At 43.3% G+C, this 72,089-nt stretch overlaps 1 protein-coding gene across 1 annotated transcript; it reads left to right on the top strand.

Annotated features, from left to right (window-relative positions):
- The first annotated feature begins 19,729 nt into the window (after positions 1 to 19,729).
- Positions 19,730 to 48,664, top strand: f3a (coagulation factor IIIa). The gene is made up of 6 exons (XM_068036360.1): positions 19,730 to 20,089; positions 20,819 to 20,930; positions 42,456 to 42,646; positions 44,035 to 44,216; positions 44,321 to 44,465; positions 47,977 to 48,664. The coding sequence occupies exons 1-6, from the start codon at positions 20,020 to 20,022 to the stop codon at positions 48,120 to 48,122; spliced, it is 846 nt and encodes a 281-aa protein (XP_067892461.1). The 5' UTR covers positions 19,730 to 20,019; the 3' UTR covers positions 48,123 to 48,664.
- The last annotated feature ends 23,425 nt before the right edge of the window (positions 48,665 to 72,089 follow it).

Raw genomic sequence — 72,089 nt, 5'->3', positions numbered from 1 at the left:
GTGGAGTTGTTGCGGGACAGGACCTCTGTCTAACCCCTAAAACTTTGCCCTGAATATGCATGATGAGCTGCCAAAGGGGATTCCTGCCATAAGGGGGAAGCCTGTCAGTGCCTGGTACAAAATCAATGGGAGGAAAATCAGATGGGCTCTCTACTGAGCGGACAATCCACTCCACCAGATTACTGCCCATACAGTGAGGACAGAATTTACCCCCAGGCTCAATGGGTCACACGAAGTGGGCCGCAGAAACAAAACACGGGCACCTCTGGCATAACATATGAAAAAAGAGACAAAAAGAAGAAACTGCAAATGCTGAAAATGTGAAATAGCAGAAAATCCTGGGAATACACAGTAGGGCAGGCAATATTGGAATACCTGACAAGACCATTAATCAGCACCTAAGAGTACACTCACTTTCTCTGAGAAAAGATAAGCCTAAAAATTACTGTGAGGGATATCAACGCACAGATGTGTGATATTGCTCTCTGCTACTTGAACAGTTACATTAACCCATTTACCTTAAGCAGGTTAACAAGCCATTTAAACGGAGAACAAATGGGTTGCACAAATGGGTTAAGCTTTCGCGCACTAATATCTCAAACAGTAGTTTCTAAGCTATCAGTATCAGAAAGCAGAGGAAGGGTTTTTCCAAATGTTGTATGCATCAAGATAAAGGCCACTGGTGCTCAGAAATGGGACACAAAGTTTTACCAAGTCTGAGACCAAACAGCTCCGATAGACACAGTGGCGCAGTAGTTAGCACCGCAGCCTCACATCTCCAGCGACCCGGGTTCAATTCTGGGTACTGCCTCTGTGGAGTTTGCAAGTTCTCCCTGTGTCTGCGTAGGTTTTTTCCGGGTGCTCCGGTTTCCTCCCACAAGCCAAAAGACTGGCAGGTAAATTGGCCATTATAAATTGCCCCTAGTATAGGTAGGTGGTCGGGAAATATAGGGACAGGTGGGGATGTGGTAGGAATATGGGATGAGTGTCGGATTAGTATAAATGGGTGGTTGATGGTCGGCACAGACTCGGTGGGCCAAAGGGCCTGTTTCAGTGCTGTATCTCTGAACTAAACAGTATACAGCTATATAGACTCATCTTAATTCAAAGATCCTTATTTTGAATGAAATAAAAACAGAAAATGCTGGAAATACTCTGCAGATCTGGCAGCTTCTGTGGAGAGAGAAACAGAGTTAATGTTTCAGGTCTGTGACCTTTCATCGGAAAGTATAACCAGTAGTGGCCAGTCACAGGGCATCCAGGAGAGTGAAGTCTCTCAATCACAGCAGTGGTGGGGGAAGGGCTGTAAACTGATCAAAGTTACTTTAAATATCATAAAAAAGCAGCAAATCAGGGACAGAAGTTGGATCTTATGTTATAACCAGAGTAGTCCAGAGCAAAAGCGTCTTCTTATTGAGAGAAATCCAGGGATTTGAAACCAAGTTTGAAAGAAGAGCTAGATATGGATTTTTCCAGATCTTTTTTATGGCTCACAAATCAGAAAAAAATGGCAGTCAATTATAGACAGAAGCAGTCTTACACTTTTCCAATGTAGTCCTACCCAGAAACATGATCTTGATGTCCAGTAAAGCCAGGAATTTGAAGGCAGATCTGAGAGAAAAACACATCTAGGTCTTATCCAGATCTTTACCAGGGCTCACAAGGTAAAGTCAGGGCTTGGGGTTTGTACCAGCAGATAGAGGCTGCTTAAACTAACAGTTAACTTGAAGTTTGAGCTAAAAATGTACCCACTGTTAGAATCAGGGGAACTTAAACAGCAGAAGAGAGGATTTAGTGAGGAGAGAGAGCAGCAGATGGCCACAGACAGATGCGAACATTGGGGAGCTCCCTAGGGAGCTGACTGCCCAGGAGCCATCTTGAAGCTCAATAATTTGCATCCTTGCTGTCTGCGGCGCATTATGGTTAAATCCTGGCGGGACAAAATCACAAATGTGGCAGTCCCCTCAAAGGCAAAGCTCACAAGTGTGTTGGCACTAATCAAACAGAGGCGGCTTCAGTCGATCAGGCACATCTGCAGGATAGAAGATTGTTGCATACCCTTCTGTATGGGGAGGTAGTCAGGGCCAGATAACCAGTGAGGCACCCAAAGCTCCAAGGATGCTTGTAAGTGTGACATGAAGGCCCTAAATGTTGACTATCACACCTGGGAGTCACTAGCTGGTGAAAGAGGGAAATGGTGACACATCCTGTGGACTGGTATGCACTACCATGACGACCAGTTGCTACAGCAGTTTGGCAACAGGCGCCAATTTCAAAACCAACAACTCACAGTGTCACTTAAGAACAAAGAACAAAGAACTGTACAGCACAGGAACAGGCCATTCAGCCCTCCAAGCCGGCGCTGATCTTGATGCCTGCCTAAACTAAAACCTTCTGCACTTCCGGGGACCATATCCCTCCATTCCCATCCTATTCATGTATTTGTCAAGATGCCTCTTAAACGTCATTATCGTACCTGCTTCCACCATCTCCCCCGGCAGCAAGTTCCAGGCACTCACCCCCCTCTGTGTAAAAAACTTGCCTCACACATCCCCTCTAAACTTTGCCCCTCGCACCTTAAACCTATGTCCCCTAGTAACTGACTCTTCCACCCTGTGAAAAAGCTTCTGACTATCCACTCTGTCCATGCTGCTCATAACTTTGTAAACCTCTATCATGTCACCCCTCCACACCCGTCGTTCCAGTGAAAACAATCCGAGTTTATCCAACCTCTCCTCATAGCTAAAGCCCTCCATACTCGGCAACATCCTGATAAACCTCTTCTGTACCCTCTCCAAAGCCTCCACGTCCTTCTGGTAGTGTGGCGACCAGAATTGCACGCAATATTCTAAGTGTGGCCTAACTAAAGTTCTGTACAGCTGCAGCATGACTTGCCAATTTGTATACTCTATGCCCCGACTGATGAAGGCAAGCATGCCGTATGCCTTCTTGACTACCTTATCCACCTGCGTTGCCACTTTCAGTGACCCGTGGACCTGTACGCCCAGATCTCTCTGCCTGTCAATACTCCTAAGGGTTCTGCCATTTACTGTATACTTCCCACCTGCATTAGACCTTCCAAAATGCATTACTTCACATTTGTCCGCATTAAACTCCATCTGCCATTTCTCCGCCCACGTCTCCAACCTATCTATATCCTGCTGTATCCTCTGACAATCCTCATCATTATCCGCAACTCCACCAACCATTGTGTCGTCCGCAAACTTACTAATCAGACCAGCTACATTTTCCTCCAAATCATTTATATATACTACAAAGAGCAAAGGTCCCAGCACTGATCCCTGCGGAACACCACTAGTCACATCCCTCCGTTCAGAAAAGCACCCTTCCACTGATACCCTCTGTCTTCTATGACTGAGCCAGTTCTGTATCCATCTTGCCAGCTCACCTCTGATCCCGTGTGACTTCACCTTTTGTACCAGTCTGCCATGCGGGACCTTGTCAAAGGCTTTACTGAAGTCCATATAGATAACATCCACTGCCCTTCCTTCATCAATCATCTTCATCACTTCCTCAAAAAACTCAAATCAAATTAGTAAGACACGACCTCCCCTTCACAAAACCATGCTGTCTCTCGCTAATAAGTTTGTTTGTTTCCAAATGGGAGTAAATCCTGTCCCGAAGAATCCTCTCTAATAATTTCCCTACCACTGATGTAAGGCTCACCGGCCTATAATTTCCTGGATTATCCTTGCTACCCTTCTTAAACAAAGGAACAACATTGGCTATTCTCCAGTCCTCTGGGACCTCACCTGTAGCCAATGAGGATGCAAAGATTTCTGTCAAGGCCCCAACAATTTCTTCCCTTGCCTCCCTCAGTATTCTAGGGTAGATCCCATCAGGCCCTGGGGACTTATCTATCTTAATGCTTTGCAAGACGCCCAACACCTCCTCCTTTTTGATAATGAGATGACTAAGACTATCTGCACTCCCTTCCCTCGGCTAATCATCCACCAAGTCCTTCTCTTTGGTGAATACTGATGCAAAGTACTCATTTAGCACCTCGCCCATTTCTTCTGGCTCCACACATAGATTCCCTTCTCTGTCCTTGAGCGGGCCAACCCTTTCCCTAGTTACCCTCTTGCTCTTTATATAGGTATAAGAAGCCATGGGATTATCCTTAATCCTGTTTGCCAATGAATTTTCATGACCCCTTTTAGCCCTCCTGACTCCTTGCTTAAGTTCCTTTCTACTGTCTTTCTATTCCTCAAGGGATTCGTCTGTTCCTAGCCTTCCAGCCCTTACGGATGCTTCCTTTTTCTTTTTGACTAGGCTCACAATATCCCGCGTTATCCAAGGTTCCCGAAACTTGCCAGACTTCTCCTTCTTCCTCACAGGAACATGCTGGTCCTGGATTCTAATCAACTGATATTTGAAAGACTCCCACATGTCAGATGTTGATTTACCCTCAAACAGCCGCGCCCAATCTAAATTCTTCAGTTCCTGCCTAATATTGTTATAATTAGCCTTTCCCCAATTTAGCATCTTCACCCGAGGACTACTCTTATCCGTATACACAAGTACCTTAAAACTTATGGAATTATGGTCACTGTTCCCGAAATGCTCCCCTACTGAAACTTCAACCACCTGGCCAGGCTCATTCCCCAATACCAGGTCCAGTACAGCCCCATCCCTAGTTGGACTATCGACATATTGTTTCAAGAAGCCCTCCTGGATGCTCCTTACAAATTCTGCCCCATCTAAGCCCCTAGCACTAAGTGGCTCCCAGTCAATATAGGGGAAGTTAAGATCACCCACCACTACAACCCTGTTACCTTTACATCTTTCCACAATCTGTTTACATATCTGCTCCTCTACCTCCCACTGGCTGTTGGGACGCCTGTAGAAAACCCCCAACATCGTGACTGCACCCTTCCTATTCCTGAGCTCCACCCATATTGCCTCGCTGCACGACCCCTCCGATGTGTCCTCCCGCAGTACAGCTGTGATATTCTCCTTAACAAGTAATGCAACGCCCCCACCCCTTTTACATCCCCCTCTATCCCGCCTGAAGCTTCTAAATCCTGGAACATTTAGCTGCCAATCCTGTGCTTCCCTCAACCAAGTCTCTGTAATAGCAACAACATCATCGTTCCACTTATGGCAGAACATGCCTGTCAAGGATCAGCCTTCACAGCCATCAGCGAAGGTGCACCAAGAGAAGACACCCCACCTAAATGGATTGTTTGCTGCGAGTTCATCATCTTTCATAGATGGAAGGATGCCAACCAATTTTGAATGATCTCTTAATTCAAATTAAATGTTGCAAAAATGACTCGTGCTCTGTTTGATTTTAAATTGACGAATTCGAACTACGAAACACTGCCATTTCAGTTTTTCCAAGCATAAAAACAACTCCAAATAAACAGGAGTGTAGTGTAGTTAGAGGGTAAACCTCATTTCACACTGTCTCAACATAAAGTCTATCACAGGAGAAAAAAAGCCACTTCATGGATCAATGTGGGAGGTGTGAAACCACTGGCCAAATTTTAATAACATAGATTGAAACAAGTAATGCAGAAAACTTTCACCACATTTAATACTGCATTTGTGATATTACAGAAAAATCTTTATGATGTTGAATTACTGCACTTGAAACACATTAATGTCTGGGTGCTCTTATTTAATCTCCCTTCCTCTTGGTACAGGTACAGGTGTCAATGAATTGCCATTCTGTATCCTCTATGCACCCTCCTGGCCATCCCCGTGGTTTCTCTAAATAATATTACATCATTGTTTTATTCTGTGGTCGAGTGTGTAAGTTGCCTAAGCTCACAGAAATCTGAGTAACACGAAGTAACTGGTGGTTACATTCTATAGAGTATTTAATGCCAAGTTTAATTAACCATGAATGAGACAGCATTATATTACAACACTGCCTCCTTTCATCAATGGGACTCGGATGGAACTGATGAAGTTCTATGTATAATTGTGTTTGAACTGTACCTCATCTGAAGTGAGCACTAATGAGCTAATTGTGTTATGAATGGCCGCCAATAGAGAAATATCGAATTGGCTTTCAGTTAGGAGGCTGTAGTCACGTCTTTTGTCAGGTAAACAGACAGCTGGGCCAGCATGTACTGAAGGAAAGAGAGTTCTCTCTCGGTTTACTTAAACCCTATTTATTATAGTCTCAGAATTCTGATTAGTCAAGCCAGATTAATTTCTTAAAAGAAAATAACCAATTACTTTAACCACTGAACTTTATTTGCTAAATTCATCACTGGAAGAAGAGCATCACTTCAACTGCTGAACTAGACTATGGACTGTCCTACTGTTGAAAAACCCTTTTTCCCCCATCGGATAGCAATGAGGACTTCAAGCAGCCTTGGACTGTTCCACATTGGAAGATTCCGCTTCGGCAGGAGCGTAAATCTGCAAGGACACTAATTTTTCTATTTTAAATGTTGTTTATATCTTAGTAGTGTTTAAGAATTTAAGAAACAGTTAATTTGTTGATCTAAAGACACCTGGTTTGGTTAGCCTCATTCAGGGGTTAATAGATAGTACAATTTGTCTGTGGTTTTCTTTAATTTGGAAAGTTTAAAGTGATATGTTAGGCGATCTGTGGCGTGGCGGGACTGATTTGACAGTGCATTGCTCCCACCGCAATCAGAATCGTATATTTTGATTGGGGGCTTTGTCTTGAGCGATCAGTCGTGTCACAACTGTGACAACACTTCAAAAGACTTTCATTGTCTGTGAAGCATCTTGCAACAGCCTGAGGCAATGAAAGGCACTACATAGATGCAAGAAATTCTTTTCTTTTCACAAGCCCTCTGCTAAAGGTGCTGTTTCTTGTTGGCGCAGATGCCAATAATCCTGCAGTACCTCACTAAGTGTGAGCCTAAAAAATGGCTGGAATTTTACACCACCCCAGCGAGCCGGATGGTGGTGGGGGTGAGGGGGGTGGTGTAAAATGGAGCGGGAAGCTCCGGGAGGCCTTCCCAGCCCGCTCCCACCTCCGCCCCACTTTACGTGGGCTGCAGGGGCGGGGGTCGAGAAATGGGCTGTCCGCCCCAGACCAATCAAGGCCCTTAAGTGGCCACTTAACGCTCTCTTAAGGGCCTTCACCCACCTCCACGGGTAGGCGTGAAAGGCCACCCACTGATACGTGGCGGCCTCTCAGCGCATCGGGGGGTGGGCCCTGACAATCGGGCACAGGGCGCCTGATTGAGGGCCGCCCCCGCTTCTCCAACTGCCCCCAAGACCCGAGATGCCACCCCTCGCCCCAAACGACCACCCTTACCTCGCGGGGCCGTGACTGATCTGCCCGGCGAGGCAAACCAAACTTACTTTGGTCTTGGCTAGGATGCAGTCCCAGCAGTGGCCACTGCTCCCAGTGACGCATCTGGGACTTAGAGCTGCCGGCCCGATGATTGGCCGGCAGCTCAAAGAGGGTGGAAGTCCCGTCTCTGAGCAATTAAAACCCAGGGACCGGTAAAATGTGGGTCGGATCCCCGGGTCAGGCGGATGCGGGTTCGCCACCGACTTTTGCACCAGCTCGTGTCCGCCCGGCGTAAAATCCAGCCCAATGAGTCTGGGCAGGCTATTCAATTAACTCCAAATCCAATAATGTTCTCATCCAACATTCATGTTTACAGAGTTATTTATTAAAAACATAAGAAAATAAGAAATATGAGCAGGAGTAGGCCATTTGACCCTTCGAGCCTGCTCCACCATTCAACAAGATGATGTCTGATTTTCTACCTCAACTGCACCTTCCTGCATTAGCCCCATATCCCCTAATTCCCTTAGTATCCAAAAATCTATCAACCTCTCGCTTGAATATTCTCAACAACTCAGCATCCACAGTTATCTGGAGTAGAGAATTCCAATGATTCACAAACCTTTTCGTGAAGAAATTTCTCCTCATCTCAGTCCTAGATAGCAGTTCCCTTGTTCTGAGACTGTGACCCTGTGTTCTAGATTCCCCAGCCAGGGGAAACTTTTTCTCAGCATCTACCCTGTCAAGCCCCTTAAGAATTTTATATGTTTCATTAGATCACCTCTCATTCTTCTGAACTCCAGGGAATATAGGCCTACTCTACGCAATCTCTCAGAGGACAATCCCCTTATCTCAGAAACTAGTCTAGAAAACCTTTGTTGCATTCCCTCTTGGGCATGTATGTCCTTCTTTAAATAAGGAGACTAAACCTGCTCACAGTACTCAAGGTGTGGCCTCACCAATGCCCTGTATAATTGTAGTAAGACTTCTTTGCTCTTATACTCCAATCCCTTTGTAATAAGGGATAAGATACCATTTGCTTTCCTATTCTTATGAACGCTGGACTTTGTAGTATGGTTATGCTTAAAAAAGCTGTGATCTTGAATGCTGTGTAAAATGGACATTCCAATTCTGCCCAGAGACAAGCCAGGGCTCTTGGTTACCATGAGATTGAGGAACCCAGATCAAAGACCCTTTTGAAAGTAGGATGCAAGGTTGTAACACCTAAAGGACAATGGCTTTCGCTCACCCAGACTCTCAGACTGTAAATAGAGCCAGGGGCTCTAAAAATGCAAATTCGAGTTGAAACCTTTAACACCTGGAAATAAAGGATGGCTCAGGTGGTTTTGCTATGGCCTGACTTATGGGGGTGAATTTTACCAGCCCCTCAACATTGGGGTCATGACGGGGGGACGCGTAAAATACTTGTGGGAGCGGCTCACCACAACCCCCGACGCCAAGAAGGCCCCGCCGCATTTTACTGGCAGCGACTAGGCCTCGGTGTGGACCCCCCCACCGGACGGCAGTGGGGCCTCATTTGCATATTGTAATGACTGCAAATAAATGGTAAACAACTTATCTAGATTGGGCGACTGTTCCATGGCGATATTCCGGCCTGTGGCCGGAAGTCCTCCGTCTTCTGATCCCTGTTTGGGGATTCAAGGCGAAACACTGGGGGGGAGGGGGGAGGAGTTTAATTTTCAGGTCGGGAGGGGGGAATGGGAAAAACACTTTTTTATTGGCTGTGGGGATGGTGGGAAGGGGTTGAAGGGCAAATGTGATGAGGTTCTGGTTGGGAATAAAGTAAGTTTTCTACATTTTTGCCAATAAAAAAAGGGCCTCCAGCTTATAATTATTTTTTAAATGAAAATGCACAATAATATGACTTTAAATATTTAATTTTTTCCGAAGGGCTTGAAGTCCTTTAAAAATGGCACCAGCACAGTGGTGCGTACGCCATTGCCAGGGACGGTACAGCTGCCTCCTCTACGTCATCGGGGGTGGCCGCTCCGCTCCCTCCACTTAAATGAGCCCCCACGCGAAATATCGCGGGGGCTCCGCGGTGGCGCTTACATTTCTGAGGGCTGCCAACTTCAAAGATCACTGCCATGCTGTGTGGCGTGCTAATAAAATTCAGCCCATGGACTCTGAGAATTGGAAAAGGCAAATAGATATTGACTTTTGTTTTGGATAAATTCAAGACGGGGTGGAAAGGAAGACACGAAGAAATCATCAGGGGCTGCACAACCTAAGGAGAGAGTGAGAAAGAGAGGTGGCTGCTTTCAGAACACTGATACAGGCAAAAGCTGCTAAGATTTCAACCTGGTTTGAAGGCTGAAGGTTTGCAGAGGAGAAAAGATCAACAGGGTCACCAGAGATTGTGATCACGGGGGCAGCAGGCAAATAAAATGGCAGGGGTCGCCATTCCCGATGTCCCTCGGGCCCCTTGCCATTTTGTCCGAGGTGGGGAAGGCCAAGAATGGCCTTCCTGCCCCAGGCCACAAGCTGCCCTTAAGTGGTCAATTAATGGCAACTTAAGGCTTTCTTCCCGCCTCTTTCTGAATTTTCTAGAAGGTGGAGGGGCCCGCCACTACAGGGAGACCACACCAGGTAAAACCTGGTGACCTTCTAGCGGGATCGTGGGGTGACCCACTTTGGGGGGCAATCCAGGGTCCCTGGAGGGTCTCCCCCAGTAGCGATCGCCACCTTCTCGGAAGACCCCCCTCCCCCCCACCCTCACCAAACCTCACCCCACCACATTGCTGGGTCCTGCCTGAGTGACCCCAGCGACCCCGACCCCACTCATCAGTCCCAGGGTCTTCTTTCTGCTTGGGCCTCCCACAGTATCGGCAATGGCCACTGCACCCAGTGGTGCTGCCAGTACTGCAGAGCTGCCGGTCTTCTGATTGGCCAGCAGCTCTGGAGGCAGGCGCTCGTCCCTTAAAGGGGCAGCATCCCCGTCGGCGGGCAGATAATTGCCTATCCGCTGACAAATGGCTTCGGGGGTCTTCCCCTGCCTTCTGGCTTGCCACTAGGACCCCTGTCGCCAGAATAAAATGCAGTCCATGAATTCAAATCTCTTTCAATGTCTCAAAAATAAGGATAAGACTGATGCATTTTTTTGCATTACTGGATAATTATCTGAAGAGAAAAAATTTGCCGGGCTACAGGGAAAAGCCAGGGGAGTGGGACTAGGTGATTTGCTCTTTCAGAAAGCCAGCACAGACACGATGGGCCAAATGTCCTCCTTCTGTGCTGTAACCATTCTATGATTCAATGATTCTGAAACATATCTACAAGCAGAAGATGGAACTAAGGAAATAAAAACTACTTTGGCAGATTTAACCCTGCAAAGCTAAGGGCGGCAATAATGATGACGGACGATAAAACAGCTACTGAAAGAATAGATTTAACAGCAGAGAAGCAATTTGAGTAGAAACTGGCAACAATCAGAGCAACAAAATAATAAAATGAAGCAGCTAACAACCACCACCTTAAGGTGAACAGGAAGACAGTGCTTTGTTCTGCAAATAAAGGCAGTAGTGGGAGAACATGAGTGAACACGTGGAATCCTGCAGAAACTTCATGGTTGAACTTGATATTGTAATAAGGGTTGAGGACAAATAAAGCAGGGCAGATGTGGAAGTCATTATTTGGGATAGTGAAAGTAATTCTGGGGAGTTTAAACAGGCAGCAGAACCAAAAAACAAAAGGACAGAATGAAATGGAATTTTTAAAGACTGTTTTTTTTAAGGATTACACAACGTGAATGCCCCTTGAGAAAAGTGAAAACCATAGAAGACCTGGACACAGTCAAAAATCTAAACATCTCTTTTAAAAGCTAACTGATCCTAAAAATTAATGAAAACTGAGAGTCATTATAAACCTTCTTAGAAGATTTCTAGTATGAGTATAGAAGGGGTAAAATGACAGTGTGATTATCAATTTTTAATAGAAACAAGAGTGAGCCAAATAAATGTTTTGGCTGTTTGAGAAGTAGATGAAATGTTAAAACATTTGATAGACCCTTTAAGTGATATGGCAGATAGTAATAATATGGTGGACCTGGAAATGGCAGACATATTAAAGGAATTCTTCACATCGGTCATCACAAATGAAACAAGGAAAAAATACAGAACCAGTCCATCTGGTTTGAGAATCTGTGACTAACATAAAAGTCAGTAATGTGCTATGAAGAAATTCAATGCAGTAAAAATTTTCAGGCACCTGGATCAGACAGAATACACCCTGTAATCCTTAGGTAAAGGACTGAAGAAACAAGGAGGTTTTGTTTAACATGACTTTGGCTAGCAGATATAGGCCCAACAGCTTTTTCTCATTCCATCTACATAACACAGCATGAGGACAAACACTGTATATAAGAACTGGAAGAAATTTCAGGGGTTATTTCCCAGCTCTGTGCCTCTGTTTTGGAAACTTAGACACCCACTGTTTGTAGTTATGGCTCATTTAAAGCAACAGTTGTCAATTCTTATGCAGTGTGATCCTTGGTTTACGATGTGTGCTCTCAGTGGGCAAAGCTCCCCACAGGTACTGCAAAGTCAGAGAATTACCTGCTAACATAGTCCAGCACCTGTACTGTTCATGACCATTTTATGGATACTATCAGCATTGCATTACAGATGTCAAGAGGAATAGCCCCAGCATGCTTTCACAAACAATATGACATGCCAACATAAAATCATTGGAGGAGCTCCTTATAATTAATCATTAGAGAGCCAGTAGGTCCAGAGAAATCCAGCCATTTTCTTTCAGTCATACACTGAAACAGTTCCTAATATTATGGTAATAAGCCTCACAGGTCAAGAAAACCTTCAATACTACACTCCATATAAAAATTAATATGGAGTGTAGTATTGAAGGTTTTTAATTAAAAAAAATTAACATCCCTCTTCATCAGTATTCCCTTTTCAACCTTTCTCTAGTCCGTATTTCACTCTTTTTATATAAATGTTGCCTTTGCTTTTACTTTATTCCTGGTAGTATATCTTAATATCCTATATTTTTACCTTTAAAAAGTAATTTTACTCCTTTTCCTCTGCTTCCCAAATCCGACCCTTTGACATCCACATCAAAAACTTGATTGGTGATTAGTTGAAATACTTTTCGAAGGCTTGGTGCAAAGTTTGTGTTACGGTCAGGTGAGGAGGGTCACAGACTCACCTCTTGCCCTTCCTCTTATTTGACTGCAACAGGATTTATTCCTTTTTAAACAGTGGTTGTGCTTACCACCTCAGTGTATGTTTTACCTTTCACCTTTAATGTGATCGTGAAAGTATCGATAAGACAGGTTTACTTGAGTTTAAACAAGAAAGAGGTGAGTATGTTATACTTAACAATCTAAACCCAATCTAAAAAATAAAAAATATGCGACACATTCATGCACACATTCACATGAGAATTTCACACATACAAATAGGTTACAGAGTGAAAAGTAGAATTTGTGGTTGGATTAGAGTCCTGAATAAATAAAAGTTAAATGCACCATCTGTGAGTTTGGATGAATCTGTGGTCTTCCGGCTGAAGTTTTGTTCTTGAAGTCTTTGGCTGGTCAAAGTGCACTTTGTGGCTGGCCTGCTTGGCTCAGGGTTGTAGTGGCTCTCTTCCTATGGTCTCTGTCTGTAGGCTTGGAGAGCCCACAGTTGCAGATGGTTTTCCAACTTGTGATGTTTTCTGGAAAGAGAAAGAGAGAGAGAGGCACACGGTTTTTCTGCTGCTGCACAATCTGAATTACTCCTTGTCTCTCTTTGTTCAAGGAAACTCCCAGCTTTCACAGAGGTGGACAGATGGTCACATGACTGCCTCAGTGTATTCTCTGGAACCTTCTAATAAGATTCAAGGTTCGGAATTGGCTCCACAGACCCCAGGATGCCACTATATACACTTAGAGAGGGTTTGCTGTTTCAAAGTCAAGGTGTCAGGATTGCCTTGAATGCCGTGCTAATGAAGCAATCTTAGGTAATTCAATCACTTAGAGAAAACCATTGTTCTGGGCCAATGCTCCTCAGACCTCTGTCTCCTGTTGTGAAAAGGTATTCCAGATGCAAATTGCAGTGGCCATCTTGGCTGTCAGTTTTTTTAAAATTAACTGCAGGATTTTTTCCATTAAAAGTTTAATGTAGGTTTCCATCTGATGAATTAAAGTTCCTCATTTGGCATATAATTTTTCTTGACATTTGGCAGTGTTCAGTCTTAAGCACTGAAGAATCAAGTATTATCACAAAGTGCATTAGATCGGGTGCTGGATCGCAATCCATTAAATAACTCTGACTCACATACCAAAAAAGAAAAGTGGCTTGCATTTATATAGTACCTTTCCTAACCACAGGACATCTCATTACAGCCAATGAAGTACATTTGAAGTGTAGTCACTGTTGTAATGTAGGATACTTGGCAGCCAATATGTGCACAGCAAGCTCCCACAAACAACAATGTGATCATGACCAGATAATGTGTTTTTACGATGTTAACTGAGGGATAAATATTGGTCAGGACACTGGGAATAACTCCCTATGCTTGTCTTAGGAATGTGAGATCTTTTACGACCACCTAAGAAAGCAGGTAGGGCCTTGGTTTAACATCACGTCTGAAAGACACCACCTCTGTCAGTGCAGCACTCCCTCAGTACTATATTGGTGTGCTGAAATCCTGGAGTGGGATTTGAACTCACAGCCTTACGGGCTCAGAGGTGAGAGTGCTACCAACTGACCCTCAGCTGACTCTTACAGTCAAGGGTTAATGGAAGCAAGTTGCAATTGGTTCTAATTACCTGGAGTTGCCTCAGTTGGAATTTTCATCATTTAATTAGTTTCTTATTGGGATCAGGAGGCTCTTTTCCTGATGTTAAGCTGTTGAGCTGCGATTGTCACAATGGAGCTCTGATTTGGTAGTTTAAATTCTTGAACTGTTAGTATCGCGGTGCTGCTGACAGGGAACTGATACTTCACTTTGTGCTCAAAAACTAAGCCTCTGTACAAAGAATGCCTCTGTTAAGGATTCTGATGAACAACATCGAGAAACTCACTCACTGCGTCATGCTGTGTCCACAACAGGCAGCCTTCCCACAACATTTCTAAACTGCTTTCAGTTTTGTGGGCAAAAAAATTTAAATTACTCTTATTACATGTTAGAGCGTATTTTCAAACTTTATAGCATAATGAGAGCCTCGTGTATTAAATGGAAGTGGTTTTAAACATTAAGCTTCATTTTATTTCCTGGAAGTGACAAAAAAAATAGCATCTGTGTCAGATTATGCATTATGGTTCTGTATCAGACAGTAATAGGAGAGTGTGGGATGACCTAAATGTATCAGCATTCCCTCAGAAACAAATTAATTTGTCAAAGTCGCTTTAAAGGACTGCAAAACAATATTAAAGTGAAATGCACAATTTCTTAGACAATGGTTTCATGTCAAGTTAGTAATGAAATCACACAATAGTTATGGATGAGGAAGGCCATTCGACTCATCCTGGCTTCTCCATTCAAAAAATACCTAAAGTCCTCCTTTAGCATGCAACAATTTCTTAACTGAGTTCAGGGCTTTTACCTCCACCACCCCACCTGGGCATCCATTATATAGTGTTGATCACTCTTTGTATGAAGATGAAATTTCTGATATCAGTCTTAACCTTGCCTTTCATTAACTTGAACCCATGCCCCTTAATTTGAAGTAGTATTCCAGATTTATCTTTTCTATGCCATTTAGTATTCTATATATCTTTAAGCAGAGCCCCTCCTTTCAAGGTTGAATAATCTACGTACCTCAAGTCATTACTGATAACTCAGTACTCATGGTTCTTCTGTGTACTGCCTTAAGGGCATAAACATCTCCCTTATGCTTCAGTGGCCTGAACAGCACACAGTAGTTAAGATGTGGTCTACCCAGAATACTGTATAGTTGAAGCATAACTGACTAGCACTTTAATGCATAGCTCAGCATTCTATTGACCTTGTCGATTTCTGCTCTACTGTGAGTAGATATGTTAATCACCAAGTGTGTGTGTGTTTGTGTGTGTAGATGGGAGCAGGAAGTAGCAGAGGGGCATGGACAGATTAGGTGAGGGAGACGGGACAGATAGAATTCAACGTGAGGAATGTATCCACTTTAGATCAAGGGATGACAAGTCACAATATTTTCTTAACAGCAAGACACGGGTACTTTGAAGGAAGAAAGTGATTTGGGTTTTCAGGTACACAAATCATTCAAAGCTAGTGCACAGGTACAAAAAGTGATCAAAAAAGGGTGTGTAATTAATGTTGTTTCTTATCTCAGTGGGGCTTGAATGCAATAGGAAGGAAGTAAGGCTTCAACTGTACAGAACGTTGATCTGACCGTACCTGGAGTACTGCATTCCATTTCGGCCACTGCACCACAAGAAGGAGAGAATGGCCTTGTGAAGTGCAGGTTCACCAGAATGATACCAGGGCTTAAAGGGCTGGATTATGATGATAGGTTTCATAGACTAGACTTATAATACCAAAGTTTTAGATACAGAGAAATTCTGATTGAGGAGCCTAGAACAAACGGTCACCATCTCAAAATCAGAGGTAGGCCATTTAGGGGTGAAATAAAGAAACACTTATTCACACAAAAGGATAGTGACAATCAGGAATTCTCTTCTCAAAATATAGTGCTTGCTGAATCAAATGAAATTTTTAAGACTGAGATGGGGTATCGATGGATATGGATTAATGGCTGGTGGATGGATTTGAGATACCGATCAACTATATGCTCCTGATAGGGACTAATCAAAGTTATGTACAAATAAAGGTTCAGTTCCTCATTTTGAATTCCAATCTTGTTGAGCTAAAGGCTAACATTTTGTTCAGCTTTTTGGTTACTTTTTGTACCTTTGTTCCAGTGTACATGGACACCCAATTCTCTTTGTTCCTCCACAGGTCCTATAGACTCACCATTAAGAACTAGAATTAACCATATTTTTTTTACTCATTCATGGGATGTGGGCATCACTAGCTAGGCCAACATTTGTTGCCCATCCCTAATTGCCCTTGAGAAGGTGGTGGTGAGCTGCCTTCTTGAACCACTGCAGTCCATGTGGGGTAGGAACACCCACAGTGCTGTGAGGAAGGGAGTTCCAGGATTTTGACCCAGCGACAGTGAAGGAACGGCGATATAGTTCCAAGTCAGGATGGTGTGTGGCTTGGAAGGGATCTTGCAGGTGGTGGTGTTCCCAATCATTTGCTGCCCTTGTCCTTCTAGGTGGTAGAGGTCACAGATTTGAAAGGTGCTGTCTAAGGATCCTTGGTGCATTGCTGCAGTGCATCTTGTAGATGGTACACACTGCTGCCACTGTGCATCGGTGGTGGAGGGAGTGAATGCGGTGCCAATCAAGCGGGATGCTTTGTCCTGGATGGTGTCGAGCTTCTTGAGTATTGTTGGAGCTGCAGTCATCCAGGCAAGTGGAGAGTATTCCATCACACTCCTGACTTGTACCTTGTAGATGGTGGACAGGCTTTGAGGAGTCAGGAGGTGAGTTACACGCTGTAGGATTCCTAGCCTCTGACCTGCTCTGGTAGCCACGGTATTTATATGGCTGGTCCATTTCAGTTTCTGGTCAATGGTAATCCTCAGGATGTTGATTGTGGGGGATTCAGCAATCATAATGCCATTGAATGTCAAGGCGAGATGGTTAGATTCTCTCTTGTTGGAGATGGTCATTGCCTGGCACTTGTGTGGCACGAATGTTACTTGCCATTTATCAGCCCAAGCCTGGATATTGTCCAGGTCTTGCTGCATTTCTACACGGACTGCTTCAGTATCTGAGAAGTCGGGAATGGTGCTGAACATTGTGCAATCATCCCCACTTCTGACCTTATGATTGAAGGAAGGTCATTGATGAAGCAGCTGAAGATGGTTGGGCCTAGGACACTACCTTAACGAACTCCTGCATTGATGTCCTGGAGCTGAGATGATTGACCTCCAACAACCACAACCATCTTCCTTTGCACTAGGAATGACTCCAACCAACGGAGACTTTTTCCCCTGATTCCCATTGACTTCAGTTTTGCTAGGGCTCCTTGATGCCATACTTGGTCAAATGCTGCCTTGATGTCAAGTGCAGTCACTCTCACCTCATCTCTTGAGTTCAGCTCTTTTGTCCATGTTTGAACCAAGGCTTTAATGAGGTCAGGAGCTGAGTGGTCCTGGCAGAACCCAAACTCAGCGTCACTGAGCAGGTTATTGCTGAGCAAGTGCCGCTTGATAGCACTGTCGATGACACCTTCCATCACTTTACTGATGATTGAGAGTAGACTGATGATTGAGAGTAGACAAATTTGTAGCTCTCTCTGCTGCAGCAGTGCTTTTTAAACTGGGATGGACTCCACTGAACTACAGTGTAAGACTCAGCTGCTGTGATTCTGATCTTGTATTAGGTTACTTAAGTTTTAAGGTACTTGATCTAGCCTACAGTCCAATGCCTGGGAGTGTGTCATTACTTGCAGAGGGCCTGACACAGAAAAGTTCTAAAAGCACTATGCTGCAGTAGGCAGAGTGGAATATTTAGACTGGCCACTGGTGAAAATCATAGCACATTGAGGAAGCTTTTATTAGTATTTCATTTATACACATTTCTTGACATACTCAGATTCCTGACCATCTCCAACTATGTTGTATTTGGGAAATTGTAGCGCAGGAACTGCATTACTGTCTTATTCACTGTCGGGTAAGAATTCCGATGTTCTTTATGTGTATTAACATTATAAATACATTTGTGAAGATTTCTCTGTTTGGTAAGGTTAAGGAAAATTGCAAAATTATGCTACCAGATTTATTTACAGTTTTGATTGAAACACTGAACTGAAGAAACCTTTACAAACACACTTCCAATCTCAGTACAGATAGTTACAATTATCTAAGGTCTGATATTTTAAATTCTGGACAAATTAGTGTATTAATGAAGCAAAGACTATAAGAAGCTCCTTCCGTGTTTATTTTCATCCTGTAAACATTCCTTTTAACAGTTCTACTTAAAATGTGTTGAAACATACTGTACAGCAATGACCTGGCACTGCAATATTTTATTATTCTTGCACATCTTTACATTCTTATCTTTTCCTAATTGATGGGTTTAGTACATCCAGTTAGCAAACATACTCCATTCAGACTTTACCCATTCTTTGTAAGTAAAAAGAAGCAAAAAGAAAATTATTGTTACTGATTTTACCAATAAAGCTACAAGGTATTGAAGGAACAGTTGTGCTAAAAGCTTCTTTCTTCATTTAACAGTACAATTTTTTATACTGTGCTGCTTGTAACATTAATGCTCCCATATGATGATCAGGCTTTCCCTATTAACAATGACAGTCGCCCCACTGTGTGTCAAAGAGGTAACTACAAATTGATTCTAGGCAAAGCAAACCAAAGAGGAGGATTCAAAGGACCTGTCGGGCTTGACTATAATTCTAACAGATTCTAAATCTGTATAAATCATCGGTTCAAGCACAGTTGGAATACAATGTCCGATTTGGGGGCACCCTATTTTAGGAAGGATGTCAGGATCATGGAGAGGGTACTGAAGGGTGCTCAACTACAAGAAATGAAAAGAGACTAGAGAATTACTCTTGAGTTCTGATGAAAGGTCACTGACCTGAAACATTAACCCTGTTCCTCATTCCACAGATGCTATCAGGCCTGCTTAGTATTTCCGGCATTTTCCGCCTTTATTTCAGATTTCCAGTATCTGCAGTATTTTGCTTTTGTATGGAGAAACCCTCGGGTTTTTACACAGAGAGATTTAAAAGACCTGATAGAGGTGTTCAGAATTGTGAGAGGGTTTGGATAAGATGTATAGGAAAGAATTGTTTCTACTGGATGATGTCTTGGTAACTAGAGGGCAGAAAATGTGAGGGGGGAAAGGGTTGGAATTTTTTTTTACAGAGATTTGTTAGGATATGAAATGCCCTAAAACAGTGGTAGAAGCAGAATAGTTTTCAAAAAGGAAGTAGATTCTAACATTACAACAGTGACTATACTTCAGAGACTACTTCAGGGCATCCTGAGGTGGTGAAATGTGCTAAGGTCTTCTTTATAATTCTAAAAGATTGTGGGATAGGAGCAGGGGAATGAGACTAAATGGTTGAGAGATCCAACACAGGAAGGTAGACTGAATTTCTACCTTCTGTGCTGTAAGATTAGATATAAGATATTCATAAAGGAATGAGAAAGAGAGAGAGAGAGAGAGACGAACACGTTTTAACTTTTCCTATAGGCTCATTTCTTTTTTTCTCCAAAATGTACCCTTCCTTTAAATTTGCCCAGCCCACCAAAGCGTGATGCCAGAACCCTCCACTGTTACGTGATCCTTGAGTAAATGCACTCATTCATGAATGATTCATCCTGACGATGTTCCATTTCCTAAAATGCTCAGGTGTACTGTGCAGCACCCAGTCTGCGGATGCGGTGTCTATTTGTGAAATGGGAAGGGGCGGAAGTTTGCAGGATCTGAGTCCCTCCTTCCATTGGTTGTCCCGAGAGGGAAGCCTTCTGCTTTTCGCAGCATTGGTTTTTTTTTATTCGTCGATTGGTGATAGTCGGAAGAAGGAGGCGGGCTGGCGGCGTGAAAGCTCTGCAATAAACTTCGGAGAATCGATTTCCTCGCTGCTTGTTTTTCCACAGCTGAGCAAGAGTGACCGCGAATTTGGGACTTGGCTGAACACGGAGAGAACATCGGGACTGTGTCTGCTTCGCTTTAACGGCACCGTTTCTGTACCTCACTCACTCTGAAAGCATGGATGCTGCCAACTTGGCCATCACTTTGGGATTTGTCATTATTTATTGTAATTGCGGGCTCGCTTCAGGTAAATTGGATCGATCATTCCGAGGATTAGTTTGCTGAGATTGCTCTGTATAACAGGCGCCCTTTAATTATTTAATCAATTTATATTTTACCAACACAGTTTCAAATAATATAAATATTTAAAATCAGTTGAAAAGGTTTGAGGCAGTATTCATTAATAAGATATAATTTATAGCCATTTGCAGTAAATCCTGCTTTCCATTTTTAATAACCATATGGCTCCCGCTTAATCTGTAATCTGGTCACGTATCCTCCGATTATAGTGGAATACTGGGAGCGTTAGATCCATTCTCTATGTCAGCTCTGCTCTTATTTCACATCAAATACAGTTCCTTATGAAAATGTGCCAGTGTTCACTTAATATTTGGCAATAACACAGCCAGTGATAGATTATAGACTGATGTATTATATGATGTAAGTGTAGCCGTGTTATAGGATAGCTTTACCATGCCTATATGACAGACTGATACATATGTTTAATGTTCAAGTTACCTTTATCAGTGTGAATCTGCAGGACAATAAAGAGCTCTTATGGGTTCGACATAAAACAAAATTTAACTGAAAATTCTCAAGTATCTCAGATTTTATATATTTGAGATTTATCAGTCCTTTCATCGATATCATTAGTCACTCCTACAAGAGATGTTAAGAGAAAACTTATTGGTTTGCAAAACGTTTTCTTGGTGAATGGATATATGGAAATTTAAATCTTTTAATAAAACATCTTCAGGTACTTCGCTGAAACCTGTTACTAACGTAACGTGGAAATCGTTCAATTTCCGCACTACACTACAATGGGAAATCACCTCTCGGGACTCGGTGTGCACCGTGAGAATACGTGAGTAAGTAACTCAACCGTATATCTTCTGCAAGCAAGTACTGACAAACCCATGGGGCGCGGCTAGGTCTCTGGACAGCAGAGTGCGAGTATATAGAAGACAGCTGAGAGTTTTAGGTAACTTGTAGTCAGTCATCATGTTCGTAAACCTACTGCAACTGAGAACCATTATCCCAAAAAGGATTTAAAGGTGAAGGTAATTCTGTGTGTTCTAACGTGCCCTCCCCCCGCATTTTTGGATTGTTCTTATGCATTGGCCATCTGAAGTGAGTGCAGCCCACATCAATCTCGACTGAATATTGTGCTGTGAACTGATGGTGAGAAGAAAGCCCTGGAATGAGTTTCAGGGCAATCCAAGTGCAAAGAGGCTACAATGAAAAATAAATGTTGGAATTTAGCAAATGGCTACTTTCCACAGACTGGCTTAACTGGGGCTTTATCCCTCTATTTGCAGATTTCCAGCCAAGTTTAGCAATCAATTAAGTCTATCATAAAGCTTCGAAACTATGGTGCAGATACCCTCTCTCTGTAACAACCTGTTGCATTCATACGAATTAAGAGCAGGAGTGGGTTATCTGGTCCTTCGAACCTGCTCTGGTTATTGACAAACAGGATATTGTGATGCAGGCGTGACTGATGCAGAAGTCATATGCAATTAACAATTGTATTTTGTAGGTTGCCTTTTGTGTAAAAAAAACTTTTTAAAGTGTAAACTGGTCAACAGTCTCTGGTGACTACATGGGCGCAGTTAAACACAGAAATCAGCATGTTGCAGTCCACGTTGCACTGCTCCCCTAGAAGCATCATTACACCAGTATCTCACCGAGAGACTCAGCATTGAAAGACATGCCACGCTGTGAAGTTGCAGTGCTTACATGATAGATACCCATTCCAGTGCAAATAAATTTTTAACAGCGCAATAAATCTTAATTATTGCCAAACAACCTTGCTGGCACTGAAAATTAACTTTTACAAGTGTGGCTTCTTATTATTTACTGATTATAAAAAGTAAAAAAAACTTTTTTCATTCATTCTTGGGATGTGGGCGTCGCAGACTAGGCCAGCATTTATTGCCTATCCCTAATTGCCCTTGAGAAGATGGTGGTGAGCTTTCTGTCTCTTTTATCTCTCTTAATCCCATCTTTCTTTCCCTCCCTTTATTTCACTCTCTGTACCTGATTTGACATTGAATTCAATATTCTATCATTTCCAGTTTAATGACTCTTCAATTTGATTGGTTAAGGAGATACAGGGTTGTTTGCCCTGTTCACACGGGTCCCAGATGCTCTGTAGAGGGTGCTGCATTTATTGGCTGTTTGGCTGAGAGGAACTTCCAGCCCAAAAGTCCACAGAAGGTGCAAGTCTATCGAGCGGTGCCATTGATCACAAAATCTGGCCAATGCATACGTTGCCCAAGTTCGATGTGGATAGATGACCCAATCACTTTATAGAGTGTAAAGAAGCAAATCTATTATCGTCAGAACAGGAAGGCCAAATTCTTAATGTACTGGGACATCAGTATAAACAAGATTAGATAAAATTGAGAGGAATTCTACAATGCACCAGTCAGAAATACTTTGATTGCCGTCTGCTACAGGTTTTAGATTAACCTATATTTTGGCCTCTATAATTGTAAATTGCTGCTCCAGTTACCTGGCTATCTTTCTCCCAACGCCAGAATGACAGACACACAAATGACTTGAGGTAATTTGCAGTAGCACTGAAATCACATGGATGCTGAGCTCACTCAGTGTTACTGTAGCAACTCCACTAGTTTGCCCTAAGCACTTCCATATTAGGTGCTTTCTTAGTGATTGTGCACCATTGGCAACAGGTCCCAACATTCTTGTTGCTACTGGTACACTCTAATGCAATTGAATCGGACTCTGCATTGAGTCCAGGAACAACTTTCACTGGATCTGAACTGCCGAAAATGTTAACTAACAAATAAATAAAAATGAGAGGTGACAGCACAGGCAGTGTGTCGGGGCTGTAATATGTGGGAGTTTGTGGACAGTAAGACTGTCCCAGATTGCCACATCTGCAGGAAATGCCTCTGCCTTGAGTCACTACAGCTCAAAGCCTTTGAGTTGGGGTGCAGGTTACAGACACTCCAACGCATAAGGAAGGGGGAGGAATTTCTGGATAATTTTCTCCAAATAACACCTCCGAGGAAAGCATAGGTTCAAGAAGGGGATACGAGTTAGAGGAGAAGGTCCTGCAGATACTGGACTTGTCCAACAGGTACAATGTACTTGCTACCTCTGAGGATAAGAATGAAGACTGGAAAATGGCCAGAATGCTAACCATGGCACTTTGGAGCAGGAAACGGTCCAAGGAGAAAGAGTAAATTAACAAGATTGTAGTCATAGGGGATTTAATAATTAGGGGAATAAATGGAGCCCTCTGCAGGCGCGTCTGAGAGTCCAGTGGGTGTGTTGTCGAGCTGGTGCAAGGGTAAAATGTATCTCAGACCAACTGCAGAGGAGCTCCGAAAGAGAGGGGTACATCCAGTTGCCATGGGCCAGGTTGGGGCCAATGACATAGGGAAGAAAACAGAGGAGGGCCTATTAAGGGAACCATCAGAAGTTAGGAACTGAATCAAAAAACAGGACCTCATGAGTGGTAACCTTGGGATTACTACATGAACCATGTGCTAATTGACATAGGGATAAAGAGATCAGGAAGATGAATGTGTGGCTGAAAGACTGGTGTGGCAAGGAAGGGTTCCATTTCATGGGATGCGTACTGGGATAGGAAGGAGCTGTGCTACTGGAACGGGCTCCACCTGAACCAAATGGAACCAGAGCCCAAGTGCAAAGGATAAAGAGGGCTGTGGATCAGACTTTAAACATGTAAAACGGAGTGGTGGGGGTGGGCTTGGTGGTAGGAGGAGTGATCTAGTGAAAATAGCGTAAGCCTGAAGATAAAAGAAATAGAACATGAAAGTAAAGGTCAGACCAAGATAAAGAAAAAGGGTAACATACAAGGTCAGGGAACAGATACAGTTAAAGAACGTAAGTGTAAAATGATTGTTAGAAATAACATGAGTGGACCAGTTAATAAAAACAAATTAAATTGCCTACACAGCAATGTTCACAATATTCAAAACAAAACAGAGGAACTGGAACCAATAACTCATAGTGAGGAGCCAGATGTAGTAGGATAACTGAAACATGGCTTAATAATTGTATCAGGGGAGGTGGTGGCATACTGGTATTGTCACTGGACTAGTAACCCAGACACCCAGATATTGCTCTGGGGACATGGGTTCGAATCCCACCACAGCAGAAGGTGGTCATCTAATGATGGCCATGAAACCATTGTCGATTGTTGTAAAAACCCGTCTGCTTCACTAATGTCCTTTAGGGAAGGAAATCTGCTGTTCTTACCTGGTCTGGCCTACATGTGACTCCAGATCCACAGCAATGTGGTTAACTCTTACATTCCCTCGAAATGGCCTAGCAAGCCACTCAGTTCAAGGGCAATTAGGGATGGGCAATAAATGCTGGCCTGGCCTGCGATGCCCACATCCCATGAAAGAATAAAAAAAAATAAAGAACAGGATTGTCAATTGAATATTGTAGGACAAACCTCATTGAGAAAGGTTAGGGAAGGAAGAAGGGATGGGTTAGTTGTACTAATTAGAGATAACGTCTTGCAGTAGTAAAAAGGGACACAATTAGCTTTAATGGGCATAGATTTAAGGTAAGGGGCAGAAGGTTTAGAGGGGAGTTGAGGAAGAATTTTTTCACCCAGAGGGTGGTTGGAATCTGGAACACACTGTCTGAAGGGGTGGTAGAGGCAGGAACACTCACGACATTCACGAAGTATTTGGATGAGCACTTGAAATGCCATAACATACAAGGCTACAGGCCAAGTGCGGGGAAATGGGATTAGTTAGGACGGATGCTTGATGGTCGGCGCAGGTGCGTTGGGCAGAAGGGCCTGTTTCTGTGCTGTAAAACTCTGACTCTAAGATAGAAGCAGAATCCATATGGATTGAGGCAATGGATACATAGGGATCAATCACAGTAATAGGGATACAAGCAAAATACTGCGGATGCCGGAAATCTGAAATAAAAATAAGAAATGCTGGAAATACTCAGCAGGTCAGGCAGCAACTGTGGGAAGAGAAGCAGAGTTAATGTTTCAGGTCAGTGACCCTTCTTCCGAACTAGCAGATATTAGAAATGTGAAAGGTTTTAAGCAAGTAAAGCAGGGGTGGGGCAACAGTTAACAAAGGAGAAGGTGTAGATAGGACAAGATCACAGAGAGTAACCGACCCAGAAGGTCATGGAGCAAAGGCAAACAATATGTTAATGGTGTGTTGAAAGACAAAGCATTAGTACAGATAGGGTTTTAATGGACTGAAAACTGAACAGCCACAAGTACAAACATGAATAAAAAACAGTGGGTAGACAAACTGAACAAACTAAGATAAAATAAAATAAACACAAAAAAAGTATAATAAAGAAAAAAATAACTAAAAATCAAAGTAAAACGGGTGGGGGGAGCCTGTCATGCTCTGAAATTATTGAACTCAGTGTTCAGTCCGGCAGGCTGTAGTGCGCCGAATCGGTAAATGAGATGCTGTTCCCCGAGCTTGCGTTGAAGTTCACTGGAACACTGCACAGTAATAGGGATAGTGTACAGACCACCTAATAGTGGAACAGAGGTGAAGAGAGAGTAGGCAAATCTATGGAATGAGTAAAATACATAAAATAATAATGATGGAAGATTTGGACTATCTACAGGTAAACTGGCAAGAAGAGGTAGGGAAAGCAGAAAATGGAATGATGCTGTTCCAGTGTGCTTCGGACTCCTTTCTTACCCAATACGTAAGAAACCCCCGAACACGAGAGGAATCACTGATGGACTTCGCAATGGGAAATGACCCAGGATAGACAAGAGAAGAATTGTAGGAGAAAATCTCGGTAAAATGATCATAACACGATAAGAATTCAAATAACGATTGAGAAAAACATCAGTAAGACAAAGGCTAAAGTAATAGATAGAAAGAAAACTAATTTTGAGGGGAAGGGAATGGAACTAGGGAAGATAAACTGGAGAAAAGTGTTTACAGACAAAGAAACAGATCAGCAGCGGGGAATATTTCAAACAGTATTCAATAGAGTTCAGGAGAAATACATTCCACAAAAAAAACAAGAACAAACTAGCTGATAATGAAACAACATGGATAAATAAAGATAAAAGCAAAATACTGCAAATGCTGGAAATCTGAAACAGAAACAAGAAATGCTGGAAATACTCAGCAGGTCTGGCAGCATCTGTGGAGAGAGTAATAGAGTTAACGTTTCAGGTCTGATGTCCTAGGGGGAGTATTTGCCAGAGTGGTTGCAGAGGGTTTAAACTAAAATGGCAGGGGGATGGGAACCTTTGCAAGGAGTCAGAGGAGGGGGGATCAAAGACAAGAACAAAAGACAGTAAGGGGAATAGGAAAAGTGATAGGCAGAGAAATCAAGGGCCAGAATCAAACAGGGCCACAGTGAAAAATAGTGGGAAGGGGACAAGTAATGTTAAAAAGACAAGCCTTAAGGCTTTGTGCCTTAATGCGCGGAGCATTCGCAATAAAGTGGATGAATTAATTGTGCAAATAGATGTAAACGGGTATGTTAGAGTCGGGATTATGGAGACATGGCTGCAAGGTGACCAGGGATGGGAAATGAACATCCAGGGGTATTCAGTATTTAGGTTGGACAGACAAAAAGCAAAAGGTGGTGGAGTTGCATTGCTGGTTAAAGAGGAAATTAACGCAATAGTGAGGAAAGATATTAGCTCTGACGATGTGGAATCTTTATGGGTAGAGCTGAGAAACACTAAGGGACAAAAAACGTTGGTGAGGGTTGAATATAGACCCCCAAACTGTAGTGGTGATGTTGGGAATGGCATTAAACAGGAAATTAGAGCCGCTTGCGATAAAGGAACATCTGTAATTATGGGTGACGTTAATCTGCATATAGATTGGGCAAATCAAATTAGTCATAATACCGTAGAGGAGGAATTCTTGGAGTGTGTACGGGATGGTTTTCTGGACCAATACGTTGAGGAACCAACTAGAGAACAGGCCATCCTATATTGGTATTGTGTAATGAGAGAGGAATAATTGACAATCTAGTGGTGCGAGACCCCTTGGGGATAAGCGACCATAATATGATAGAATTCTTCATCAAGATGGAGAGTGACGTAGTTGATTCTGAGACGAGGGTCCTGAATCTTAGTAAAGGAAACTAAGAAGGTATGAAGCGCGAGTTGGCTATGACAGATTGGGAAACATTACTTAAAGGGATGATGGTGGATAGGCAATGGCAAACATTCAAAGAGCGCATGGATGAACTGCAACAATTGTTTATTCCTGGCGCAAAAGAATACTGGAAAGGTAGCCAAACCATGGCTTACAAGGAAAATTAGAGATAGCATTAAATCCAAGGAAGAGGCATATAAATTTGCCAAGAAAAAACAACAAACCTGAGGATTGGGAGCAGTTTAGAATTCAGCAAAGGAGGACCAAGGGATTGATTAAGAAGGGGAAAATAGAGTACGTGAGCAAGCTTGCGGGGAACATAAAAACTGACTGTAAAAGTTTCTATAGGTATGTGAAGAGAAAAAGATTGGTGAAGACAAATGTAGGTCCCTTACAGTCAGAAACTGGGGAATATATTATGGGGAACAAAGAAATGGCTGACCAACTAAATGTATACTTGGGTTCTGTCTTCACAAAGGAGGACACAAATATCATACCAGAAATGTTGGGGAACACATGGCTTAGTGACAGAGAGGAACTGAAGGAAATCAGTATTAGTAGAGAAATGGTGTTGGGGAAGTTGATGGGATTGAAGGCCGATAAATCCCCAGGACCTGATGGTATGCATCCCAGAGTACTTAAGGAAGTTGCCCTAGAAATAGTGGATGCATCGGTGGTCATTTTCCAAGATTCTATAGACTCTGGAACCGTTCCTACAGATTGGAGGGTAGCTAATGTAACCCCACTATTTAAAAAGGGAGGTAGAGAGAAAGCAGGGAATTATAGACCAGTCAGCCTGACGTCGGTAGTGGGGAAAATTCTAGAATCCATTATCAAAGATTTTATAGCAGAGCACTTGGAGAACAGTGGTAGAATCGGGCAGAGTCAGCATGGATTTACGAAAGGGAAATCATGCTTCACAAATCTACTAGAATTCTTCGAGGATGTAACTAGCAGAGTTGATGAGGGGGAGCCAGTGGATGTGGTTTATTTGGACTTTCAGAAGGCTTTCGACAAAGTCCCACTTAAGAGATTAGCATGTAAAATTAAAGCGCATGGGATTGGAGTAGTGTATTGCGATGGATAGAAAATTGGTTGGCGGACAGGAAACAAAGAATGGGGATAAATGGGTCTTTTTCCGAATGGCAAGCAGTGACTAGTGGGGTACTGCAGGGATTGGTGCTAGGACCCCAGCTATTCACAATATATATGAATGATTTAGATGAGGGAACTAAATGTAATATTTCCAAATTTGCAGATGTCACAAACTGGGTGGGAGGCTGAGTTGTGAGGAGGATGCAGCGAGGCTTCAGGGTGATTTGGACAAGTTGAGTGAGTGGACTAATGCATGGCAGATGCAGTATAATGTGGATAAATGTGAGGTTATCCACTTTGGTAGCAAAAACAGGAAGGCAGATTATTATCTGAATGGCTATAAACTGAGAGAGGGGAATATGCAGCAAGACCTGGGTGTTCTCGTATCCCAGTCGCTGAAGGTAAGCATGCAGGTGCAACAGGCGGTAAAAAAGGCAAACGATATGTTGTCCTTCATAGCGAGAGGATTCGAGTGCAGGGGCAGGGATGTCTTGCTGCAATTATACAGGGCCTTGGTGAGGCCACACCTCGAATGTTGTGTGCAGTTTTGTTCTCCTTATCTGAGGAAGGATGTTCTTGCTATAGAGGGAGTGCAGCGAAGGTTTACCAGACTGATTCCTGGGATGGCGGGTCTGACGTAAGAGGAGAGATTGAGTCGGTTAGGATTATATTCGCTGGAGTTCAGAAGAGTGAGTGGGGATCTCATAGAAACCTATAAAATTCTAACAGGACTTGACAGGGAAGATGCAGGAAGGATGTTCCAATGGTGGGGGAGTCCAGAATCAGGGGTCATAGTCTAAGGATACGGGGTAAACCTTTCAGGACTGAGATGTGGATAAATTTCTTCACCCAGAGAGTGGTGAGCCTGTGGAATTCGCTACCACAGAAAGCAGTTGAGGCCAAAACATTGCATGTTTTCAAGAAGGAGTTTGATATAGCTCTTGGGTCTAAAGGGATCAAAGGGTATGGGGCGAAAGCGGGAACAGGTTACTGAGTTGGATGATCAGCCATGATCATAATGAATGGCGGAGCAAGCTCGAAGGGCCGAATGGCCTACTCCTGCTACTATTTTCTATGTTTCTAAGTCAGTGATCCTTCATCAGAACTGGCAGATATTAGAAATGTAACAGGTTTTAAGCAGTAAAGCGAGGGTGGGGCAAGAGATAACAAAAGAAAACTGAGCAGCCTGGGCCCAAGCACAAACATGAAAAAACATGGTAGGCACAGTAGAAACAAACTAAAATGAAATAAACACATAAAAAATAAATAATAAAGAAAAAAGAAATCAGTTTTCTGTCCATTAACACCCTTTCTGTATGACTGCCTTGTCTTTCAGCACACCATTAACATACCGTTTGCCTTTGTTCAATGACCTTCTGGTCATTTCTTCTCTGTGACCTTGTCCTATCAACACCTTCTCTTTTGTTATCTCTTGCTCCCCCCCCTCCCCCCCCCCGCCGCTTTACTTGCTTAAAACCTTTTACATTTGTAATATCTGCCAGTTCCGATGAAGGGTCACTGACCTGAAATTTAACTTTGGATAAATAAAGAGATAAGGGTAAAATTGAAGCTAAAGAAAAAGGCCTACACTAAGTATATAGACAATACCCTTATTGAATTATTTGAAGTTACAGAAAGTTAATGCAATACATGTAATTTTATTGGATTTTCAAAAGGCCTTCAATAAGGCGGCACAAGATAGACTCATGACTAACGTCAGAGCATGTGGAGTCAGGGGGCAGGTCGCAAAATGGACAGCAATGTGGCTACAAAACCAAAAGGTAGGAAGTGGTTTTCAGTGCTAAGTCCACTGTTGTTCACAATTTACATCAATGATTTGGACTCGGGAATCGGAAGAACAATTTAAAAATTTGTGGATAACACCAAATTGCGAGGTGTCGTTAATACAAAGGAAGAATGAGACAAAATAGAGGAAGACATTAATAAACTTGCAGAATGGGCATGTAATTGGAAAATGAATTTCAATATAGATAAGTGTGAGGTGGCGCATTTTGCTTGGATAATAAGAGTCGGAATGGGATAGAGGAGCAAAATGATCTAGGGGTACAAATACACATATCACTAAAAGTAGCCACGGAGGTTAATAAGGCCATAAGAAAGAAAACCAAGCACTGGGTGCATTTGTAGAAGGATGTTAAACTTATATAGAATCTTAATTAGACCACACTCAGACTACCGTGAACAGTTCTGTCCTCCGTATTATATAAAGGATGTAGAGACATTGCAGACGCTGTAAAAATGTTCACAAAGTTGATATCAGAATGAAAGGATAAACTTATCAGGAAAGCATGAACAAGGGACTCTTTTCTCTGGAAAAGACTAAGGGGTGGTCTGATAGACGTCTTTAAGATAATGAAAGAATTTGTTAGAGTAGACATGGAGAAATCTTAAATCTTGTATTTATGACTAGAGGTCATAAATATAAGATAACATGAAAAACTCCAATCAGGAATTCAAGAGAAACACCTTCACCAAAGAATGGTAAAGATTTGTAATGTGCTACACAAGGAGTAGTTGAGGCAAATATCATAGAGGCATTTAAGAAGAATCTAGATAAGCACGAGGCAGAAATGAATAGAACTTTATGCTGCTAGGTTAGATGAAGAGGGAGGTAGACACTTATATGGAGCATAAATGTCAGCCTGAACTAGTTGAGCTGATTGGCCTGTTTCTGTGCTGTAGACGCTATGTATAACTAACTGCTTGTTCATTTATTGTTGTCAGGGAAAATGATTTGTGCTATTCTTATTTCTTGCATATACCATTTTTATATAGATCATTTGCTCTAAAAATGCACAACCTTCTAAGTACATTTGTTCTAAAAAGATCCACAGTAGCTTGTAACTATTATTTTTAAACTTCAATATTTCAGCAGTTCCTCAACTATTCAGTGGTCCCTCAGCAGAAGTCCTGATTGCCTCCAGAAATTATGGATAAATCGATTGTGATGATCCTGTCCAAATATGTGTAACATTTAACTGCTAGATCAGAAGCTGATTGACTAGGCCCCATGTTCTGCCCAACTCTCCAATTTTCTGCCCAACTCTCCAATTTAGAGATACAGCACTGAAACAGGCCCTTCGGCCCACCGAGTCTGTGCCGGCCAACAACCACCCATTTATACTAACCCTACAGCAATCCCATATTCCCTATCACCTCTCTACACTAGGGGCAATTTACAATGGCCAATTTACCTATCACCTGCAAGTCTTTGGATATGGGAGGAAACCGGAGCACCCGGCGAAAACCCACGCAAACACAGGGAGAACTTGCAAACTCCACACAGGCAGTACCCAGAATCGAACCCGGGTCCCTGGAGCTGTGAGGCTGCGGTGCTAACCACTGCGCCACTGTGCCGCCCATGTTTATGTAATGAAGCCTGAAAAATCACTGCCAAACATATAAATCCTTCCTCTCTATTCAGGTAGCCCCTTTTCCCTTTTTTTCCCATTATAGATTTATGCTTCCCTTCATGGGCTCAGAGGCGGATGACTAGTTGATAAGTTTCTTTTAAATTAAGAACCCAAGTGAAAGGCCAAAGTCTACTGTTCAGTAAAAGTGCAATGTCAATGTAGTTGAAAAGAACAGGGGAGAGATTATTCAAGAAGGAGTGGTTTAAAAGCCTGTAGACAGATTGCAGGTCCATAAATAATTGTGTTTTTGTTTAGAAATTTATTCTTCAAAGCCTGTTTCAAAAATGATTTCAACAGCCATTATTTCAACACACAGTTCTGACCCTAAAGCTATATATCTTATATATCTTATATGTCTTCTACTCTTATGAGGGCAGCACTTTTGATTGGCTAAGATCACATACAAATGCTTAATACGCTTGTACAACATTCCATGTGGGCTATTTTTATGCAGGTATGCAAATGTTTATCTCAAAGGTGTTCATACCTGTGCAACAGCACAAACAGGAATGAAAGTGCCTGGACATGAACTTTATGTCTGTCAGAAGTGTAACAACATTGAGTAACAGCCAGTACAGAAGTGAATCAAAATGATTTTTCTTCTGTGTTAAATTAGCAGTTTGATTTGGGACAGAAGAGTAGTCAATCTTCAGAGATTAGTACAAGATTGTAACCTAGTTTTTTTTGCTCGTAATAAGAAAAGTATTTATGTAGACGTATGATGAGCAAACCTTTCCATCAAATAAACTGCACCTACAGAATAGCTGTTCTATAATTTTGTATTGATATGTATGCTGAAGTGTCTTTACTTAAAGGCTTAAAAATAAATAGGTGAATATATTACAAATAAGTATGGTCATTCCTGTTGCTGCATTAGGAAATCAAGCAGGAGCAGAAACTAAAACTGTTAGAATTTTTGTATAAATCCCATGCTTTCAAAATGAACGGACTTGAGAAGGTAAATAGCGAAAGGTTATTTAAATTTAGTACCTAATCCCAAATCATAGCAATGTGAAGCCTATATTCCATGAAAAGTCTTTGGTAAAGACTGGATCTTACTCTATGTACAATAATGAACAATAATGTTTAAATCATCCAATACGTATAGGTTGTAACACAAACAGTGGGAGGTGGCTGTACAAGCACTAAATAATCTTGTGACCCATATTGCCATGATCTTTTGAAACAATGCATGGATGCCAGTTCACAAAATGTTCCATGAAATCTTAGCCACAACTTAAAGGATCAGATTCCTCAGAGTGAATTGTATTGCACGATATTTTACATTATTGGCAATTAGACTGATGGATGATCCGGTAAATGATGAGTATGATTCTGCCGTTTCCTCCAGTTAAACATTGGGAAGACTAGAGTCAGCACCTCCAGTCCTCAGGAGAAGCTCCATACCCTCACCACCAATTCCATCCCTTCCCTGACCATCGTCTCAGGCTGAACCGGACAACCTTAGTGTCTTATTTGACCCCTAGATGACCCCATATCCTCTCCATTATAAAGACTGCCTACTTCCACTTCTGTGTAACATTGCCTCACTCTGCCCGACCTTTACCCATCTGCTGATGAAACCATCATTCATACCTTTTCTTTTTAACCTCCAGACTCAACTTTTCCAATGTTTACCTGTCTGACCTCCCATCTTCCACTGTCCATAAATTTCGGCTCATCCAAAACTCTGATGGCCATGTTCTATCCTGGACAAGTCCAACTCTATTATGACTGCCATTCCCAAATTTATCTGTAGGAACCCCAAATGCCTCAAATTTAAAATTTGCAATGCTTATGTTTAAATCATTTCATGGCGTCAGCCCTCCCTACCTCTGTAACCTCCTCCAGCCCTACAAAACCCATCCACCAAAATCTCTGTTCCTCTGTCTGTAGCTTGGTGTGCATTCCCCAATCCCCTAACTCCACCACTGTTGACCATGCCTTAATTTGTCTAGGCCCCAAACTTTGGAATTCTCTCCCAAAATGCCTCTGTTTCTATGCCTCCCTCTCCTCTTTAATTTCCGTCTTAAAACTCAACTCTTTGACCAAGCCTTTGGTCACCCCTCCTAAAATCTCCTTCTGTGACCTTGGCATTCTTCTTTTTCCAATAACACCGTGGTGAAGTGCCTTAACATGTTTTTCTACATTAAATACAATTTTTTTCTTGTAATTTTAGTATTAATTAACTGCTCCTAGTTTTTTTTTAATTAAAGCTAAAGTTAATCTGTTGAGAGGTAAAGTATCTTGATTCTCAGATGCACACAGTGAAATTGTCTTAAGATTGATCCACAGTATGTGCTTAGCTCTTCTCAATCCAGGCAACAGTTGGCAATTTAGTATTGGCTGCAATGCCCCAAGGAATACGAAAATCAACCAAGTTACTTGACTAATGTCTATACAGCAACATGAAAGTGTTGGATGAACTGCCGAGACTTACTGTCAAAGCTTACCCATCCAGAGTGGCTATTTGGGTGAGGTAGCAGAGAGTGTTCAAGCAACTGTTGTCCATGGGGAAATTCATACCTTTAGCAGAGGAGCAGAGTGGAGGAGGGGAGTTAGTTGAAGGGGAAAAAAATTATGCAGATTGCACATTTGTACTCTGAAAATTGTCATGTGATGTGACACACCTCTTCCAAGAATGGACCTGCTCAGAAATGGCTCTGTAGAACAGGGTAACATCAATCTTTCATCCAGCTTTGGCTACAACAGATTAAAAAAAAACATTTTTAATATTCATTCAATAAAAGTCTTACTTTGTTTTTATTTTTATGCACTGATTGTATCATTATTATCAGTGCAGTTGCTGCAGCTTGGGTATCATGTAAGCTTCTGGAAATGAATTCTGCACTAAATGTGATTGTTCACAATACTGGAGTTGAAATACTTAAGGTGAACAACAGAATCATAAAGCCATAGGATTTCCTTTACTCATAGCATAAAGAGGAAACTTGGCCAAACAGTAAAATAAAGATACATAGCCCACTCTCTATCATTATTAGGCTTGACTGTTCATGGTACCAGTGATGAGGTTCTTCAGCTATGTGAAATGACTAGAAAAGCTGGGATAATCTCCTTAGAGCAGAGATGTTTAATGGCAGCTTTGAGAGAGGTGTTCAAAGTTAAAAGGGGTCTTAATAGAGTAGATAGAAAGAAACTGCTTCCACTGATAGGTCGGTAACCAGAAGACACACAGTTAAGATCATTGGCCAAAAAGGCAGGGTAGAGTTGAAAATTTTTATTCAGTGAGTTATTAAGATCTGCAATGCATTGTCTGCAGGGTTGTCAAAGCAAATTCAATAGTAACTTTCAAAAGAGAATCGGCTGTCAACTTAAAAAAGGAAATAATTGCAGGGATATGGGAAAAAAACAGGGGAGTGGGACTAATTGGTAGTTCTTTCAAAGAGCCAGCACAGGCATGATGGGTCAAATGACCTGCTTCTGTGCTCTGTGATTCTATGAATTAACAGTAGATGTAGAGTAAAATCAATTTCTGCCTCAGTATTTTCACTTTATATGAACTTTGCCTAAGGTAGCACTGGAGAACTAAGTTGGAAAGTTTTGATAATGCTATGTGCATAACATAGTTAATCTTCAGGACTAACAAATGATCAAGTGTCAGTACAGGGCAGGTAAGATTTAGCATGGAAATATTCGGGCTATCTCTTGATCTGATCTTCTCTGGGTGCATAAGACATAATTCTGGCACGAGGTGCGGAATAACTCGTTTTTCTATTCATACCAATTTAGTTGCAAATGTTGCCTTGGGCAAAATTTCATGTGTGGCGCTGTGGAAATGTTAAAGTGCAGTTCATTTTACTCCCTGTTTCTGGTATCAGGTTGTAGCTGAAATATTAGCAAGCAGTCTGTCATAAATGGTGGAAACCTGTCAAACTTGAGAGTAAAGAACCCTTTCCATCTCAGATTAGAGCTGGACTGGTAGCAAAGTGAAGGCATTATTTTCTGAACGTCTTAGCAAGTATTCTAGTGAGTGAAATTAATCGGGACAGTGCTATCTACTGCATTAATTTGGGAGGAAATCCAATCTATTTCAGGCAGTCTCAAGCAAACTGATGGGGTTGGAAGTATCTGAAAAATCGGAGCTGCAAAACAGATCAATTTTAATTTAAGTTCTACCCTTCCTCTCCTATTAGCTTTGAGATGTGGTGGTATAGGATTCTCCAGGAGCCAGTAGATCTGCAATACCTCTTCCGAATGGTCATTCTTCATTGTGAGCCAAGACAATGTTGGCAGTTTAACTTTGACAGACAGCAGCACTTACCCCATTCCTGCCCTTGAAGTGCACACAGGCGTACATTGTTAAGATTGGGTTGTGGGATAGTGATCAGGTATAGGAACTCTGACAAATTTTCCTCCCTTTCTGTTCCCCACCCCCTTCCCCATACCTGGAGGTGCTGAGCCCACTTATAGCACCATATCATTCTCCAGCTGAGATGAACCAACTTACCCTGTACATGGCAACCTAGAAAAAGATTTTTTAAAAAGCTGACACAGCCGACAAATCAAATAGCCTTGAGCAGCATCCTATAACTCAGCCACTGTTTTATGGTGAATGAATGAATAAGTTAAACTCCAATTTGTTATCTGGGATTCATCGATTTTATCAGTCTTTTAAGATCAAATTTCGCAACATAGGAATATAGGAGCAGCAGTAGGCCATTCAGCCCATCGAGCCTGCTCTGCCATTCAATACGATCATCATTGATCATCCACTTCAATGTCTTTTTCCCCACACTATCCACATATCACATTATGTCATTGGTATTTAGAAATCTGTCAATCTCTGCTTTAAACATACTCAATGACTGAGCTTCCACAACCCTCTGGGGTAGAGAATTCCAAAGATTCATAACCCTCTGAGTAAGGAAATTTCTCCTCATCTCTGTCCTAAGTGGCTTCCTCCTTATTTTGAAATGAGTCCCCTGGTTCTAGACTCCCCAACCAGGGGAAACATCTTAGCTGCATCTACCCTGTCTATCCCTTTCAGCATTTTGTAGGTTTCAATGAGATCGCCTCTCATTCATCGAAACTCTAGAGAATACAGACGCAGTTTCCCCAATCTCTCTTCATAGGACAGTCCCTCCATCCCGGGAACTAGCCTGGCAACGGTTCCTCTTTCTGTGAAATCTGGAAGCTAAAGGCCAGAAATGGTAAACTATTTAATTGGTCTAATGACTTCCAAAATATTTTTTCTGTGGTTACTAAGTAAAGGTATCACTTTCCCCCAAAAAATGTTTAATTCCCTTCCCCATCTACTACCAAATGCCAGGTTGAGCTAACACAGAGACTCGCGTGTTCCAGCAGTCCTTGTACTTAACGCACAAATGTGCAACCCTTGTACACATGCACATAATCGCTTGGGCTTTGCACAGTGTGCAAAACTCTGTACATGAGCAGTTGAAACCTGAGTCATTTACTAAGTGCCAGAAGCAGTAGAAGGCTGACAAGGCTGAGGAAATTCTGTCAGTCAGTGGGGAAACACGGGTTGGCAAGTTTGTATTCCAGTCTAGGGATCAAACCTGCAATCTCCTCTGCAGTAAATATACCCACAGAACTATTTTCACAGAGTTTCCTTTAAGCCTTGCAAAGCGTAATAGTTACCTTTAACAAGCTTAAACATTTGTGTAATGAAAGTAGCATTGACAAACTTAGTGAATTAAAGTCTTCATTCCTATACTTAACAAGCAACCCACTGTTGGAATTAAGCAAGTTATCAGATAAATAAACAAAGACAAATAAACGTGGGCAACTATCTCAGCATTTAATCATATTCTTTGATTAGTTAACCCATTAAATACTGAAGTAGGATTTCATTATCTCAATTATAAAGATAACCAACTCATAGATTTCTCATTGAGTTTCGGTCTATGGCTGAAACACAAAGTGCTGGAAATACGCAGCAGGTCTGGCAGCATTTCAATCTCTGGCTCATGGTTTATATGCAAATATTCCTTGGTTGCCCCTTTTGAAGAAATATTTAACTTTAGAATTCTGATTTTCCAGTCCTTTGCTTTGGAGATGCTGGGAGAATTCTCCCACATCAGGGACACAAGTTTCATCTCTCTGGCACTGCCTGTAGCTGCATTACGGAGCCTAATGCCCTTTTGCTGCTGCAATCTGCGATGCCTGTCGCTTCTGACTTGGCCTGGGTGGGCTTCTCCACATTGTGCCAGAAGCCTCAGAAGGAGCGCTATCTTGACATCACACAGCCTTGCTGACTGATGTGGTGCCAGAATGCCTACTTTCAACCAGGCAGGTCCAGACAACAAATTGTGTGACACTCTGCAAAGAGCAAGCACTGAACTGCAAGATGGGCCCTGCCCTAGTGTTATTTAAAGTCCCAGGCATGCAACTTGCTGGCAAGTTGATTTTGAAGAACTTCTACTATTGCAAATTGTCTGGAAGTACTCTGGAATGTTCTTGGGAGGTGATGTGGTGAGTTCTTAGGTTCAGCAGGGAGTGTCGCTACATCCTGTCAGGGAAAGCAGAGGAGTAGGTGACCTGTCCACACAAAGGCTTCAACAGGTATTGGGACAGCAGGGGCGCTGCCTCTGGGTCTGCAGGATAACAGGGAGATGAAGCAGAGACTGTAGAGAGAGCAATCTCTGTGCCGTGCCCTCTGCCAGCTTGGAGCCAGACTCCTCCATGCTCCTTGACAGTTGTTAGAGAAACTTCCAAGCCTGTTTGTGAAGAAGACACTGAGACAAGGATGCTTAGGTAGAGACTGTTTGTTGCTTGCCACAGAGCTTACTTCTCCACTCCTAACAACACCCAGTCAGTGCTGGCTCTTTATATATACATCAAAACCCAAAATTTCTTCATCCTATTCCTTTAGCATCATAGAAGGTTTAAGGCACAGAAAGAGGCCACTTGGCTCATCGTGTCTACTACTAGGTATTTAACATCCATTAACAGAACTTATTAGACACTAACAACAGTGACAGGAGGTTGTCTGGCAGACATGCCAGTGCACCCAGCATCTCGGTTTGCACATCCATCAGCATTCTCCTGTATGCCACCCCTCAAGATCCTCATCTGGGTCCTTTGCAGCAAAACGTATCTGTGACCTTTCCTCCCCATGAGCTGGCAAACAAATCATCCTTTATTGCTGGCCTGGCTGCAGCCCAATTGTGCCTGGTGACTCACCACCCTTTGATCCAACTCTAAACTTACCTCTAAGATATGTGCAATGTCAGTGTCTGAGCTGGTGGCTGTGAGTGCCAGATCAAATGGCGGGGCCTCTTCATTAGTGCTGTGCTGTTGCTCTTCTCCTCCTGGGGCTGCTGTGGCTGGGCAGGCAACAGTTCTTGAGTGTCCGAAAGCAGGAAATCAGAAGGGGAGGTTGGTGTGAGGGAGGGATTTGTGTGAGGGAGGAAGCAAGAGGGCCATGGTCACACCATCAGCAGCTCGCTCATCGTGCCAGATAGCAGGATGAGACTAGCTGGGAGTTGAGTGGGGGCATAAGGTAGGAACATACCGTCATCCTCACTGTTCTGTGCAATGCTGGATGATGCAGACTCTATTGCAGCCAGCCCCATGATGTTGAGAGCCATCTCCTCCATAGAACTCAGAAGATGCCGGTTCTGCTCTGCTCCCTTCTATTGTGTGCCACCTTGTCCCACAAGACAGAAGGTAGTATGTCTGTGATTGTATAGCACTGTACTTGGGGGAATGTGCCTGGCACAGGTGAATAGCTGGAGGGATCTGGAGGCAGTGAGAGGTGAGTGTGAGGCTGGCAGATTTAGTAAATGTGTGAGGGTGAGGTGGAGTATCTGGATGTTAGGCATGAGTCCTGAATGGCAGGGACAGTTGCTGGATGTGTGTTGGGGGTGTGATGCATTGAGCAGGCTGAGAGGTTGATGGTGTGTTGGGTGAGAGATGTCATGTGAAGATGCGTTCACTGACCTTGACCACCCACATGAGGTCATTAGACTTCTTTCTTGTGGCACTGCTGTCAGGTTCTCGGATCCAGACGCCAGAAATTGACTTCCCTGGCCACCTGCTCCCACTCCCCTCTGAGGGTGGTCCTTAAGGGACTCCTGACCGCCCGACAGAACCATTGAATCTCTCCTTCTCCACGCCTTCTCCACTAATGCCTCTAGAGCCGCATACATCCCTTTGGAACCCTATCTCTGCCCTGGTGTTCCATTTTCCATGCTTTAAATTGCAGAAATATTATTCAGTGTAGCTTCCCTTTAAGAGGGACAGACTGCCTTTCGGAAGAGCGGGCTGGCTGCACCATGTGCTGGCAACCTCATGCTGTTCAGCCCCTCTGGAGAACAGAGGCAGCCAGAAGCAAGGAACCCTCTTGGTCCCAATTCACAATCATGGTAATGAGGTGGGAGCACCAAATTTACATGCTGCTCGCTTCCAATGGAACTGGTGCGGGCAAATCGCGAATCACAACCCCCTCACTGAAAAATTGGGGTAACCCATTTTGTAGCCTCAGGAGTCAGAATAAAAAGCCAAATCCAGTGCTAACAGCACCCTATTAGGAATGTTATCTAACACAACTGGAAACAGAGATACTTCCAACTTCTTTGATGTAAACAGGCACATTGGTCTCATTAAATTACCCTTGTGGATACTGTTCTCTTTTTCGCTGCATTGATTGGCGCCACTTAACAAAACTGTCTTGCTTTGGTCAGGGTATACCACTCCAACCTATGGCCATAGAAAATAGTTGCCAACCTTGGTAGTGCATTTACCTGCATGATGAGCTTCTGACCACATTCAGGGATAGAATAGCCTAGTGGTTATTTTATAGGAGTAATAGTCTGGAGATGTGAGTTCAAATCCCACCACTGCAGCTGGGAAATTTAAATTCAGTTAATTGAATAAAAAGCTGGTATCAGTAATGATAACCATGAAACTATGGGACTGTTGTAAAAATCCATCTGGTTCACTAATTTCCTTTAGGGAAGGAAGTCTGCTATCCTTGCCTGGTCTGGCCTATATGTGACTGCAGACCCACAGTAATGTGATTGACTCGTAACTGCCCTCTGAAATGGCCTAGCAAACCACTCAGTTGTATTCAGGAAGGTAGCTCACCACCTTCTCAAGCAAAATTGGGGATGGATGATAAATGCTGGCCTTGCCAATGACACTCACATCTCATAAATGGAAAAATAGGATGTTTTACTACATTAATAGTGCTATGTAAATGCAATTTTTTGTTGTCAAGTTTTCTCCCTGGCCTGGCATTTTATAATGTGGGGTAAGTGGGATTGTACTATTAGATTGGGGAAGCGGATGAAGTAGTACAGAAATAAAGCTGGAAGATCCTATGTGATGGGGAGGAGAGTCCTTCATGCACATTTTTTTAGTATCCAAACTGCCAGGGGAGCATGGGGAAGCTGTGATGGGAGAATTGGAGCCGAGTACTTTTTTATTCTCCGATTGCTGGGTTATTTGGAAGGGGAGATGTAAAAGCCCCAAAGACCATTATTAGAGTTTTGTTAGCAGATTTAAACCATACTTTGATCCATTTTTAAAAAAAACTGTTGGGGTGTATTTATGCTGCTTAGTATTTCTTTTTTAACTTGTAGTTCAGTTGCTCATTTTCAGTACATTTCTAACCTTTATTCATTTTTAAAAATAGACTATGTAGATCCAGTATATTTGTGCAATTCTCATGAAATGAGGGACTTGATATTTTTGTTTGATTTGCTGTTGTGCTGATACAAATGTTCTTGTAAGCAGTTACACTGTTGAACTAAAATGCGACCATGATGATTGTATATCACAATATTATAATCCTTAAAAATGTAGGCCCCAACTCGCCCCTTCCTGTCCTTCCCCTCCCCCGCTACATGAACCCTGAGCTCTTCTGGATGTGCCTGGATTTATAGGGTTCAAGTCCTGACATTCCCCCTGGCAGCAGCCTGTGTTTAGAATCCCGGATATCAAGGCAGCTGCAACTGTAATCCCGAGTGCCCTGCAGCAGTGGAAATGGCCACTGGCTATGGTATGTAATATCCAGCTGCTGCGCGAACAAAAGCAGGCAAAAGACCTCCATCCTGAAGGTAATGGTGATGGTGGTGGGGGACGTGGGGCCGTGGGGAAGGAGGGAGAATGCACAAGGATTAATTGCCTTTTTAGATCTTCTTGGCTTTGTTGCCTGTACTTTTCAAACACTCCACTCTGAAGGGGCACAGTGGCTTCTGGCAGCTTCTTTGAGCACACATCCCATCAGCATTCCCAGAAGATGATGAGTCGGGACATACTGTTAAGCTCCTACCGTACCCACCCCCCCCCCACCCCACCCACTTCCACAACCCCCACCTCAGGCACATGCCATTATGATGCCTGTGCCCACTTAGGGCAACAAAAAAGTGGCAGAGGCTTCCTTTCCTAAAGGTGTCCTTGGTCTCCACCATTGTGCCTGGCAACTGAGTGCTTCTCACAAAGGAGAAGAATGTTGGGGCCTCTGCGTTAGTTTTTTATGGCTGTTCTGCCATTTCCCTTGCTTGCTGCTGTAAAGGAAGGAGTAATGATTTAAGGTGGTGTCAGTGCAGTTGAATGGGGTTTGCACTAAATCCTGGCTGTCTGTGTGCAGAGTCTGTTTGGTCCTATGATCATCAAAGTGATGTCAATGGCAGTTTATTTTTCCGAAGTTAAATGAGACGTTTTCTCAGAACAATAAACCGTTGTCTTATAAGTTTGTTTTAAAAGGTATATAGGTTTTAAATACCACTGTTTTTTTTTAACGCAGTAGCAAATCTGACTGGAAGAAAAAGCGGGAATGTACCCGGATCAAAACCACGAGCTGTGACCTGACCAGCCTGATGCAGAATGTAACAGCGACATACATTGCTGAGGTGTTAACCTACAGTGCGAAAAGCGCAGATCCAGTTGAGGAGCCACCTTTTGCTGAGTCTGCTTCATTCCAGCCCTTAAGGGATAGTGAGTATCACTAATGTTCCTGGAACACAGGATATCTTGTATCATGAATTGCATTTGTCTAGTGCTTTGAAGGTAGTAAAATGTTCCAAAGCGTTTCTCAGGAGCGTTTTCAGACAAAATTTGACCAGGCCACATAAAGAGAAATTAGAACAGGTGACCAAATGCTTGGTCACAGTCTTGAGGTAGGTATTAAGGATGTTTGTAAAGGGAAGAGAGAGGAAGCAAGGTGGAGAGGTTTAAGGAGTGAACTCCTAGGGCCTAGGCTGCTGAAGGCACAGCCACCAATGATGGGCGATTAAAATCGGGAAGCACAAGAGGCCGGAATGAGAATAGCACTGATATCTTGGAGGGTTGTAAGGCTGGAGGAGTTTATGGAGATAGGGAGGAATGAGGCCATAGAGGGAATTAAAAACAGGAATGAGAATTTTAAATTCAAGACGTTGCGGGACCAGGGGGCCACTGTAGGTCAGTGAGTACAGGTGTGATGGATGAATGGCATTTGTATGCAGTTGAGGTTTGGATCAGCTGATGAAGGATGAAAGGTAGGATAGTAGCCAGGAGAGCTTTGGAATAGTCTTACCGTTAAATTTGATCAGTCATCCCTCTTTCCCTCCTTATTATAGAAACAGAATTTTGCTGGAAATGCAAAGCACATCTGTCACTAGCTGTAAATAGAAAAGGGAATATTTTTGACGAAGGGATACACCCGAAATGTCTATTCTCTTTACAGATGCCCATAGACCCACTACCTTTGCTCCTGTACTTAGCCTGTCCTCTGACAGGAAATGACATACTAACTCATAGTTATTGCTGAAGAACCTCTCTGTCCCTGGAAAAACTAATTTTATAAGGAAGGAGCGGCATTCCTTCCATTCCATGATAAAAATTCCATGATTTACAAAATACTGATTTATTTTTTTATGTTTGTGATATTGCAGCTACTACCTTAAATCCCGTGTGTTTGCCCAAATCTTTATTTCGCTTTTTGTAAACTCATTTAAAAAATGAATTATACTCTGTTCTTACTTCCTGCTTTGCTGTCTGTGAGAATTCTTCAGTTTGATTGGCTGCTCAGCCTGCTTGATGACATCACTGTTGCTGGACTCCACAGATTCCCTATAGATGGCAGCAGGTTAAAATCAAGTCAGATTAAGGGAAATCAACACTGTAGAGCCCACTAAATCTTTTGGGCCGTTTCCTTTGAGGTCAGCAGCAAGTGCTGTCCCTTCACTGCTGACTGCATAATGAGGGCCAACATGGTTGAGTTAAACTTGCATTGTTCAAATATGCTACGTTATATCATGTTGCAACATAAAAACAATAAAGGAATATACTTGGTAGAAATGGTTCACTTCTGTTTAATATGTTGATGTTTCTTTGTATTCCAGCTGACATCGGACGTGCAACCTTTAAACTTATTGAAAAGAGTAAAAATGAAGTTGAATTGATAATAAATGATCCACTTACCAGCGCCAAGTTTCCAAATAACACTGAAAAAACACTGCGTGATATCTATGAACCTCACCTCAGTTATAAAGTGTTTTACTGGAAAGATGGCACAAGTGGCAAGGTTTGTTCAATCATTGTGCTGCATTTGTAGGTTCTATTTGAAAAATACCCATGGGATGTATTGCTAACAGAAACAACATTACTTTAAATTTACTGTTTTTACAGAAAACTATATCTGGTAAAGGTCCAATAATACCAGTTCAGATCGACGAAGGAGTCACTTACTGCTTCTCTATTCAACCCCATATTTTATCACCATATAAAAATGGTCCAGAAAGTTCAACCCAGTGCACACGAGATTCCAAGCCAGGTATGTCCTTTTTTGAAACTCAGTTTTGTGCCTTAGTTTATAAGCAATGTCCATTCTTCAAACGCACATGTGAATCTGTGAGGAGTACCATTACGGATAGTTATTCGCCCAGAGAATTCTCTTCAATTTGTTTTAAGAAAGATAATCTAAATAATCTTTGTTCCAAGGGGCCCTCAGTACCTTGTAACATCTACTCTCTTTAATAGGTCTTAAAATTGATACACATGAGTAATAACAAGTGGCAAAACACTTCAGTGGGTCAACTGAACAGAGAGGGTGCACAAGAGATTTACCAGTGTAGCCCCTGGGTGAGGGACTTCAATGATGTGGAGAAACTGGAGAAGTTGGAGTTCTTCTCTTAACCTTCTCTGCTCCAAGAGATTTGATAAAGCTGTTTAAAATCATAAATGGTTTGATAGAGTAAATAAGGAGAAGCTGTTTCCAATGGCTGAAGGGTCGATAATCAGAACACACAAACTGGCAAAGGCATCAGAAGTAACATGAAGAAAACATATTTTTAAACAGCGGGCTGTTGCGAACTGACGGATAGAGAGTGGTGAGAGCAGATTCAGTAGTAACATTCAAAGGAGAATTTGATAAATTCTTGAAGGGGAAAAAATTACAGAACTATTGGGAAAGAGCAGGAGGCTGGGATTAGTTGGTTAGCTCCATTAAAGAGCTAGTACAGGCACAATGGGATGAATGGCCTCCTTCTGTGCTGCATCATTCTATGATTCTATGAATAGGCATGTCACTTAGCAACCTCACGGATTTTATAGGGATGCAGATTGACACCTCTGTCAAGTACAGACCAAAAACAGAAATCATTCACTGTTCTATTAATGGTTAATTATGATCTTGTTTAATACTGGCATAATCTCATGATGATTGGCAGCATTAGTAGTTAGTCACTGTGCATAGTTGGGAGATTAATATGTTTAAGTGGATATAATCTTACTCTCTGCAGTAGATAATTCAAATTAATTGCCCCCAAATTCATTACCAAGTTAATTTTATTGATTAAAATTTTACCAAATGTCACAGTCATTGGGGGTTCCACTTGAGAAAGTGTCGAACAGAGGTGATCACAGGTAGTTTAATAATAAACCCGTTTGTTACTTATTTAAAAACACAACCGCAACACAGGAGGCCATTCAGCCCATTGTGCCTGTGCTGACTCTTTAGAGGAGCCTGCTCTTTCACATTAGCACTCTAATTTCTTTTCCCTTCAAGTATTTATCCAGTTCTCTTTTAAACATCACCTTTGAACCTGCATCCACTGTCCTTTCAGCCAGTACATTCCAGTTAACTCGCTGTGTGAAAAAAATGTTTCCTTATGTTGCCTGTGATGCTTTTTCTAATCGCTTTAAATCTGTGTATTCTGATTATCGACTCTTCAGCCACTGGAAACGGTTTCTTCTTATTTACTCAATCAAAACCATTCTGTCAAATCCCCTCTTCACCCTCAGTGCTCCAAGCCCCAGCTTCTCCATTCTCTCCACGTATCTGAAGTCCCTCGTAGTCTCTTAATTCACCCATGACTTGACTTTTGGCTTTGCTTTCCTGCTGGAAGTTCAATTACAGTCATTACATTTGCCCAATTCTTTTGCTAGTACAAATTTACTTCGACATTTCTCACTATTAAGTCACTTTATAAAAGGCGAGTAGGTGACGATAATACTGTAGCCTTTCTTGGTATAAATATTGGCCCTCCATTTTAAGTGAATCGCATTTATCTAATGGGCTCAAATTCCTCTGCAAACATATTTTTGGGATTTCCCTGATGTTTACCCTATCTGCTGCTGCAACTTTGACAAAGTTCCCTGAGAAAGGCGTCAGCAGTCAATTGTGCAGTTCCCCAGGCGTTTTCGTCAATCTTACACCAAAGTTATGGTGGACGATCAAAAGAACTTCTGCAGAAATTCTTCCCTATTTAAAATTTAACGAAATTGCATGAGGCAATGTGTTAAAAATTGAATGGCTGAATCGCAGTTCTATTTAAACTTTATTTAAACAATGGCAACCAAGTTACAAGATTCCTTTACGCAATATTAAATCATGTACAACATTCATACAATAACGTGGGATCTTGTGATCCAGCAGATATGTTCATCTTGAAGACCTGCTCCATGAATAGACTTTGCCTATCCTTTTTTCTAATTCATTCTTGGGGTGTGGGCTTTGCTGATGAGGCCTGCATTTGTTGCCCATCACTAATAGCCCTTTGAGAAAGTGGTCGTGAGAAGGCTGTGGTGGGAGTAGTCCCACAGTGCTGTTAGGGAAGGAGTTCCAGGATTTTGACCCAACAACGATGAAGGAATGGCGATATATTTCCAAGTCAGGATGGTGTGTGACTTGGAGGTGGTGGTGTTCCCTTGCATCTACTGCCCTATTCCTTCTAGATGGTGGAGGTCATAGAGGCCACAGGTTTGGAAGGTGATGCTGAAGAAGCCTTGGCAAGTTGTTGCCATACATCTTGTAGATGGTACATACCGTGCGAATGGTAAAGGGAGTGACTGTTTCTGGTGGATGGGGTGCCAATGAAGTGGGCTGCTTTGTCCTGATAGATTTGTTATATAGAAGTACTCAAGAGTAACTTCTACAATGGCCGCTTAAGTATTTATCTGAAAAGTGGCAACACCCAGGGATAAAATACATGTTGTAACCACAGTTTGTTTTTAAACTTATCAACCAATATTTAGTGGGGACCTGGAAGCTGATGTTTAACAGTAGAGCACCAGGTTTCTATTATTTGGCCTTGGAAATAGTGAGAGGATGAGAGCCCCACCGGAGCAGCACCCAGCAATATGGGTGGTTAAATTAAACCTCATCGGCAGGATTAGGAGACACAGGTACAAGCTAGAAAATGGAGAGCGCAGCACTGATTTTCACTAAGCGTTTCTTCACACAGAGTGATCACTGCCTAAAATGGCTGGCTGGGTAAGCAAAAATTCAAACTGTCAGGAGGGGGAAATGCAAGTTTTTTTGGCAGAATGAATAGCTTCCCTGATCAGTACTTACTTTTTGTGGCGTGAATTAGAAAAAAAGGACAGGCAAAGCCTTATCATAGAGCAGCTCTACAAGATGAACATACCTGGCTGCATTAAAATCTTTAGCTTCAGTCATCAGGGTGTATTTTTCAGATGAATACCTGAAGCCAAAGTCATTCTAAGGATTATTCTGCAGTATCCCAATTAACCGAAATATCTATCAAAGTGATCTACTGTGCAGCTTTTTAGAAAGGGCATCAATCATTGGATTAAGTTTGTAAAATGGTATGCTCATTTACATAATAAAAGCCATAAGTGCTGGAGATACACAACAAGTGCAGCAGCATCTTAAGAGACAAGGCAGCTTAATGTAATGAGAACAATTCTGACTCCCTACCTGAAATGTGCTCTCTTCAAATACTGATGGACTCGCTGCATATTTCTAGCATTATTTAATTTCCAGTTTTTGTTTTCTTCTCACAATTATTACATATTTTTCTCCTTTCTCTCCCCCACTTTAGAGTATGGCATCGGCTTCTATGCTTTAATAATAATAGCAATACTCGTGGTCATCAGCATTATTATTGGGGTGACGGTGTGTTTGTGCAGACGCAGGACTGTACACAGCGGCACTGAGACAAACCCTCTGAAGGCAGTTTCTGCATAATTTGGAAGAAATGTGTTTTGAGCAATCAGCCCTGTACGCAGCTGCTGGATTGGGTTTCTGTAAAGTCCCTTCACTGACAATAGGAAGTGAATGATTCGTGTGCGTTTCAGTCATTGCTGACCATTCACAGGTGCATGGTGAAAAGAAAGATTTGTTTCTGTGAAACGCTGGGACTTGTCTACATGTAAAGCAAGTGAGGAATTGTCTTTGATCTCTGAGGCACAAATTTGGGAAAACTTCTCATCGATTAATAAGGCACTTTCATATATTTTTTCATGCTAATAGTTTCTAAGGGTTGTACTGAAATTCTGGGAAAGCACAAGGGTTATAAATGTATTCTATTTATTTAATGACTAAGTCTTAACTATATTTTTTTCCATTGAGGTGCATCTTAAGCAATCTTTTGTATATTGGGTTTTTTATTTTTCTCAGTTGTCTATCAAAGGGGAATATATCTTTTTTAATAAGTATTTTAAAACTTTTTTTAATGAAAATAAACTGACAGTACTTAATAAATGATGGTGATTGGGAAATAAAATGTTATGGCTTTTTTAAAAATTGTGTATCACTTTATTATATGGAAAGTGTCCAATGATTGTTCTATGATCCAGTGAGCCACATGCTATGTTCTGCTAGGGGTATTGCTGTACCGGTAACTTAATACCACATATTTTCAATATCTACAACATCATCTTCATTCTCCTTTCTCTGTTGCTGCCAATTTTCTCTTCCACCTCTTCCTCTGATGATGTTTTTTTCCTTCACTGGCTCAGTGTTGCTGTTCTTGTGCTCTTTTATAAATAGCAGAGCAATTTTAAAATGGGAAGCCTGTGCCCAGTTTTGGTCTCCCCTGGTCTTGGAAAAGGTGCAGAGGAGAACTACAAGAAATATTCCTAGATTTAAAAACCTCGGCTATTCAGATAGACTCAAGGTCCTTGACCTATTTGCTTTCCAGCAGTGCAGACTTAAAGATGATCTGATCGAAGTCTATAAAATAATTAAAAGGCTGGATTGCGTGCCTATTGAGAAATTATTCCAGTCTGAGAGATTGGGGGCGACCATGGGACATGAGTTTAAACCATGCAAGATTAGGGATAGACAGGATGTTAGGAGGTTCTTCCTTTCCCAGAGAATAGTGAGCCTCTGGAATGCATTGCCATCTGGTGTACTGGGTCCTGACTCTCTGCACACCTTCAAGAGGAAGCACGACCAATTCAATCATCACTAGAGAAAAAGTACTCAGAAAACCAATGGGCCGAAAGGCTGATAAATCCCTTGGACCTGATGGCCTGCGTCCTAGGGTCTTAAAAGAAGTAACTACAGAGATAGTGGATGCATTGATTGTAATCTTCCAAAATTCCCTAGCTTCTGGAAGGTCCCAGCGGATTGGAAAACTGCAAATGTAACACCCTTATTCGAGAAAGGAGGGTAACAGAAAGCAGGAAACTATAAGCCAGTTAGCCTAATGTCTGTCCTAGGGAATCCATTATTAAAGAAGTAGTAACAGGACATTTAGAAAATCATAATACAATCAAGCAGACATGGTTTTATGAAAAGGAAATCACATTTAATAAATTTATTATAGTTCTTTGAGGATGTAATGAGTAGGGTGGATAAAGGGGAACCAGTAGATGTAATGTATTTAGCTTTCTAAAAGGCATTCGATAAGGTGCCGCATAAAAGATTACTACACAAGATAAGAGCCAATGGTGTTGGGGGGTAATATAGTAGCATGGTTAGAGGATTGGCTAACTAACAGAAAACGGAGAGTTGGGATAAATGGGTCATTTTCAGGTTGGCAAACTGCAACTAATGAGGTGCCATAGGGATCAGTGCTGGGGCCTCAACTATTTACAATAAATATTAATGACTTGGATGAACAGTCTATGTGTATTGTAGCCACATTTGATCACGATACCAAGACAGGTGGGAAAGCAAGTTTTGGGGAGGACACAAAGGACAGGATTTTCACTATGGGGGCGGGAAGTGGAAGTCAGGATCATTTCTGGGTCCTGAACCCGGCCCCGGCAAACAATCATCGGCCGCGTGTTTCATGGAGGCTCCCTTTAATTGGCGTGGACACAATTTTGGCGGGCAATTAGGAGCATGGGGGTGGGAACGGAGGTGGGGCTGCTTTAGTGTGGGCCTGATTTAAAAAGACCACGACAGCCATTACTGTGGCTGCTGTTTGAATGCTATAACATCAGCTTGGAAGAAATTATATTGAGTGTTACCAATGCTGGACTTTGTAGCGTGGTTATGTTTTAAAAACTGCCATCTTTAATGCAGTGTAAATTCTGCCCAGAGATAAGCCAGGGATCTTGGTTACCCAGAGAACCAGGAACCTAAATCAATGACTCTTTTCAAAGCAGGGTGCAAGGTTGTAACACCTAAAGGACAATGAGCTCTCCCAGACTCTCAGATCGTAAACAGGGAGCCAGGGGCCTTCCCTGCCCCTGACTAAATTGGATGGTGTCAGAAGAAGACAGACATTCCACCCCCTGCCTTTCCACACAGTTTTACGGGTCCACTGCCTCCGTTGCTGTCTCTAGGGAGCTCATAAAATTCAGCCCCATTTGTGCAGCAGGGCCCAGTGACGGAGGTTGCTCCGCAATGATTCAGGTGCAGCAGCTTCTGGAGATGCCCCCATGGCCACCACCCTGATGAGGACGACCACAATATGTATCTTAGGCAGAGACAGGTGAGCAGGCTGCCTTCGAGGCCACAAGGAGAGAACTACATATAAGTGGCCAAATACGGAGGCCACCATGCCGTGCAGTGCACTGAGTGGTCACTGGAGTGCCTTTTTCCTGTAACTGTGCACTGTTTTCCTTTATGAGCACCACATAACCAGACATTTGAGCCTCCTTTTATTAATGACTGGACAAGAACAGAGGCTTGAAGTGGGAAAGACGAGCAAGGGACTGTCTAACCTCCAGGCAGATGTGCATTCTTCATTGGCGCTAAGAGTTTACATGTTCTGGGCTGCGTCCTCAATGGCAGTGTTAGCACAGGCAGCTCAGAGTGAGTTCCATACAATGCCATTCCTCCTGGGTCAGAGGAGCGCAGTTGAAATGATCCTGAATCAGATGATCCCCGACGTTGATGGCATCCCGTCAAAACCCACGAGCACTGTGCCAGCTCGTGCCACCTTCCTGTGCAACTGGGGCACCTCTGTGCTCTGCATGTTCCTCCTCCTCTTCATTGTCCTCCTCTTCTTCCACATCCTGCTCTGCCTCTTCCTTCGATGAGCTGAGTCATTCCAAGTCCTCACCCTCTTCAAGGTCCATATCTCTTTGAAGGGCTATATAATGGAGAGTGCAGCAGATCGCCACAATGCACAAGACTCTTGCAGAAATGTACTTCAGGGCAACACCCTACTGGTCCAGACACTGGAACCGCATCGTCAGAAGCCCAATGGCCTGCTCAATGGCAGTCCTTGTGAGCAGATGGCTTCACTTGTCGCGCTTCTGTGCCTCTGTCTCAGGGGCTCGTAAAGGGGTGAGTAGCTATCACTTCAAGGAATTCCCCTTGTCCCCCAGAATCCATCCATGAAGTTTGGGGGGATGGAAAGAAGAGCTGCAGCACCCTGGACTGGCGGAGGTTGAAGAAGTCATGGCAGCTGCCAGAAAGCGAGCGCACACATGCAGGAAGCTTGTAAAATATCTGTGGAGGTGGGCGAAGGCCCTTAAGTGGCCGTAAAGTGAGCCAGAGGCGGAAGCGAGCTGGGAAGGTCCCCTGGAGCCTCCCGCTCCATTTTAAGTCACTCCCTTGCCATTATCCGGCTTGCTGGCATGGCGTAAAATCCCGGCCAATGACTCTGAGAATGTAAATGTGAATTGCCATTGCAAACACCTGGAAACAATAGAAAGCTTGGTTGGCTCTGCTGTAGCCAGACTTGTGGACTTTGCATATTGAAAAAGACTACTGGCTGTCACTCCAGAATTGGCCTTTATAGCCACTCCAGGCGCTGCTTCACAAACCACTGACCACCTCCAGGCGCGTATCCATTGTCTCTCGAGATAAGGAGGCCCAAAAGAAAGAAAAAGAAGAAAGAAAACTGGCTTCTAGATAAAGTCAACAGATTTTCAGAAAGCAGGCAGCCTCAAAGAGGAGAGAGAGAGGGAACACCTTCTCTCAGAAGACTGATACAGCAAAAGGCTATGAAGGTATGAACCTATTTTGAAAGTTGAGGTTTGTGGAGAAGTAAAAGACCAACAGGATCACTAAAGATCGCCTTATGTATGGAAGTCCTGGTCGAAAGTGCTCGCAGAAGTGAGCGAAGAGGACATTGACATTGAGAAAGGTCTGGGAAATCCAACCCATTGAAAGCGGGAGGAGATTGGGACCTTTAGCTGCAAAGATTGCACCATTAAGCAGGACTGTGTAATGTATAAGTGTGGTGTGAAGTTTTCAAGTGTTTTAATAAATGAAGAAAATACCTTTCTTTGTAATTTGGGTATCAGCTACTTACGAAGTGCTGTTTAGTTAATGGGGATTTCTTTCAGTTTAGTTGTTATAACGAAAGTCTTAAAATGTGAAATCTTGGCGTGTCGTTCTTTAAATTGCTCTGGGGAGTTCAGATCTGATGTTTTAACGTTAAGGGTCTCACTGAGATCGTAACAGTCTGCCTGGAGAGTCACAGTTTCCTGCGGCACTGGTTCTCCAACATTTCAAGGTAGCTCTGTCTTCAGCTGTAGATCTTATGCTGAGGGTATTGCCTCTGTTGCCTTCATGCCCCTTGTCCCTCTCCGCTGTCCTCCTCATGCCAGGTCTCTGCCTCTCCCACAGAGGATGTTGTTTCTCATCACCACTAGACCCAAAGTCTGAGAGTCGTGCTCCCATTGCCTTTGTTGCACTCAACTGGACTCCCTATAATGACTGGAAGCCTTACTTCCTCCTCTTATGCCCCCATGATGCCAGAAGGGTAACGATCCCTGCATGGTATACTGGGTACTCTCCCCACAACCTGTGAAAACCCGATGGCATCTGTGTGCCAATATTTGGGTGCCATTCTCACTTTTGTGGGCCCACCTAATTTCAGGGGGTGGCCATAACTCAGTCTCCGCTGTGTGGCTGTGTCGATCCATCTAGTCTTCCCTGACCCAATGTGCAACCTGTGCACCCGCAGCAAATTCTAAAATGGCCCTCTATGCTCTCTCAATGAGCTCCTTATCTAGCTTAATTGGCCTTATTGCTGAATCGGTCAGGTTTACAGGGCCAGCCTTCCCCTGACCTGACAAAACTCACTGGCAGTGGGAATGATGACAGGAAACTGGCACACTGGCCAGGTCCACTATTTTCAGTGCCCGCTACAATTGTTCCCAATCCTGCCTGATATTTCCCCTCGTGGGAGAATGTAGAATGAGCATAGTTTCAGAATAGGAGGTTACCCATTTAGGATGGAAATGAGGAAGGATTTCTTCTCTCAGAGGGTTGCGAATCTTTGGAATTCTCTACGCCAGAGAGCTGTGGAGGCTGGGTCACTGAATATGTTCAAGGCTGAGACAGACAGACTTTTGAACTACAGGGGAGTCAAGGATTATGGAGAACAGACAGGAAAGTGGAGATGAGGCCAAGATGAGATCAGCCATGATCTTATTGAATGACAGAGCAGGCTCGAGGGGCTATATGGCCGATTCCTGCTCTAATTTCTTATGTTCTTATGTTCATATTGACTGGGGCAGAGATCGCATCATATAGAAGATAAGTGTCTTTATATATAACACTTGGTCCATGTGATCTTTTGGATTGGTTTCGATCGCCTGTGGGGAAGTCGGAGAGGTATTGATCCCTTATTGGCCTCAGGCTTTTCTTTTGTTTTATACTCACTGCAGAGGGCGAGAGAAAGTGTCGAGTCATGATGCCCGAGTCAGATGATCATGGACCAGGCTCGAAGAACTGGCAAGTCTTTTCCAGTTCATCAATTTTGTATGTTCGTACATACTGAGGTGAGCCTGAACAGAGGTTGAGGATATTGGTCACAAGGTGGGAGGCTGTCTGTGTACGGCACACACCCTTTTGATAAACTGTCTGTATGGGTCATCTTGGCTGTGAGTAATCAGCCCCATAACTCAAACATTGTTTACAAGTCACTTGTTGGTTTTGGCATTTCATGAACCCACAGGATCTCCAGCCGAGACACAGATCCATTCATTGTATAAGTTTGCTTTTGATACATAAACCACTCCCTCTCACCTGCCTGTACTAGAACTAGAGGTCACAGTTTAAAAACAAGGGGTCGCCCATTTAAGACAGAGATGAGGAGAAATTGTTTCTCTCTGAGGGTTGTGAGTCTTAGGAACTCTCTTCCTCAAAAGGCAATGGAAGCAGAGTCTTTGAATATTTTTAAGGCAGAGATAAATAGATTCTTGATAAGCAAAGGGGTGAAAGGTTATTGTGGATAGGCGGGAATGTGGAGTTGAGGTTATAATCAGATCAGCCATGATCTTGTTGAATGGCAGAGCAGGCTCGAGGGGCCAAGTGGCCTATTCCTGCTCCTAATTTATATGTTCATATGTTCGTATGACATTTTCATACCTTAATATTACAGCAATGACAGCCTTTCTCCAGGATCATTGATTTTTACCAACATGCATGGCAGCTTCTTTCATCTCCACGTCCAGTCTGCCAAAGTAGTTCACAATTTCACTAGTGAGCCCATAGCCGTGAGCAGAATCAGGACATCCAAGGAGATTGTCACATTAAGCACTTTGTACCACCAGCAGCTCAGTTCTTGCAGTGGGAAAAATTGGTTCCCACAATGCAGGGTATGATTTGGCTGCCTGTTCCCAGTGTCACAACTTCATGAACAGAAACAGGTTCCAGCTCCTTGAATGTGGTCAAGGTCAGGTCCCTGCTCAGAGGTGCTCACCCAACATTACTTCAGCAAAAGAGCCACAGGCATCCCAGAAAAAGATAGCAGAAATGCTGTTTACAATTACTCCACCAAGGTAACACTGAACAAGAGCGGGAACCTCATTAAAAATTCCCATCCCCAACAATGCATATGAATATCCACTACATGAGCTGTTCCCAAGATTCAGATTATAATCGATTGATGGTGTCGCCATTATTTGAATGGAGAGGAAGATTGGACAGAGGCTGCCTGTGAACCGTAGCAGTGATGTCTGTTTACACCAGTGATTCTCAAACTGTTTTGGTCGAAGGACTTATTTTCAAATGGATTAGTAATCACAGACCCCCATCTAAATTATAATACTTATATTACTGGGTGCACTTGTTTTTTGGCACCCTTTCTTTGAGTTTAAGTAGTACTTAAATATTTAAAAGCGGCACAGTGGCGCAGTGGTTAGCACCGCAGCCTCACAGCTCCAGGGACCTGGGTTCGATTCTGGGTACTGCCTGTGCGGAGTTTGCAAGTTCTCCCTGTGTCTGCGTGGGTTTCCTCCAGGTGCTCCGGTTTCCTCCCACATGCCAAAGACTTGCTGGTTGATAGGTTAATTGGCCATTATAAATTGCCCCTAGTATAGGTAGGTGGTAGGGAAATATATAGGGACAGGTGGGGATGTGGTAGGAATATGGGATTAGTGTAGGATTGGTATAGGTGGGTGGTTGATGGTCGGCACGGACTCGGTGGGCCGAAGGGCCTGTTTCAGCGCTGTATCTCTCCCTTGAACAAGACTCAACTCACCTGGCACCCACCACCAGTCTTGGTAACTGCGGTTCAGGACTGCCTGGCAATCTTTATGCTGCTCTCAGAGCTCCTCCATGCCAACTCCCCTCATAGGTGAGACAGCCAGCCTACCCTGCGCTGTGCATGTGGTGGCCGTACTCAGCTCCCATCTCCTAACGCGCACCAAGCCCATCTCTGGCTGCCACTCATCCGCAAACTGCTGGACTATTTAGCCAGTTCCCAGGAAAACATCTACGGATCTCCTGGGGTCTGAAGACCCCAGTTTGAGAAACACTGGTTTACACGATTAAAAAACTGAACAGCAGTATAAAGTGGCACACGATTCTATTAAGGACTCTTAGCAGCTTCAAGCAAAGGTGTAGCTACTTGCTCTGACTGGTGGAGTGCAGTGCTGCCTTGCAAAGAGATCCAAAATGATAATTGCTTGTTGTTTCCTGCACTGGGGCTTTGCTGTGGCTCAGGCAAGAGAAGACAGGCAGCGACATCCCTCGGCAGTAAGCGGTAGCAGCCATGAGACAGAAGACTTGTCTGCACAAAGCACCAATCATAAGGCAGTATCTAAACAGTCATTTCCACATGTGCCTTATGCCCTTGCCAAATCCAGTATTGACACCTTTTCCCCATCTGTACATCAAGACCTGTAACTAGTGCTACATTTCCTCACCACTAACTTATTCTGCCCAAAACTAAATACACTCTCATGACACATTAAAATGCCTTATAGTCAAATTCACTTTCTCCTTACAGTGTATGGTGCAGATGTGTTTTGCTTTCCCTTGGTGTAAGTGTATGGTATGTGTCTTCTACTTACTAACTGTGTGCTCCTTCTAAGCAGAAGCAGCATGCAATAGACAGAGCTAAGCGATCCCACAATCAACAAATCAGATTAAAGCTTTGCAGTCCTGCTACATCCAGATGTGAATGGTGTTGAATAAACAACTAACCGGAGGACAAGGCTCCACAAATATCCCCATCCTTAATGATGGGGGAGCCCAGCATGTCGATGCAAAAGACAAGGCTGAAGCATTTGAATCCATCTTCAGCCAGAAGTGCTGAGTGGATGATCCATTTTGGTCTCCTCCTGAGGTCCCCAGTATCACAGATGCCAGTCTTCAGTCAATTTGATTCACTCCATGTGATATCAAGAAACAGCTGAAGACACTGGATACTGCAAAGGCTATGGGCCCTGACAGCACTCCACCTGTAGTACTGAAGACTCTAGAACTAGCTATAGAACCATAGAAAAATTATGGCACAGAAGGAGGCCATTCATCCCATCGTGTCTGCAATGGCCAAAGTAACTAGCCCCTCACTCTAATCCCACCTTCCAGCACCTGGTCCATAGCCTTGCAGGTTACAGCACTTCAGATGCATGTCCAGGTAACTTTTAAAAGAGTTGAGAGTTTCTGCCTCCGCCACTGTTCCTGGCAGTGAATTCCAGACACCGACCACCCTCTGGGTGAAAAGGTTTTTCCTCATGTCCCCTCTAATCCTTCCACTAATCACCTTAAATCTGTGCCCCCGGTAATTGACTTCTCCGCTAGAGGAAACAGATCCTTTCTGTCTTCTCAAGGCCCCTCATAATTTTGTACACCTCAATTAAGTCATCCCTCAGCCTCCTCTGTTCTAAGGAAAACAAACACTAGCCAATCCAATCTTGCCTCATAGTTGCAACTTTCAAGCCTTGGCAACATTTTTGTAAATCTCCTCTGTACTCTCTCCAGAGCAATTATGTCCTTTCTGTAATGTGGTGACCAGAACTGTACACAATACTCCAGCTGTGGTCTAACTAGCATTTCATATAGTTTCAGCATTGCATCCCTGCTTTTGTATTCAATACCTCGGCCAATTAAGGAAAGCATTCCACATGCCTTCTTCACAACTCTCTACATGTCCTGCCACCTTCAGGGACCTGTGGACATGCACTCCAAGGTTTCTCACTTCTTCTACCCCTCTCAATATCCTCCCATTTATTGTGTATTCCCTTGCTTTGTTTGCCCTCTCCAAATGATCTATCTCACACTTCTCCGGATTGAATTCCATTTGCCACTTTTCCGCCCATTCAACCAAACCATTGATACCATTCTGGAGTTATGGCTATCCTCTTCACGATCAATTACACGGCCAATTTTTGTGTCAAGAGCAGATTTCCCAATCATGCCTCCTACATTTAAGTCCAAATCATTAATATATACCACAAACAGCAAGAGACCCAGCACTGAGCCCTGTGGAACGCTACTAGAAACTGCTTTCCATTCGCAAAAACATTCATCAACTACTACCCTTTGTTTCCTGTCGCTGAGCCAATTTGGATCCATCCTGCCACATTCCTCTGTATCCCTTGGGCTTTCATTTTTCTGACCGGTCTGCCATGCAGGACCTTGTCAAATGCCTTACTAAAATCCATGTAGACCACATCCACTGCACTGCCCTCATCAATCCTCCTTATTACTTTCTCAATAAACTCAATCAAATTAGTAAGACATGACCTTCCCTTAACAAATCCATGCTGACTATCCCTGATTAATCTGTGCCTTTCTAAGTGGCAGTTTATCTTGTCTCTCAGAATTGATTCTAATAATTTACCCACCACCGAGGTCAGACTGACCGGCCTATAACTATTTGGCCTATCCTTTACACCCTTTTTTAAAAATGGTACAACATTCGCTGACCTCCAATCCTCAGGCACCTCGCCCGTATCCAGTGAGGATTTGAAGATGATCCTCAGTGGATCTACTATTTCCTCCCTGGCTTCCTTTAACAACCTGGATGCAATCCATCTGGCTCTGACGATTTAATCACTTTCAAGAATGTCAGACCCTCGAGTACTTCCTCTCTAGCTGCATCCCTAGCCAAGCTGTTCCAGTACAGCTAAAACACTGGCATCTACCCGGCAATGTGGAAAATTGCCCAGGTCTGTCCTGTCCACTAAAAGCAGGACAAATCCAACCCGACCAATTACCGCCCCATCAGACATCAAGGCAGCATTTGACTGAGGGTGGCACCAAGAAGCCCCAGCAAAACTGGAGTCAATGGAATCAGGGGGAAAACTCTCCACTGGTTGGAGTCATACCTAGCACAAAGGAAGCTGATTGTGGTTGTTGGAGGCCAATGATCTCAGCCCCAGGACATTGTTGCAGGAGTTACTCAGAGGTGTGTCCTAGGCCAAACCATCTTCTGCTGCTTCATCAATAACTGTCCCTCTGTCATGAGGTTAGAAGTGGTGATGCTGCTGATGATTGTACAGTGTTCAGTACCTTTCACAACTCCTCAGATACTGAAGAAGTCTGTGCCCGCATGCAGCATGACCTGGACAGCATTCAGGCTTGGGCTGATAAGTGGCAAGTGACATTCATGCCACACTAGTCCCAAGCAATGACCACCTCAAACAGGAGAGAATCTAACCATCTCCCCTCGATGTTCAATGGCTGAATTTCCCACCATCAACATGCTGGGGTTTACAATTGACCAGAAACTTAACGTGATCAGCCATATAAAAGTAGTGAATATAAGACAAGGACAGTAGGACTTGTGAGCAGGAGTAGGCCATTTGGCCCTTCAAGCCTGCTCCACCCATTTGATAAGATGGCTGATCTGGTTGTGGTCTCAACTCCACTTTCCTGTCTGCCATCCCATAACCCTTGTCTATCAAAATCTATCTAACTCAGCCTTGAATAAATTCAGTGATCCAGGTTCCACTGCTTTCTGGGGAAGAGAATTCCACCGAATAATGACCCTTTGAAAAAAAAATTCTCCTCATCTCTGTCTTAAAAGGGAGATCTCTTATTCTTAAACTGTGTCCCCTAGTTCTAGTCTCCCCCTCAAGAGGAAACATCCTCCCAGTAGCCATTCTATCAAATTCTCTCAGGATATTTAATGTTTCAATAAGATCATCTCTCATTCTTTTAAACTCCAATAGGTATAGGCCCAACCTGTTCAACTTTTCTTCATAAGATAAGCCCTTCATACCAGAATTAGTTGAGTGAAACTTCACTGAACTGGACAAGATCAGAGGCTGGGAATTCTGCAGCAAATACTTCCTGACTCCCCAAATCCTGTACATCATCTACAAGGCACGTCAGGAGTGTGATGGAATACTCTCCACTTGCCTGGATGGGTGCAGCTCCAACAACACTCAAAAAGCCCGACACCATCCAGGACAAAGCAGCCCATTTGGACAGTACCCTATCCACCACCTTCTACATTCACTCTGTCTGCCACTGGCACACAGTGTGTGCCATATACATGATGCACTGCAGCAACTCGCCAAGCCTCCTTTGACAGCACCTTCAAACCCACAACATCAACCATTTAAAAGAAAAAGGGCAGCAGATGCATGGGAAAACCATGATTTGCAGTTTCTTCTCCAAGTCACACACCATCCTGACTCGGAAACAGATCGCCTTTCCTTCACTGTTGCTTGGTCAAAATCCTGGAACTCCCTCCCCAACAGCACTGTGGTTGTACCTATACTATATGGACTGCAGCAGTTCAAGAAGGAAGCTCACCACAACCTTCTTAAGAACAATTAGCAATGGGCAATAAACGCTGGCCTTGTCAGTGATACTCACATTCCATGAACAACTAAAAAAAGTGGAGGCAGATTCTGCATCCTGACTGCATGTGGTGCCTCTGTTAATGTGTAGCCTTCTGCAAACAGATAGAAAAAGGTCATGTGCTGGAATAAGGAATAACAGAAACATGTGTCAGCTAAATGCCCAGACCCAGTAGTTAACCTTATGTGAGTAAATGAACGTGCAGTATAAAGGATCCCTGAGTGGGTAGCATGCTCAGTGTTTGCTGTTTGCCACATTTCATGGGCCACTGAGCAAATGCATTGTAATAGAAGCAATGTAGAGTGTCTTGGTTAAGCATGGGCACATCTAGGAATTGGAAAAGCAGATGAACAGTAGCCAAAGTTGCTCAAGCCTCCTTCCACAGTTTACAGTGGCATGCTATTAACATGTCTAGTTCAGTGAACATGTCAAACCTCAGTCTTTCTTCTTTCTTCTTTGGACTCCTTGTCTCAGGAGACAATGGGTAAGCACCTGGAGGTGGTCAGTGGTTTGTGGAGCAGCGCCTGGAGTGGCTATAAAGGCCAATTCTGGAGTGACAGGCTCTTCCACAGGTGCTGCAGAAAAATGTGTTTGTCGGGGCTGTTACACAGTTGGCTCTCCCCTTGCGCTTCTGTCTTTTTTCCTGCCAACTGCTAAGTCTCTTCGACTTAGCCCCGCCTTAATGACTGCCCGCCAGCTCTGGCGAACACTGGCAACTGACTCCCACGACTTGTGATCAATGTCACAGGACTTCATGTCGCGTCTTTGAAGCGGAGACATGGACGGCCGGTGGGTCTGATACCAGTGGCGAGCTCGCTGTACAATGTGTCTTTGGGGATCCTGCCATCTTCCATGCGGCTCACACGGCCAAGCCATCTCAAGCGCCGCTGACTCAGTAATGTGTATAAGCTGGGGATGTTGGCCGCCTCGAGGACTTCTGTGTTGGAGATACGGTCCTGCCACCTGATGCCAAGTATTCTCCGGAGGCAGCGAAGATAGAATGAATTGAGACGTCGCTCTTGGCTGACATACATTGTCCAGGCCTCGCTGCCATAGAGCAAGGTACTGAGGACACAGGCTTGATACACTCGGACCTTTGTGTTCCGTGTCAGTGCGCCATTTCCCCACACTCTCTTGGCCAGTCTGGACATAGCAGTGGAAGCCTTTCCCATGCGCTTGTTGATCTCTGTATCTAGAGACAGGTTACTGGTGATAGTTGAGCCTAGGTAGGTGAACTCTTGAACCACTTCCAGAGCGTGGTCGCCAATATTGATGGATGGAGCATTTCTGACGTCCTGCCCCATGATGTTCGTTTTCTTGAGGCTGATGGTTAGGCCAAATTCATTGCAGGCAGCCGCAAACCTGTCGATGAGACTCTGCAGGCACTCTTCAGTGTGAGATGTTAAAGCAGCATCGTCAGCAAAGAGGAGTTCCCTTATGAGGACTTTCCGTACTTTGGACTTCACTCTTAGACGTGCAAAGTTGAACAACCTGCCCCCATATCTTGTGTGGAGGATAACTCCTTCTTCAGAAGACTTGAACGCATGTGAAAGCAGCAGTGAGACCTCAGTATAGCCTGCATAACTAGAGAGTGTCTCTCCACTCCAATAAAATCCACTCATCTCTAAAGCATCTCCTGATTTAACACTTCCAAAGTAACATCTCGGGATAATGCTGTTCTAACTCTGTACATTGCTTCTGACATTTTGTAAATTTGAAGGCATTTACTTACTTTAAGAGCCATCAGTAGGGCTTTAAATAAAAATGTTCTGATCGCTTGCACACTTCCATGGATGCTACACCATGTGCTGGCAGTGCACACTTTTAACACCTGAAGTGCATTACCAGTTAATGTTTTTGAACTGCTGCTGGCGAGCACCGTTAGATGTGCTAGAAGTACCATGATTTAGGGGAAAGCATAATAAATGATAATAAAGGGATACCATGGAAATGATGAAGGTCCCACGTTCTATGCAATGATTTTGTTCATTTCAAAGGGCATCAATAACCAGCTTATACAGCAAAAGACATCCTTTTGAATGTAGACCACAAAATATCAGTACACAGTGATTCTCAAATGAGTAAGAAAAGTGAATCACAGTCTGGTTCGCCCTTTGCCAGGTGGAATTTATTGCATCCAGCAATCTCCTACTTCCTGTTGTAGTCTGATTAATGTTAGCCCTAAATAAAATTATTTTCTCTGACAGTCAACCATTGATTGCATAACTTGTTTTTTCAATGAATTTCTTACTCATCGAAATTAATTATACTAATGCTGGCGTTTCGAATATTTTCCATAACAGGCCCCACTGTCAACATCAAGAATGCCCACAGTTAGAATCCAGCCTCAATAAAGTGATTTAGACCCAACCTTACAAAATAGTCCGTCCCAATGTGACATTTGACTTTTTCTACAATAGCATTGGGAACAGTAGTACAGTGATAATGTTATGGGACTAGTAATCCAAAGGCCCTGGATTATTCTCTGGAGGCAAGAGTTCAAATCCCACCACTGGAATTAAAAACTAGTCTCAATAATTCTGACCATGAAGCTATTGGATTGTTGTAAAAATCCATTTGTTCACTAATGCTTTTTAGGGAAGGAAATCTGTTATCCTTACCTGGTCTTACATGTGACTCCAGACCTACAGCAATGTGTTTGCCTCTGAAATGGCCTAGCAAGTTGTCCCAAATCGCAACAGAAAAGTCAAAGCAGAATAAAACCAGATGGACCACCTGGCATCGGCCCAGGCCCTGGAAACGACAATGGCACACCTTGCAAAGTCCTCCTTACTAACAACTGGGCACTTGTGCCCGAACTGGGGGAGCTGTCCCACAGCCTGACATAGTCACACTCACCAAGTCATAGCTTACAACGGATATCCCAGATTTCTCCATCACCAGTCCTGGGTATGTTCTATCCCGTTAGAGGTGGCAGCACAGTGATATACATTTGGGAGGGAGTAGCTCTGGGAGTCTCAAAATTGAAGTCTCATAGCATCAGGTCAAATATGGGCAAGGAAACCTCCTGCTGATTACCAACTACTGTCCTCCCTCAGCTGATGAATCAGTACTCCTCCATGTTGAACACCACTTGAAAGAAGCACTGAGGGTAGTATTGTATGATTGCCTTGAAGAGTGATGTCCCTTTAAGATCTTAGTATGCTAATGAGCCAAGTACCAGGATGCAGGCATGTGACTCCAAGCCTGAGTCACTCTGCACTGTAACACCTAGAGTAAGGTTCTGTAAATAGTTTGCTCTGTACTGTATATAATAGTTTAACTGTAATAAACCTGTTTGAGATTTTCAACCAACCGGACTCCATGTAACTCATTTATGTTGCATCAGACAACATAAAGAACGCATTACATAGCGGCAGCGATGCATTACATAGTGGTAGCTGTGGTGAAAGGACAAAGTCTAAGTTGAAGACCACGGGTAAAACATGACCTTTCCTACAGCCAAGAGAGAGAAACTTCAAGAGAAATACTGGCCCAAACAGTAGACAGAAAAACAAACTTACCTCCAGCTGCAGATGACAGAGCTCACAATGACAGGCTGCAAGTAAATCAGGTGAGTCATTGTCCTGACGGTCGAGGGATACTGGTTTAAAAAAGAAAAAGCTCTGAAGTACTTAAAAAAAGATTTTCTTTCAAAAGCTCCATGTAAAGAAAAACAGGGAAGACTGATCGAGGCTGGCGCCATTACAGGAGGCGGCTGATTACAAAAGCGTAGGAAAACCCCGATCACTGCAGAGCCTCCATTCACGCAGCAGCAGTTTAAAAAGGCTCATTAGACCACTGAAACATGAAGAAGAGCTTCCATTCACAAAGCCACAGTAAAAAAAATTAAACCACTCGAGCGTGAACAACAGAAAAAAACCCTAACAAAAAAAGCAATTGAACTGCCTAGTGAACAGCTGTGTAAACAGACAAGCTTAAGTGCTGCAAGGAAGATAAAGGCAGAGCACTGTCAAACATCCGCTCCTCTCAATCCAAGCAGCAATCTAAATAACAGAAAGTTTCTTAAAGGGGAAACAGTGCAGAGTGGTAGAACAAGTCTTAAAGCAAGTTTTAAGCAAAAGAGCAACGGGAAGATGGATACCAAATTTCCGAGCATGAATTGGAAGGTGGTGGATATCCTATCCGAATTCCAACTGTTCAGACAAAGAGTGCAGTTATGCTTCATAGACCAAGTGATTGCAGAACCAGAAAAACAGACTGTAAAATACTGATAGCAGTTGGGAATGAGGGATTGCACAGAATCAATACCTCAGGCTTATCTGAAGAGGAACAGAAAGATCCCACAAAAATAGGAACATAGGATCAGGAATAGACCATTCAGCCCATTGAGCCTGCCCCACCATTCAATATGATCATGGCTGATCATCCACTTCAATGCCTTTTCCCCACACTATCCTCATATCCCCTTATGTCATTGGTATATAGAAATCTATCAATCTCTGCTTTAAACATACTCAATGACTGAGCTTCCACAACCCTCTGGGGTAGAGAATTCCAAAGATTCACAACCCTCTGAGTAAAGGAATTTCTCCTCATCTCTGTCCTAAGTGGTTTCCCCCTTATTTTGAAATTGTGTCCCCTGGTTCTAGGCTCCCCAGTCAGGTGAAATATCTTAGCTGCAGCTACCCTGTCTATCCCTTTAAATATTTTGTAGGGTTCAATGAGATCATCTCTGATTCTTTGAAACTGTAGAGAATACATAGAGTCAGCGAGTCATAGAGTTATACAGCACAGAAAGAGGCCCCAGCACTGATCCTTGCAGTACCCCACTAGTCACAGCCTGACAACACGAGAATGACCCATTTATTCCGACTCTCCGCTTTCTGCCTGTTAACCAATCCTTAATCCATGCCAGTATATTACCTCCTATCCCATGTGCTTTAATTTTGCTAACCAACCTCCTGTGAGGGACTTTATCAAAAGCCTTCTGAAAATATGGAAAGACATGGAAAGTGCTAGAAGATCAGCTCCGATTAAGAGTGAATTTTCGAATTCACCACCTGGAAATGATGTCCTACAGGCAACAGCCACCGGAATCAATAGATCAGTTTGTCAGTAGATGCTGTAGTAAGGGCAACGAATGTGAATTTTTAGAAACTGAGCTGTCGGACCAAATAATGGAGCTAGTGATTGTATCAACACCCATTGAAGCATTTAGAAGGACCTCTTGGGGATAAAGAAAGGTCACAGCATCGATGCACTGCTGGAAGATGGCAGGAAATATGAAGCTATTGTAGCTAGACAACTGCACCTGCAAGCACTAGGTGCAGACAACAGTATTGGTATCATAACCAGGTCTAAAAGAGCTAGCAAGTTGTGTGGGAAGTATGGTTTGTGCCATTCACGGCGAAGTTGACCTGCATTTCAAGACCTGTGCAAGACATGTGGTGCAAAAGGACACTGGGCCCACCTATGCAAGAAATCTGGCTCCAAAGACGCAGCCAGAAAACACAGTAGGACACAGGCAAACAGAAGACAGGCGCAGCAACAGGGCAACAGTAACAAGAAAAGCTCCAGAGACCTGCGTAAATGCAAACCAATACACAAAGTCCACAGCGAAACAGACCTGAGACAAGGCTCAGAGAGCAATGATTCTCAGCCAGTAGAAGAGCAGGCGTTCCACATTGTGACCCTGATACATCATGTTGATGAAGTCAACCAACTGGAAGCTTTCACCACTATTAACATCAGGTGCCCAAAGAAAGCTGGTAAACACATACTCAGTTAAGATTGACACTGGCACTAGTGCAAATATCCTACCAGTCCGAATCCTGAAGGATATGTACCAGAGTCATTGGAAATCAATGATATAACTGACAACTGCCAGGTTATCTGCAAACAACAGGCCACCCATCCCTTGCAGTGGCGCATTAACAATACAATGCAGCTATGGCAAGTCGGCATGGAAACCGCAAATATTCTACCTGATGTACCTGAGCTGACCAGCAGAACTACCAGCGTGTAAGGATGTCAACATTGGTACTATCCACAAGATTACCAAGGGTACTAATATTGAGTCATAGTTCCTCCAAGATCTCAGCAGTTCTGCTTTGGAAAGTATCAGCCCCTTCTCAGAGACACCATACCAAGAACAAAGAACAAAGAAAATTACAGCACAGGAACAGGCCCTTCGGCCCTCCAAGCCTGCGCCGATCCAGATCCTCTATCTAAACATGTTGCCTATTTTCTAAGGGTCTGTATCTCTTTGCTTCCAGCCCATTCATGTATCTGTCTAGATACATCTTAAAAGACGCTATCGTGCCCGCGTCTACCACCTCCGCTGGCAACGTGTTCCAGGCACCCACCACCCTCTGCATAAAGAACTTACCACGCATATCCCCCCTAAACTTTTCCCCTCTCACTTTGAACTCGTGACCCTTAGTGATTGAATCCCCGACTCTGGGAAAAAGCTTCTTGCTATCCACCCTGTCTATACCTCTCATGATTTTGTACACCTCAATCAGGTCCCCCATCAACCTCCGTCTTTCCAATGAAAATAATCCTAATCTACTCAACCTCTCTTCATAGCTAGCGCCCTCTATACCAGGCAACATCCTGGTGAACCTCCTCTGCACCCTCTCCAAAGCATCTACATCCTTTTGGTAATGTGGCGACCAGAACTGCACGCAGTATTCCAAATGTGGCCTAACCAAAGTCCTATACAACTGTAACATGACCTGCCAACTCGTACTCAATACCCCGTCCGATGAAGGAAAGCATGCCGTATGCCTTCTTGACCACTCTATTGACCTGCGTTGCCACCTTCAGGGAACAATGGACCTGAACACCCAAATCTCTCTGTACATCAATTTTCCCCAGGACTTTTCCATTTACTGTATAGTTCACTCTTGAATTGGATCTTCCAAAATGCATCACCTCGCATTTGCCCTGATTGAACTCCATCTGCCATTTCTCTGCCCAACTCTCCAGTCTATCTATATTCTGCTGTATTCTCTGACAGTCCCCTTCACTATCTGCTACTCCACCAATCTTAGTGTCGTCTGCAAACTTGCTAATCAGACCACCTATACTTTCCTCCAAATCATTTATGTATATCACAAACAACAGTGGTCCCAGCACGGATCCCTGTGGAACACCACTTGTCACACGTCTCCATTTTGAGAAACTCCCTTCCACTGCTACTCTCTGTCTCCTGTTGCCCAGCCAATTCTTTATCCATCTAGCTAGTACACCCTGGACCCCATGCGACTTCACTTTCTCCATCAGCCTACCATGGGGAACCTTATCAAACGCCTTACTGAAGTCCATGTATATGACATCTACAGCCCTTCCCTCATCAATCAACTTTGTCACTTCCTCAAAGAATTCTATTAAGTTGGTAAGACATGACCTTCCCTGCACAAAACCATGTTGCCTATCACTGATAAGCCCATTTTCTTCCAAATGGGAATAGATCCTATCCCTCAGTATCTTCTCCAGCAGCTTCCCTACCACTGACGTCAGGCTCACCGGTCTATAATTACCTGGATTATCCCTGTTACCCTTCTTAAACAAGAGGACAACATTAGCAATTCTCCAGTCCTCCGGGACCACACCCGTGTTTAAGGATGCTGCAAAGATATCTGTTAGGGCCCCAGTTATTTCCTCTCTCGCTTCCCTCAGTAACCTGGGATAGATCCCATCCGGACCTGGAGACTTGTCCACCTTAATGCCTTTTAGAATACCCAACACTTCCTCCCTCCTAATGCCGACTTGACCTAGAGTAATCAAACATCTGTCCCTAACCTCAACATCCGTCATGTCCCTCTCCTCGGTGAATACCAATGCAAAGTACTCGTTTAGAATCTCACCCATTTTCTCTGACTACACACATAACTTTCCTCCTTTGTCCTTGAGTTGGCCAATCCTTTCTCTTGTTACCCTCTTGCTCCTTATATATGAATAAAAGGCTTTGGGATTTTCCTTAACCCTGTTTGCTAAAGATATTTCATGACCCCTTTTAGCCCTCTTAATTCCTCGTTTCAGATTGGTCCTACATTCCCGATATTCTTTCAAAGCTTCATCTTTCTTCAGCCTCCTAGACCTTATGTATGCTTCCTTTTTCCTCTTAGCTAGTCTCACAATTTCACCTGTCATCCATGGTTCCCTAAACTTGCCATTTCTATCCCTCATTTTCACAGGAACATGTCTCTCCTGCACGCTAATCAAAGAACAAAGAACAAAGGAAATTACAGCACAGGAACAGGCCCTTCGGCCCTCCAAGCCTACGCCGATCCAAATCCTCTATCTAAACCTGTCGCCTATTTTCTAAGGGTCTGTATCTCTTTGCTTCCTGCCCATTCATGTATCTGTCTAGATACATCTTAAAAGACGCTATCGTGCCCGCGTCTACCACCTCCGCTGGTAATGCGTTCCATGCACCCACCACCCTCTGCGTAAAGAACTTTCCACGCATATCCCCCCTAAACTTTTCCCCTTTCACTTTGAACTCGTGTCCCCTTGTAATTGAATCCCCCACTCTGGGAAAAAGCTTCTTGCTATCCACCCTGTCTATACCTCTCATGATTTTGTACACCTCAATCAGGTCCCCCCTCAACCTCCGTCTTTCTAATGAAAATAATCCTAATCTACTCAACCTCTCTTCATAGCTAGCACCCTCCATACCAGGCAACATCCTGGTGAACCTCCTCTGCACCCTCTCCAAAGCATCCACATCCTTTTGGTAATGTGGCAACCAGAACTGCACGCAGTATTCCAAATGTGGCCTAACCAAAGTCCTATACAACTGTAACATGACCTGCCAACTCTTGTACTCAATACCCCGTCCGATGAAGGAAAGCATGCCGTATGCCTTCTTGACCACTCTATTGACCTGCGTTGCCACCTTCAGGGAACAATGGACCTGAACACCCAAATCTCTCTGTACATCAATTTTCCCCAGGACTTTTCCATTTACTGTATAGTTCACTCTTGAATTGGATCTTCCAAAATGCATCACCTCGCATTTGCCCTGATTGAACTCCATCTGCCATTTCTCTGCCCAACTCTCCAGTCTATCTATATTCTGCTGTATTCTCTGACAGTCCCCTTCACTATCTGCTACTCCACCAATCTTAGTGTCGTCTGCAAACTTGCTAATCAGACCACCTATACTTTCCTCCAAATCATTTATGTATATCACAAACAACAGTGGTCCCAGCACGGAGCCCTGTGGAACACCACTTGTCACACATCTCCATTTTGAGAAACTCCCTTCCACTGCTACTCTCTGTCTCCTGTTGCCCAGCCAGTTCTTTATCCATCTAGCTAGTACACCTTGGACCCCATGCGCCTTCACTTTCTCCATCAGCCTACCATGGGGAACCTTATCAAACGCCTTACTGAAGTCCATGTATATGACATCTACAGCCCTTCCCTCATCAATCAACTTTGTCACTTCCTCAAAGAATTCTATTAAGTTGGTAAGACATGACCTTCCCTGCACAAAACCATGTTGCCTATCACTGATAAGCCCATTTTCTTCCAAATGGGAATAGATCCTATCCCTCAGTATCTTCTCCAGCAGCTTCCCTACCACTGACGTCAGGCTCACCGGTCTATAATTACCTGGATTTTCCCTGCTACCCCTCTTAAGCAAGGGGACCACATTAGCAATTCTCCAGTCCTCCGGGACCTCACCCGTGTTTAAGGATGTTGCAAAGATATCTGTTAAGGCCCCTACAATCAACCTCTCTTTAAAAGCCCCCCACATATCAAATGTGGATTTACCTTCAAACAGCTGCTCCCAATCTACATTCGCCAGCTCCTGCCGAATTTTGGTATCGTTGGCCTTCCCCCAATTTAGCACTCTTCCTTTAAGACCACTCTCGTCTTTGTCCATGAGTATTCTAAAACTTACCAAGAGAATGAAGATCCAAACTCAGATGGTGCAAGTTCTTTGTCAACAAGCAGTGTTTCCTCACGCTCCAGTGACTCAGAAGAAGAGATTGACATTGCCACTACTGAGCAGCAAAGGCTGTCAATAGGGAGCATTGCCAAGGGGAAATCTCCAAGGAACGGAGCTCGCTCACAGACTCTGGCCAGCATCAAATGGTGAAGTCTGGAAATCCAGCAACAACACTATGCTGTGCCTTCACCTCTGCTATCCAGAGAACCACTGGCACCACAATAAGCCAGAATGGATAGGTACCTCCATGCGGTCAAGTACTCATCCCTCAACAAGTCCTCAACCCTGAGCCCCAAGACTTCAGATGCGGAGGATGAGGAGAGGTGAAGGACACGCAATGTTCTGAAGAGGCAGAGGAGGAATGAATTGAAGCATTGTCTGTTGACTCTTTGAGATGAGGTCCTGGAACTTTCCAAGAATGGCAAGGCCTCAAAAGTGGTCATCTTGAGAAAAACAACAGAGTATATTAGCAGGCTGAAGGCAGAGCAACAGAAACTGAATGCAAAGACAGAGAAACTTCAGAAAAGAAACAGCAACAACTCAGATGCAAATTCTCCAAACAAGAGTCGTCAAACCACCGAAACGATGTGGACCCTTGTGTTTCTGCATGTGTATATTTCATAATCTCTAAAAGTTCATAATCTCTATCCATGTGTAACTAATTTTGATGTTATCTAATTTTTTTTACTTGTAGCATACAAGACTTTTCATTGGAAAGAAAGGGGAAGTTGTATGATTGCCTTTAAGAGTGATGTCCCTTTAAGATGTTGTCGAGGAGAATACTGAGATTCAGGCTACTAGGCTAGATGGGATTGAGGTTCACAAGGAGGAGGTGTTATCAATTTTGGAAAGTGTGAAAATACATAAGTCCCCTGGGCCAGATGGGATTTATCCTCGGATTCTCTGGGAAGCTAGGGAGGAGATTGCAGAGCCTTTGTCCTTGTTCTTTATGTCGTCATTGTCGACAGGAATAGTGCCAGAAAACTGGAGGATAGCAAATGTTGTCCCCTTGTTCAAGAAGGGGAGTAGAGACAGCCCTGGGAATTATAGACCTGTGAGCCTTACTTCGTTTGTGGGTAAAATGTTGGAAAAGGTTATAAGAGACAGGATTTATAATCATCTTGAAAAGAATAAGTTCATTAGCGATAGTCAGCACGGTTTTGTGACGGGTAGGTCGTGCCTCACAAACATTATTGAGTTTTTCGAGAAGGTGACCAAACAGGTGGATGAGGGTAAAGCAGTGGATGTGGTGTATATGGATTTCAGTAAGGAGTTTGATAAGGTTCCCCACGGTAGGCTATTACAGAAAATACGGAAGTATGGGGTTGAAGGTGATTTAGAGCTTTGGATCAGAAATTGGCTAGCTGAAAGAAGACAGAGGGTGGTGGTTGATGGCAAATGTTCATCCTGGAGTTTAGTTACTAGTGGTGTACCGCAAGGATCTGTTTTGGGGCCACTGCTGTTTGTCATTTTTATAAATGACCTGGAAGAGGGTGTAGAAGGGTGGGTTAGTAAATTTGCGGATGACACTAAGGTCGGTGGAGTTGTGGATAGTGCCGAAGGATGTTGTCGGGTACAGAGGGACATAGATAGGCTGCAGAGCTGGGCTGAGAGATGGCAAATGGAGTTTAATGCGGAAAAGTGCGAGGTGATTCACTTTGGAAGGAGTAACAGGAATGCAGAGTACTGGGCTAATGGGAAGATTCTTGGTAGTGTAGATGAACAGAGAGATCTTGGTGGCCAGGTACATAAATCCCTGAAGGTTGCTACCCAGGTTAATAGGGCTGTTAAGAAGGCATATGGTGTGTTAGCTTTTATTAGTA

This window comes from Heterodontus francisci, chromosome 8, assembly GCF_036365525.1.
Source record: "Heterodontus francisci isolate sHetFra1 chromosome 8, sHetFra1.hap1, whole genome shotgun sequence".
Lineage (NCBI taxonomy): Eukaryota > Metazoa > Chordata > Chondrichthyes > Heterodontiformes > Heterodontidae > Heterodontus > Heterodontus francisci.
The sequence above is the reverse complement of the archived record's forward strand: the minus strand, read 5'-3'. Positions and strand labels throughout refer to the sequence as shown.

Excerpts from the sequence above, each read along its gene's own strand:
- f3a (XM_068036360.1), top strand. The coding sequence starts at position 20,020 with ATGGATGCTGCCAACTTGGCCATCACTTTGGGATTTGTCATTATTTAT. Across the intron at positions 44,217-44,320 it reads AAGATGGCACAAGTGGCAAG|AAAACTATATCTGGTAAAGG; the intron begins GTTTGTTCAATC and ends CTGTTTTTACAG. Across the intron at positions 44,466-47,976 it reads CACACGAGATTCCAAGCCAG|AGTATGGCATCGGCTTCTAT; the intron begins GTATGTCCTTTT and ends CCCCCACTTTAG.